At 34.0% G+C, this 72,089-nt stretch overlaps 1 pseudogene; it reads left to right on the top strand.

The window, feature by feature from the left end:
• Positions 1 to 11,790: 11,790 nt before the first annotated feature.
• On the top strand, positions 11,791 to 42,733 carry LOC109491223 (annotated as a pseudogene).
• Positions 42,734 to 72,089: the final 29,356 nt, after the last annotated feature.

Raw genomic sequence — 72,089 nt, 5'->3', positions numbered from 1 at the left:
GAAACACAGTGAAATCTTTGGATTCTGTGCATTCTAATATTTTTTATAACTACTTCACACATGGAGCTATTATCTGTTTTGGTCTGGGGTATCAAAGAAAAACAATTACTGAGAGACTAATGCACCTATAAACCATGAAATACTGGTACCTTTCGTTTAGTAATTTTAATGAATGGTAGAACTTGATAGCAACACATGGGTTGAATTGCTTTAAATTTTTCATAGCATCATCATGATTCTGTAACATAAAAATATTTCTTTCAGACACTAGATATATTTTATTAAAAACTGAATTTAAAAAATTCTATACTTCAGATGGCTCAGTGGCTCAGTCATTAAGTGTCTGCCTTTGGCTCAGGTCATGATCCTAGGGTCCTGGGATCGAGTTCCACAACCGGGCTCCTTGCTGAGCAGGGAGTCTGCTTCTCCCTCTGCCTGCAGCTCCTCCTGCTTGTGCTCTCTCTCTCTCTCTCTCTTTCTCTCTCTGACAAATAAATAAATAAAATATTTTAAAAATTTTTTTCTACAGTGGAAAAGTTGTAAGTGTGTGTGTGTGTTCGTGTGTGTGTGTGTGTGTGTGTGTGTGTGTGTGTGAAAGAGAGAAAGATTGCTTTTTAGGAAAAGATCATAGGACAGAAATAATGGCTCAATACAGTCAAATCAATGTTTTCAAATTTTCTTAGAACCTGTCCAAGCTACTCTAATTCTAACCACTGATATGGGTAATTGAGGGAAGAAGAATCTGACCCGTGGAGGAGTAAGTCATACGGAGACGTGAAATATAACTTAAGAATATTTACATAACAGGAAATAAATTGAGATTAAGGATGGGAGTGTGATACTTAGGTCCTGTTAATAGACACGACTAGAAAGAATTTTAAATTATAAACAGAGTACAACAGGTGACATAATACTACAGTTGAATTATTTGGCCATCATTGTATTTGACTAGAAATTTAATTATGATTTTAGTGCTGTTAGCATTTTCTTAGTATGTACAATGCATCCCAAATTAATCTAATATTACTTTATAGTCACCTTAAGATGCTTTTCTGTTTAATTTTACTTTTACTTTCATTAAGATTTTTATTGTTTAATAGTGGGTCAATGGCATTTTAGGCTGTTACATTGAATGTAATAAATTGGTGATATAATATACAGTTTTCTGTGAGCATCTAAAACTAGAGCATAGGGTAGAGTCAATTTTCTTTTTTTTTTTTTTTTTAATTTTATTTTTTTACTTGACAGAGACAGAGACAGCCATCAAGAGAGGGAACACAAGCAAGGGGAGTGGGAGGAAGAAGCAGGCTCATAGCAGAGGAGCCTGATGTGGGGCTCGATCCCACAACGCCGGGATCACGCCCTGAGCCGAAGGCACACGCTTAACCGCGGTGCCACCCAGGCGCCCCTAGAGTCAATTTTCTTAAATCAATTAAATAATAAGTATATTGAAGGCAAGAGTGCAGGATGGCAATTGTTAATCTGTGGACTCTGTACAGTAGTTTTAGAAATAACCTTAAACATCTCTTACATAGCTTCCTAGTATCACTTCTCTTACTTTTGTATATGTTTTAAGACTTATTTCAAATTAGGAGTATCTAGATATCAAAAACTAAAATTTTCCTTAAAATTATTTAAATATGTAAATTTATATTTATACTCTATATTGTACACTCCTGTAATGTGAAAATCAACGAATATCAGACATTTCAAATAAAGAACCTAGACAGAAAACAGGTTGAATGATCTCGTTTGCATAAATTCCTCTATAAAGTCCCAAATGCATAATCAGGAAATGTTATTTCCTAAAGTGGAGCTTGGCCCCAATGCACAACCTTCTTTGACTGAATTTCCTTTGGCAACACTTCTCTGCGTGAATCTAAGAGATGGATAGATTAAATGTGACTTTATAGAGGGTTCATTTTCTCCTACTTCCAGCTAGGATGATTACATGTAGAGTTACTCTAGCCTCACTTTTAAAGAAAACCTGTACTTTAATAAATAACAAAATTTTAAAAAGCTTTTAGCTCTAGAGGGAAAGCAATCTATCTTCCAATACTAAAAAATAGAGAATAATTTCATCATTTATGAAACACTCTTGTTAATATTAATATCCCACCTTTAATTGGTTCCTCTGGACATTCAATCAAATCAACATATTCAATTTTACTGAGAATACAACTGTGAATATATTCAAAAGTTTCAAAGAGTATAACTGTTAAAAGTGCAGACAGGAAATTATGGTCATTAAGTCTCGTACAGCTTCAACTACTTTTGAAAGTATTTTGACATTCTGTAAATATATTAAAGAACCATTGACATAAAAATTGTATGTTAAGTTAAACTGTATTATTTATTTTTTTTAGAAAAACATTCATTTTTGACAGGGAATAGTTTCAAAGGAAACTTGCTGATGTGATTTAGGATACTTGTAAGTGTATGTGTACTGTACTATTTTTCCAGAGTTTTAGGAAAAAATATTCTATCCTAAGATTTAATTTTCAACCCTTTAAAAATCTGAAGCCCTTGAACACCCCAGGTAACAATATATATTACCACCTTTATAATTTGACCAAATACATCTCACTATGTAATAAACAGGGATATAACATTACTTATTTAAAGAACAAAATTGCTTCCATTTGGAATAAATATTTCTATGAGATAATCTATTTTAGAATAAATACTAGAAATTCTAGTCATTTCTCAACACAACTATCTGAACATCATCAAACTGCATGGAAAACTACAACATTCTCTAACTCCATCACATCTCTTCTTCTTCTTATAGAAGTCTTAGCCCCATAACATTGATCACTCTACCAATGCAAAAATGGATCTAGATTTGGGTACATTTGCCTCTCAGTTCATATCATGTTACACTCAGAATTAACAAACAGTGATATATATATGTGTGTGTGTGTGTATATATATATATATATATATATATATATACATATATCTCCTTAAATTTTTCATCATTTTATAACTTCCCAGTCTATAATTCCTAGCTTTGAAGTACGACTAATACAATTTAAAACGTACTTGAAAACAAGTTCAAGTAACTATTTTTTTTTTAATTTTGAAATAAGAGAATTAGAAATATAACAAAAGTTGGGGCGCCTGGGTGGCACAGCGGTTGGGCATCTGCCTTCGGCTCAGGGCGTGATCCCGGCGTTGTGGGATCGAGCCCCACATCAGGCTCTTCCGCTATGAGCCTGCTTCTTCCTCTCCCACTCCCCCTGCTTGTGTTCCCTCTCTCACTGGCTGTCTCTCTCTCTGTCAAATAAATAAATAAAATCTTTAAAAAAAAAAAAAAAAAAAAAAAAAAAAAGAAATATAACAAAAGTTGTATGCTGTTTATTTCCTAACTAGAAATTCATACGTGAATTACTGGTGTAAAGAAATTTACCATGCAAAAGTACTTGAAATAATCCAGGTTATATTTAAAACCCATTTAATACAGTAACTAGAGCACAAACCCAGTGTTTAGCAAGATAAGTCATTACTCCATAGGAATTTTTTGGTTGTTTTCCTATCAACCTAAGTAATAGCATGTGTTTTTGCTAGTGCTGTACCAACTATGAATTTATTTTCCACACTTTTTAGCTCTTTTCCAAGTAAAATTCTGACTATACACACAGTCACACATATACAGTTACAATTTCAATATGAAAGTGACTTGTTTCAAAATATCCCCATTTAAAAGTGATGGGACTCTGTTGTTTTTTGAAATTGTATAAAAATAGTATTTTCTCTACTTAATATTCTAGTCTACTAATATTGACTAGGGTTCTATGGTTTCAAATATATTACTAAATAAGTTAAAACAATGAAAAATCTCTTTATGTAAATCTGGCCTGCTCTTCTTATTTTTGTTTCGTTTTGCTATAAATTCCCGTATATAGTTTTGTTTGTTTGTTTTTTGTGTTTTGTTTTTTGTGTTTTGTTGTTGTTGTTGTTTAGGAAAATGTTCATAACAGTCCTGACTGATATTTACAAATTTTATTCCGGAAAGAATTTTTTTTAAAGATTTTATTTATTTATATGACAGAGAGAGAGGCAGTGAGAGAGGGAACACAAGCAGGAGGACTGGGAGAGGGAGAAGCAGGCTTCCCAATGAGCAGGGAGCTGTATGCACCAGAATGCTGGGATCATGACCTGAGCCAAAGGCAGACGGTTAATGACTGAGCCACCCAGGCACCCCAAGAAATAGACTTTTTTTTTAAAGATTTTATTTATTTATTTGACAGATACAGCCAGTGAGAGAGGGAACACAAGCAGGGGGAGTGGGAGAGGAAGAAGCAGGCTCCTAGCAGAGGAGCCTGATGTGGGCTCGATCCCAGAATGCTGGGATCACACCCTGAGCCGAAGGCAGATGCTTAACGACTGTGCCACCCAGGCGCCCCCAAGAAACAGACTCTTAATCATGGAGAACCAACTGATGATTACCAGAAGGGAGGTGAGTGGATAGAAGAGTGAAATAAGTAATGAGGATTAAAAAGTGAACTTGTCATGATGAACACTGGGTGAGGTATAGAATTGTTGATTCACTATATTGTTCACCTAAAACTATTATTACACTGCCTGTTAACTAATTAGAATTAAAATAAAAACTTAAAAAACATCACAGTCTTAAGGAGGAACAAACACAACCAACTAGACAAAGATATTACTGAAAAGAAAAACAACAAAGCAATATCTATCATAAAGAGAGATGCAAAAATCCTCAACAACAATAATAAAATAATATCAAATTGAATCCCACAACATATAAAATAATCATGCACTACCACCAAGTTTGTAAGGTCAGTTAAACTTTCAGTTATTAATCAGTGTATTTCACAGGTCTGTAGACAAGCAAAAATGTCCTTATTCACCACTATTTTTCAACATCATACAGGAAATTGTAACTAGTGTAATAACACAGTAAAAGGAAATAAAACATGCACAATTAGAAAAGGAAGAACTATCTCTATTTACAGATGACATCATTGTCTCAGGAGAAAATCACAAGGAACTAGCTATAAAAAAAACTTGGAAATAATGAATAAGCGGAACAAGGTTTCATGTTGTGAGGTTAATATGCAAAAAACAAATTGCCTTCCTGCATACTATAAATGGACTATTGGAATTTGAAATTAAAGGGGAAAACTACCATTTGCAAAAATACAACCCCCAATTTAAATAATTAGCTATAAATCTAACAAAAATACATAAAATCTTTATTCATAAATTTATAAAATATTGGGAAAAAATCAAAGATCTAAATAAATGGAAGGATAATTTGTGTTCATCAATTGGAAGACATAAAATTGTTACAATGTCAATTCTTTCCAACTTAATCTATAGGTTAAATGCAATCCTAGGGGGCACCTGGTGTCCCAGTCATTAAGCGTCTGCCTTCGGCTCAGAACATGATCCCAGAGTCCTGGGATTGAGCCCTACATCAGGCTCCCTGCTCTGCTGGGAGCCTGCTTCTTTCTCTCCCACTCCCCCTGCTGTGTTCCCTCTCTCGCTAGCTGTCCCTCTGTCAAATAATAAATAAAATCTTTTTAAAAATTAAAAATAAAAATAAATAAATAAATAAATGCAATCCTAGTCAAAATTCCCGTGATTATTAACCTAGTGATTCTAAATTTATATGAGAAGGCAAAGGCCTAGGGTAGGCATAACATAATACCAAGGAAGAAAAGCAAATTTGGAGAACTCACACTACCTGATTTCAAGATTTGAATGCTATAGTAAACATTATAACACTGTACTGGTAAAGAATAGACACATAGATCAAAGAGAACTACACATTAGTCAACTGATCTTTGTAAAGGAATAAAGGCAAGTCAGCAATAGAGGATTGTCATTTAAATCAATGGGCTGGAACAATTGGACATCCATATGGGAAAGAAAGGAAAGAAATAAAGAAAGAAGAAAGAAAGAGAAAGAAATAGAGGAAGAAAGGGAGAGAGAAAGAAAGAAAGAGAAAGAAAAAGGAAGAGAAGAGAAGAGAAGGGAAGGGAGGGGGAGGAAAGGGGAAAAGAGGGGAGTGGAGAGGAGGGGAGGGAAGGGAAGGGAGGGGAGAGGAGAGAAAAAGAATCTAGGTATAGGCCTTACAGTTTTCACACAACTTAAGTCAAAATGGCTCTTAGACCTAAATGTAAAATTATAAAATTTCTTGAGTGAAAGTAAAGGAAATATATACGACCTTTATTTCAGTGATTAGTTTTTAAATATAATATCAATAGCATAATCCTTCAAAAAGAAAAACTGATGTTTGACTTTATTAAAATTTAAAAGTTCTCTACAAAAGACATGCTTAAGCAAATGAAAAAGAGAACCAACACACTAAAAGAAAATATTTGCAGGGGTGCCTGGGTGGTTCAGTCAGTTAAGCATCTGACTCTTGATTTCAGTTCAGGTCATAATCTCAGGGTCCTGAGATCCAGCCCTGAGTTGGGCTCCAAACTCAGTGGGGAGTCTGCTTGAGTTTCTCTCTCCCTCTCCCTCTGCCCCTCCCCCTCACATGCACACACTCTCTCTTTCTCAAATTAATAAATAGATAAATAAAGTAAGTAATTTAATACGAGTCTATACTAATATAAATAAATCATGGAATACATAAATACATGGAAGAGATTAGACACATCTTCTGTGCAGGGAAATTCCTCATACTGAGTGTAGATACTCTGTCATTAAGGGGTAAAGCATAACTCCTTAGTTCCTTAAGTATGGGCTGTACATTGTGACTTCTGTACAAGGAGTATTGTATGGAAAGAGGATTGAGTAACTTAAATAGGGTGGAACTTGACTAACACTACCTCAGCCAAGTGATCAAAGTCACCATCAAAAGTGAAAGTAATACTTACACAGTATGTACTGGATGTAATAAAAATTACACTTTACTTCCATGGTCTGTCTTTCTTTTTTTTTTAGACTTACTTTTTAATTTTACAAAGAGAGGGAGGGAGAGAGAGGGCAAGAGCGGCAGGAGGGCCAGAGGGAAAGGAAGAGAAGCAGACTCTCTGCTGAGCTGGGAGCCCCATGTGGGGCTCAATCTCAAGACCCTGAGATCAAACCAAGTCAAAACTCATAACCTGAGTCAAAACCAAGAGTCAGAAGCTTAACTGACTGAGCCACTTAGGCACCCCTCCATGGGCTTTTTGTCAAAGATAAGTTGCTGCAGTCTAATCATGAGAAAAACATCAGACAAATCCCAGTTGAGAGGCATTGTTCAAAATATCTGACCAGTACTCTTCAAAACTGTCAATGTCATAAAAAACAAAGAATGTCTGAGCAATTGTCACAGCCAAGAGGAGCCTAAGGAGACCTAACAACTAAACGTAACATGGTATCCTGGATGGGATCTTAGAAAAAAATAATACATTAAGGAGAAATACAGAAATCTCAATGAAGTATAGTCTTTAATTAAAAATAATATCAGTATTGGTTTGTTAATTGTGACAAATACGCTATGGTAATGTAAGATACTAAAATAGAAGAAACAAAATAAAAAATAGGGGTGCCTCCGTGACTCAGTTGGTTAAGCATCTGCCTTCAGCTCAGGTAGTGATCTCATGGTTCTGCCTGCATGGGCCTCCTAAATCAGCAGGGAGTCTGCTTCTCCCTTTCTTTTTGCTGCTCCCCCTGCTTGGGCTCTCTCTCTCTCTCTGCAGCCAATAAATAAATAAAATCTTTAAGAAAATAAAATAAAAATAAAATAAAATAGAAGAAAAAATGAATGGAATATAACTACTATATTCTCAGTAATTCTGTAAAACCAAAATTGCTCTAAAATATATTTCTTACTAATACATAGTTTGACTATTTTTATTAATAAAATGATTTGAATCATTAGTGCATGTATAAAAAATATGACCTTATTTTGTCAATAACCTATCTGTCATTTCATCATTTAATGTCACTCGAATATTGTCTCCTCACAGTCTCCCTTAAACTTGAATTGTTTCTGGTTTTTCTCTCTGTTTCTATCGCTTACTAAACAGTCTTGACCTCTCTTTACTATATCTAATATACCCACAAAAATGCTGTTTTTCAGTTGTTAATCATTCCCATCAATTTCTCCAAGAGGTAGAAAAAACACTAAGTGAAAATAGATTTAATAAGGATAGACAGTGATTCACAGTGTTCCAAAGATGCCATTAAGATAACAAATAATGCATGTCTCTTTGAATAGATGAAAAGGAAATTACTAAAAAATAAATAAAAGTCTACATATTTGGCTTTGAACATAGTTTAAACTACAGAATTTGTTTTATTTTTTCTAAAGCTTCCTATTTATCACATAACTATTTCTTTCAATAAATTACATTGCATCTTTCTTCCAAGTGATTAATACAATTATTACTTCCATATGATTACATACAATTTCATTAATGAAAAATAATTAAACTTTCATTCTGAGGGTGAGGCATTTTACATAGGTATGCATGTAGAGACATATCTAGTAATTATATGAATACATAAGGAAGTTGACAATATGATTGGGATAGTGTATACACGAAAAGTTAATGAGATAAAAATCATTTCTGAAACTTATTGTATTGTAGATCCATAATGCAGAAGGGTACTTAAAATACCTAAAATTATTTTTGAGTCATTTTTCTGAGGTTTTAGGCCTATTGCATGTATAATCATTAATTTATAAATTCTATCAGTAACCATCTGAAAGAGATAAAAAATGAAAACCAAACTGAAAACATATAAACTTTAAATAGATGAAAATAGAGACAAATGGACAGAAATTCCTGAAAAGTCCAGTTTTATGGGGAGAGAAAGAATATAGAGAGTAGGTACTAGTGGGCTGTCTGGCAAAATGTGTGCACTTCCATGCACGCACACACACACACACACACACACACACCCCTTATGCTCCTTATTTGTATGTCACATTTTCTGCTCAATTTCCCTCCATTATAGAGTTTTATAAATGCTGAAGATATGATTGTCCTTACTTATTTGTTGACCTACTTACATTTATTTAACAAATATTATCTACATTTCCTTCATTTATCAGCTATGGTTCTTGGCACACATAGTCCTTTGTCTCGTGTAAGTTTCTGTGCCAGCTGCTTAGAAGGATCATATTTCCCTCTTCTGTAAGAATTTTCAGTGGAGACTTGATGTCATTACTGAACCCCTTTGGATTTGGGCTAAAATATACTTTCTGGTTTGAGTGATAACTAGAAGAGGACCCCAATATCCTACTTGATCTCTATTCATTGGTTACCTACCTTTTCACAGGTCACTGCCCATTTTAGCAGACATAGTAGCAACCCCATAAAGCCTGGGGTTTTTACAACTTATGTTTATGTACATTGGACATTATAGATCATATTTTGCACCATTTAATCATGAATCAGTAATGTATTAACTGTAAAAAATAAAACTGATAAAAACATACATATCAAAGGACTGAGACATAAACATTTTGACAATGAAGAATGGAAAGTGAGAATATTATTATGAATGGGCAAAACTAAAAATTTTATGTTTCATTAACCTAAATTGGATTGGCCATTATATCCAGACATCTAAAATAAATAATTAGAGTAAGGTAATTTATATAGATGACACTATTCGTTCTTTCTGCTGTAGAAATATGAAATGAAGTACTTCTTTCCTTCTCTGTTACTTAAAAAAAAAAAGTGGATAAGCATAGGTGTTTGGGTACTAAGACATAGATTTAGAAGTTGCTAATTGTTTTTGTGTTACATAAATGAAAATTGAAAATTTACAAATTAGGAAAATCTTCCAACTTCCTAGTTTCGTTTTTGAATCTGCACTTCATTGAGAAGACTCTTGTGATAGACAGCTCCTACATTAAGGAAGCTTTCAGTGTCCAATATTTCTCAGGATACTGCCATGAAAAAGTGAAATTGATCACTCTAAAGTCCCAAGAAATTCTCAAATTCTCCAGGTTCTCTTTTCCACATTTCCAGGAAAGGACTCAAAATAAAATGACTGGGATTGAGTTTCTCACTATCAGATGAGTGAAACGTGAGCTTAATTATATTTTTAAACACAAAAAAGTGAAATGGAGTATTACTTGAGTATGGATGCTATAAAGAAAATTTATACCATTTAGAGAATGGTTTATTTGATTTTGTGTACTTCTGAGTTGGATAGTTGTCATAGCTGGATAAACTTATATTTTTCCTCTGTGAGTTCAGTGTAGACCCATTTAGAACAATAGCATATGTAGCTTGAATAGTGAGCATGTCCTGTTTATTTATTCAGTTAGCATCTACAGTGTACTAAGAATGTACTGTGTCTTTTAAAAGTATTTGGAGATACAACTATGTACAAAGTAGAAAAATTTCTCTTCTCTTGGATATTACTGTCTAGTTAGCAGAGACAGTCAATGTGCAAAATAAATAATTGGGTAAGCAAGAAAACACCAGTTTTTGTAATTGCTATGATAAGTGGAATCAAATAGATTTAAACAGAAAGGAACACCAGTTTATGTTAGATGCTACCAACTGGAGAAGGCAACATTTGATTGTTAGAAGGAACTAGTTATTTAAATAGAATAACTTCTTGGGCAGGAGAAATGGGATGAAGACCCTAAAGTGATAACAAATTCAATACAACTGAGGACCATAAAGAAAGCCAATGTGGCTGAATATTTTGTCAAACTATGATTTTAGTGAGTCATGAAGTGAAGCTCAGAGAGATTTCCAGAGATGAAGTTTGGGGCCAGCCATATTGAATCCAATAGACTAAAATAGAAAGTTTGAATTTTAATATCAATGCATTAAAATCTATGGTAATGGGTAGTTTTGATTTGGTAAATAAAACAATATGACTCATGATTTTGAACATTCCTCTAACTTCTGTGTGAATAATGTGATAGGCAGAAGGATGGTTAGGAGTCTACTGCATAGCCCACATGGCTGCTAGTGGTAGCTTGTTCAAGAGCAAGTGTAAGAGGATAGAAAACATGAACATGTTCAAGATAATTTTAGTAGAGTTGTAGGTATTGCCGATGTAGTAGGTGAGGGAGTAAGAGACAGAAAATGGGAATGAGTGCCAACTCCTATCTCTGTGGTTTAACATGGAGAAAAAGTCTGCCAAATTCCAAAATAAGGAATTTTGCACGATGCAAAAGTTTATTGGTAGTCATAATTTTATTATGGGCTTGCTTATATGAAACCATGTGGAATATGGATGAAATATATTGAGTCAAGGATCTATGAATCTCATGTTCAATAAACATTAGAGATATTGAGTGGGGACACATTGATATGGAGAGTATATGTAAAATCATATCTACATGTCTGATTGAATAGAATAGTAAATATAGGAAGCTTGAAGGCTGATGACCAAATCTTTAGACATTTCACAATCAAGATTTCCTAATGGAGTGGAAGGCAGTAAAGATGATTTAGAATATGTGGCTAGCAATATACATGGGAAAAACCCCACAAGATATGAGATATATGGTATCCTAGAGAAGAAAGTTATTAAAAAAGGAGGGTATTTCATACTATTTTTATGTCAGGTAAGTAGAACACAGAGAAGTAACACTGTAATATGGAAGTCATCAGTGACAATGTCCAGGAATGCATTGGAATAATAAGGGAAGACTGATTTGTTTTGGCTTCATGGTGTAAAATGGTGAGAGAAGAGAGAAAATATAAACACTAATTTTAGACACTTTCCTAAAGAAGTGTGCTGTGAAAAGAAGGAAAAAAATAGAGATACTAGTTGGAGGGAATGTGGTATCTATTTCTAAGCCTGTGAAAAAGGCAAGAGACAAAGTCATGAGGTAAGATGGTCTCTGAGAAGCAACGGGTAGGTGGAGTCCACAGCACATGGGAAGAGCTTGGACTTAAACAGCGCAGGGATGTTTCATTCACAGTAACAAAACAAAGAGCAAACAAACAAAAAGCAAAACAAATCAAAAGAGGCACACAAGTGTGGTTTCAGAGTAAGACATTGGGAAAATTGGGTGATAGGGAGATGAGGGGAATTCTTTGCTTGGGCATGTTTTGCAGACAGAAACTCATGTGCTATAGCTTCAAGGGCCTGCCCATCTATTCTCAGTGTCCAGGATCGGGATGGGTTCTTATTCCAGATATTTCTACCCCACCCCAAGATTCTCTCCACAGGTCATTAGCTCTGTGAAATTAATACAGTTAAGTGCTGTTTGTAATAATGGTTCATTTTCTTTTCAAACCCTATTAATTGAAAAAGAGATTAAGAACATTTTTTTTTGAGAATTTATTTGAAACCTTTTACAGAAAAGTATTTAAATGGATGAAAAACTGTGCTTAAGTTTATTGCTTAAGGTACAGTTGAAATTGATAAACTCAAAGTAGAGGAATAAAACAGCTGAGATAGAAGTTAGGGACCATTTTATCATTTAAAAACATCTTTTTTAATATAATAGGGAACTGTGTACTTTCTGAAGTGTATTCGCTGGAAAATCATTACAGAAGAAGAATAAAGTTTGTGTTTTCAAACTTCACTCTTTTCTTTTCACAATGTCACAGCAACTTCTATATTTCTATGAATGTTCAGATAGAGAAAATTTCACCTGGATGAATTGTACTCCTGTGGGGAAGGGATGGATCACTGATCTCCCCTCACATTTCACCTGTGAGGATTTACTTTTCTTTTGAGGGTGGGGATGGAAAGAAGGGGACTTACCATTTTGTCCATTTACATTCCAGTCACTGAAATAATAACAGCTATATGGTATCCAGAGTAGAAAAGGTGCTTTAAAATAAGGGCATTCTCTCAAATCTTAATAGTTTCCACTATAAAGACTGAGAATAGTTGTTCTTAGATTCACTGTTTCAGAGAACTGTTATTAGTTGAGTCAAAACTTTAAATGGCTTTTGTTGTAAAATAAACAATTGGTATATGGCACTCGATGACAGGGATGATCTGAGAATGGTTTATTGTGACAATGCAATCACTTTCAGGTATTAAATTTCAAGATGAAAACTATAAATCATTCACCTTGCCAGAGTGAAGCTTGACTTATTCCTGTGGTCAACATGGGTATGGACATCAAGGGCAAATGAGTCAGAGTAACTTGAGGAAAAAAGCCCTAAAGCAAGAACCACATATTTTTCACCTCTTGCATGAGCAAATATGCTAAATTTCCTCTACTGTCAATTCTTTAATTATATACTGGTCATGCTTGTATTTCTGTTATATGATATATATTGTATTATATTACATTATAGTGTATCATATTTGTATAAATATATGAATAAATTAGGGCCAGGGAAACATACCAAGACTGTAATCGGGTATAAAAAGCATATGTTTAATTTTTATCATTAAAATAATTTCAATTTTAAATTGATAACTGTGTCTAATAACATGGCACTGATATAATTGGGTTTGGTTTTGTAGGTATAAAGTATAGTTTAATCCATATTATAAAAATAATGGTATAAATAACCACTGAGTTAATTTTAGAGTTAAAATTTATATTTATTCCATTACAGGACCTTCATGACCCCCCAGAAAGTGTCTCTCAAATTGTCATATGGTTCATAGACACATGAACCACATGGGGTCCTGTTCAAAAGCAAATTCTGATTCAGCATGTGGGGAGAGGAGGCTAAGATTCTTCATTTCAAACTCCATGGTGATACTAATGATTCGATTCTGGTGACCAGAGTTTAAATTGCAAATAACAAAAGTATACATGCTTTTGTATATCAATACGTAAATGAAATATAGTAAAATACTTTGGCCACTAAAAGTGGTTAAATCCCAACTTGATTTTTGTTTGAATGACAAAGAGGTTATTACAAATACATAGTTCCCTTTTATTTATTCCTCTTTTCTCCCACATTTTTTATTTCCATTTGAAATAAATATCCCAACTACAAGTACTTTCATTAAGGACTCATGCTGACTTCAAAGTCAGCAGCATGACTCAAAAATAAGAGGACCTTTTACACAAATGTCTTTCTGAGAAATGGTAACTTCTGTTGCCATTTTCTCTTTCTCTTCTCCCCCCTTCTGTAGGGGATCTGACATTGCATCCTCAACTTCCTTTGTTTGAAAACAGGAGTGGTAGCAAAGGTGAGGGTTGAAGACCAGAAGATAAAGGCCATATATGATCTCTTTACTATTTCATTTATTTTTTGGAAAATATTAGACTATCAATATTCACCGTCATTCAAAACTTTCCATCATGTTAAGTCATTTAAAAGATTTGTTCAAAATAAACAGCTGAAAAGCTGAAGACCCTCCATTTGAGGGCTCCTTACAGAAACCTTGGGAATGCTGATTATGCTTTGTTTCTCAGTTTATTGCTATGCAGAGAGGTTAAAATTTCCTTAAAAATTATATATATGTATAAATATTTATAAAATATACTTCTATAAAATGTATAAAATGTAAATATATTTTATAAATATATTTTATATATGATATAAATTTGTTATACAACTATATTTATACAAATTTATATAAATATTTTGTACAAATATATTTATAAAACTGTTTTTATATTTTATGTATTTACAATATATATGTTACATGTATGTTTGCATTTATATAATTTTTTAAAAAATATAAATGCTACATATGATATAAAAATAATTTCTGTAATTCTTTTTTGCGTGTGTGTGAATTGACATTTGCAGAATAACAACTACCATTTGCAGACCTCACAGCAATGTACTTCCAGGTACGCGGTTGCAAAGGCAAAGGCAGCTGTAACCTGGTGTTCAGAGGAACTGGAATTATCTTGCACAGGTACATTTCAAGTTGTTATAAATACAAAGATTGCCCTACCCAGGGTTCAACTTTTGTACAGGAGTTATAAAGTTAATAGTATTACAAAGAATTATACTTATTAAATTTGAAAGCTCAATCTCTTTTGCTCCATCATCTTTGAATACATTATGATACATTATGCTGTCTTGACTTAATTTATAAAAACAGCTATTGCTTTTGGAAAACTGTAAACATTTGAGATCTAGGGACATGTACACTTGCTTTATGCTTACAGTAATAAGATGTATTTTTAAACAGAATAATTTTAATATATTTGAATGGATTATAAATAGATTGGTTTATACAGTGATTTATTATAAGTGAGAAAGTTAATCGTAGTGTGTCATCCTTTGCCCTTGAAGTGATACCTGAAGAGGTACCCACTCGGTGGCTACTTTTACATTAGGCACCCTCCATGCTTCTTGTAACACATTCACAACTAACTTTCACAGGCAGAGAGACTTGTTCTCCAAAGTCTTCAGACAAGCAATCCCTGATACAATTTTTGCAACTATGAGAAGTGGACTTTTCAAAGCAAAAAAAAAAAAAAAAAAAGACTCAGAAAACACTGTTTTCATGACAATAGCACAGCAGCAAAATGAATGTAAGAACAATAGGTTATTCATTCAATCTACCATAATTACTGCAAATAACAACAAAGCTTACAAATGTGAGCAAATCTCTTAATAAATTCAGGAAGTCTATTTATTGTCTCCCTTGTCTCATTTTAAATCCAAGAACAACCAAAAATTTTTTCTCCCTGTTTTTGATTTTAATAACCTTTTTTGATTTGAGTCATAAGTATGGTTACTGGATAAAATGTATTAAAACGAATTTCAACATATGAAATTGTGTTTGACCTACACACAACTTGTAATAACATATCTTATTTTGGTTAGTAGCTGACTATAGAACTAACTGACCTCTTTGAAATGAATCACTATCCTTTTCTATCATGTTCATTGGTTCACAGGTAACTTACATGTACTTCACACATATTTGTTGAACAAAAGAGTTGATGAGTGAATTACTATCAATAAGTGAAGCTGGTTGGGACACCTGGGTGGTGCAGTCGGTTAGGACTCTTTTTTTTTTTTTTAAGATTTATTTATTTCTTTCTTTAACTGAGACAGCCAGCAAGAGAGGGTACACAAGCAGGGGGAGTGGGAGAGGAAGAAGCACGCTCCTAGCGGAGGAGCCCGATGTGGGGCTCGATGCCAGAACGCGGGGATCACGCTCTGAGCCGAAGGCAGACCCTCAACAACTGCACCACCCAGGCGCCCCTGGACTCTTGGCTTCAGTCCAGGTCCTGATCTCAGGGTGGTGAGATCAAGCCCTGCGTGGGGCTCTGTGCTGGCCCTAGAGCCTGCTTAAGACTCTCTCACTCTCTCCCTCTGCGCTCCCCTCCCAAAATAAATAAATAAATCTTTAAAAAATAAGTGAAGCTGGTTATACACTCATTTTGTCTAGCAACATCTCAGGTTAATATTTATCATGTAATGAATATTATTTTCTTTTATCTCAGTCTTAATGTTCATGGTTCATTTCCTTTAGAATATCTTAGGAGGTATTATGTCATTTTCATCTTTCTTAGATGTAATGTGCTTTTTTAGGCTAAAGATTAAAGAATGCTAACTGATTGGATATATAAGATTCTAGTCCAGTCATGTTAATGAACTATAAATTATTTATGAAAACTCTTTTAATGTTTTAAACAATTTTTCTTTATTTTATTCATCACTTCAAATTTAATCACAAGTATACTTGTCATAATATTGGATTAGACATAATCAGCTACGACAATATTTTAAAAGATGTCATTTGAATATCAGTTAATATCTTCAGTTCTTCTCAGTGAGAATTCTACTTTTGGTGTATTTCATGAGTCATCACTTACTCATAAGAAAATCTCTACATTACAAAGTAATGTAGAAACTAAGAGCCCCACTTCAACCATGAAATTTAGGATTTTTATAACAAATCTTGAAATTTGACAGCAATCAAAAAGCTAATGGACTCTTACTGGCCATAAGAAGTTAAGAACTTTCCTGAATATGGAGACAATACATCATAGTGTTTAAAGGGCAAAGTGCTTAAAGTTAGTCATGTCTTTGAAAAATTATCAACAATTCACCAATTTTGTGATTTTGAAGTTTTTGTATAACATATCTATTTCATTACCTCATATATTTATTGTATAGCACTTTGCAGTTTACTGTTCCAGCACTGAAGAGGGAATAGTGACATCGAACCAAGGGTGAGAAAACTGATATCCACAGGGCAAAATGTAAAACACATTAATTAATTAGCATTCATTTTTGTTTTATAAATTTCCCAGCTTTATTGAGATATGATTGACCTATAAGGTTATGTTAGTTTAAGGTGAACAACGTGATTATTAGATACATATATATTACAAAATGAATACCAGAGAGTTAGTTTACACCTGCATAATTACTAATTTTTGTGGTGGAAACATTTAAGATATACTCTCAGAAACTTCCAAGCATATAACACAGTATTACTGATTACAATGTCACCATGCTCTGTACTAGATTCTCAGAACTTATTCATCTAATTCTCTTTCTAATGAGCCCTCAGATGACTTCAGGAATACGGAAAATTTGGTAGGTTTCTGTTTATAGTCTGGGAAATTCAGAATGGAGACTTCGCAAGGGGGTAACCAAATTGCAAAATAAGGAAAATATAAAAACCATCAGAGCAATGCTTTAACTTTTCCAGAAAAACATGTCGTTTAAAGATAGTTTTCTTTCAATTAATAAATTTATAAAATTTATTTTAAAATATGGAAAATCATTAAAATAAAAAAACAAGAATTTTGCTCATCAATTTAATTTTTCTAACCGAACAATTTGTTCACTAATTTCTTCCCTATGACCAAAAATTCATTTTTAAGCTAATACATTTTTTGCAGTTGTTTCCCTGAGAGAAGCCCACATTTTCTGTATTCACAAAGTAATTAGTTTGTGGGCTCTTACCTTCCTTAAGTGGTATAGCCTACAATGAAGAAAAAGAGGAAAACATTTGCAGGAAGTGTCCCAATTCCCAAAGAAAACATTCAAATAACAAATGATTACTATAAAATGCTTATTTCATGAAAATATGAATATATGATATGAAAGTTTTAGTATGAGTAGTTAAATGTGTGTTAAATGTTTCCATGAATTAATGACAATGATGGAATTTAAAAGTAAAACTGTAATTTTTTAAATTCTTTCTTGTAAAATAGGTTTCACAGATATAAAAGAGATTTTAGTTTTCCTAACTCTATAGTCTAACATTATTTCTTATATATTGGCTTTCCAATTTCAATATATTTTGGCTTCATGGTTTATTTTGCTTGCTACTTGTTACGTGAGAAACAGTAATTCTTTACATGACAGATAAAACCAATATATATCAAATAAAGCACACTTGAATGTCTTTTTATAAATCTTAATTGCATTTCAGAAAAAAAGTTAACTTTTTCCCTGTGTAATTTAAATCTATAAAAATTGGTACTATAGTATAATCACATACTTCCATGTTCTCAACCATACTAAACAGAAGCAAATATACAGGGCATGTAACACAGGTGTAAATTAAATCTATTTTTATGTTTTGGAGCCTAGCAATTTTCTTAATGCTATTTAACCATGGCATAACGTGCAAACTGTACTAATAAATTAGAAGGCAAAGAAATGTACTTCAGGTGTTAGCCTAGAATTTATGCTAGGGATAGACATTATTTTCTGCATTATTGAGCAGCAATTATCTTGCTTCACATATCACCACAATATTTTAAAGTTTTACTTCCATCTGAAATGGCTTCTAGTCATCACGAGAGCAGCAAGTATGCTAAATGGCATGGCATATTGCATTTGTTAAGAAAACAGAAGTTGATCACTCCATTAATCCAGAATTAAAGGAGTCTACACAGATAATTTCTGTACGGGAAATACAAGATACAGATGTATTTGTATATTTATGTAACCATGTTGAAATCATGCCATGTTATTTTTATTCCTCTTCTAAAAATATAAGTAACCAGTGAAACTACATTTTGACTTGGTTTTTACTGTTAATGCTGTCATGGAACCTTATATTTCAACTTAACGTTTAAAATGTTATCACATTTAATTACTTTTAAGTTGGACCTTCTTGACAATAAAACAATTGTGTAATGTTATTAAAATGATATTTTAGTGTCTTTAGTAGAATATATCTTTACTAGTTATAAGTATATAACTAGTTATAAATATATAACTAGTAAAGACATATTCTACAATGCTTGGTATCAACTACGATTTATGTTTTACTTGATATATATATATATATACATATATGTCTACCTTTTCTTTCTATCACCTACCTAGCTATCTATCTACCTATTATCTATGACTAAAAGAACTTGATAAACTGAACATGAGCGAAAGAAATGGAGAAATCAAGGACAGCTTCTGGCTGACTGACTCGAGTAACTACGTAGATGACCTTTTAGAGAAATATTGTAATTTGGGGTAAGGCTAATTGCGGGAGACCCAAGTGTTCATTTTTAGATACGATAAAATTTTGAATAACGGACATCTAAAAATGCCAATTGATCAGTAGGATCTGTGACTCTAAATATCAGACAAGGAATGGAAGTCAATAGTCATCTTCAAAGAGGTATTTTTAAAGCCGAAAAAATAGATGAGATAATCTGAATGAATGTAGAGATTAAAGGAAGTACAGTAATGACAATAAGGACAAATTTTAAAGAGAAGGAAAAGCAAAAAGTAACTAGAAAAGAAGTCGGGGAGAATTCTGCTATCAGACCACCGAAAGTAGAAGGACCTGAAACTGATAAAGCATCAAGTGAAATGGAAGACTTGACAATATGAGATTATTGACTGTGACTTCTGGTAAGATGTTAATGGATGGGGTGAGAGCACACATCCTTGTTTCCTGCTCAAATGTATGAGAAAGTTTGAGCGTCACTCTAAAGTATAATAATGGTTACATTTTTTTTTAAGAAAATAAAAATAACTAAAGAAATGCAGGTTGCAAAGCACATGAGAATAACTAAACAGGGTGCCTGGGTATCTCAGTCAGTTGGGCAACCAACTCTTGATCTTAGCTCAGGTCTTGATAGCAGGGTGGTGAGTCTGAACCCTGTGTTGGGCTCCACACTGGGCCTGGAGCCTACTTGAAAAAAAAAAAAAAAGAGGGACGCCTCGGTGACTCTGTCAGTTAAGGATCAGACTCTTGATTTCGGCTCAGATCATGGTCTCATGGGTCATGGAATTGAGCCTTGCATGGGGCTCTGTGCTCAGCAGGGAGTCTGTGTGAGATTCTCTCTCTCTCTCCCTCTGTTCTCCCTTTATGTATAAATACATAAATCTTAAAAAAAATAACAAAATTAAAAAGAAAAACTAAAGGAATTCCAGTGTGGCAGGAACACAGAAAGTAGACAGAAACCTAAGACAGTTTGGAATGGAGGAAAGCAGATGAAGAGGAAACAAACCAGATGTGTCATTTTACCCAGAGAAAAATAGAAAGGCATTAAATTGTTTCAAGCAAAGAATTAGTGCCCATTTATCCCAGGGATTGCAGAGGCAAACACCTACTTAGAACAGGGAGCTACCACAAATATGTGAAGCATCGTGAATAAGACACTAGAGGGTGGTAAGAGTAGATGTACCATCTAAATAATTTACACTCAAAGAGATACTTCTAATGTTGCCAGTTGTCAGATTCTAATTTAAGGCAAAATATATGACTTTAAATGAATAATTTATTTAATGTACTTATTCTGTAAAATAAATGTTCCAAGAAAAACATTCATCCTAAGTTTAAGTAAAATAATGGTGATATTTTATTTTATAAAACAGAAATAATTTGTGATGATAAGGGGGCTATTAATCTTCCTTCATCACTTACAACTGAGGTAAATAGAGATGAAGATGAAGGGAATGTTTTTTTACACAGGTCAGCAAACTATAGGTTGCAAGGCAAATTCATTTTGTGAACTTGTTTTGTACGGCCCAAAAGCTAAGAATGGATTTACATTAGCGAAGAATTACAATTTATAAAACAAAACAAAAACAAAGAAAAACATGTGACAGAGACCATATGGTGTACAAATCTGAAAATGTTGACTCTCTGACCCTTGAACAAAAAGCTTGCCAACTCTTCTTTCAGATTATAATAAACATGATACTATTTAAACTTAAAAGTGAGAGAAGAGTTCAAAAATTTCATGAACTTACATTTTATAGTAAACATAATATTGGGATTTTGACAATGAAGATCCAGTAAGTTATCCAGCAATTCTCGTCCTTAATATGATAGGTTTGTCATATATATGTATTTGTCACTGTGGAATTTAAAATCCAGGCGGGTACATTGGAAATATGCTCCAGGCAGTGGGGGATTAAACAAGTGTGAAACTTTGTCTCAACTGGCATCAGTCTGGAGTTTTCAGTCTGCCAATATACCTGTGCTTGTAGGAACAATGGTTAAAATCTTTTATCGAAAGGTTGCCTGAAAGAGATTGTATTGATATAGCTCTATAATAATCAATGACAAATACTTTTAACTTTCTCTTTTCTTAAATAGTTTAAATCAATTCTGAATTGTATGATTTTCCAAACTGAGAATATTTTCCACTAATAGGCCTTCATGATCAATTGATTGCTAACAGGCATGGAACAATTTAATCAAAATAATGTTGTCTCTTAGATTCAAATAATAGCTATTAGCAGAAGCATATATAAATGTACAGGGCCACATATACTGTGGTAAATATTTGTACTGTGTACAATATGTTTAATGAATGTTACGAGGCTATCCAAATTGTTATAAATGCAATTTCTCAGCATGGTTACAGTTGCATGGAAACGATTCAGTGATTAAGATAGCTGGCATTTTAAAATGGGTAGTGAATAATGTGAACTATCATAATTATTTTAAGTATTCCGATTGCTGTTGTTTTTAAATTTAGAAAGGAATATAGCACGACCAAAAACAAATTAATTGAGATTCTTGCCACAAAATATGTTTCCTTGTTTGTGTTAAAATATGCCATTCAAACAAATAGGCTTTACATGCCTACTGAGCCGATAAATCCCATCAACGACTTGTTGTTTTTTTTTTTTTCACCATGGCATATCTTTTTTCACCGCTGCTCTGTTGACACTGTTAATAACTTACATGATAATAATCATATGCATTTTTTCACATCTCTATTGTGCTAAACTTTCTCTTCTTTACAAGACAGCCAACAAAAAAACAAAAGCATAGAACATGTTATTGAGCTGCCCATCACAAAGTCATACTTGTAAAAGAAAAGCCCATGAAACTGCTGAGTTAATTTTCAAAAATAGTCCTGGTTCTTTATTGTATCATCTGGAATTGATATAAGAACTGAATGAACTTGTTAAAACTAATCATTTCAAAAAAAGTAACCTACAACTCGATGATTAAAAAAGTGAACATTGATCATATCTTCAAATGTATTAAATGACCATTTTGTCTCAGTGCATGCCCATGTATTATTCTACTGTTGGCCAAAATTAAGCAAAAGCTTACTCATGTAGCAAGAATTACATTACAAATATGAGCATTAGTTACTATAATACTACATTATCTGATGTAGTTATTATTAATCTTCATTGTACATTTTAGAGAAACTGAAGTTCAAACAATAAGTGATTTATTTGCTAATTTATTAATTGGCAGAGCTAGTTTTTGATATGGTCTCTTGATATATACCGTACTTTGTTGCCTGTTTGATCTTAAATTAGTTGAACTTCTAGCAATAATTATGTCTTTCTCACCCAATTTGTATTTAGAGTATATTCCGTATTAGTTTCTTAGGCCCTGGATATGCTGAAGAACAAAATGTATTAAATCTTTGTTCTCATATACTTGATGTCGGTTTGGAGCTATAACTGGTAAACTAAGAAATAAATCAGATAACATTTTAGGAGGACTAAGAAAAAGGACTCATATAAATAAGAGTATGAGGAACTATTTCAAAAGATATTTGAGCTGATTCTTGAATGGTAAGTCAGACATGAGGAGACAGGATTACAGAGGCTTAATGTACATGCAATTGGATTCCCAGTAAGAAACAAAATAGAGAATGTGGCGGAAGTAATTTAATAAGAGATAGCAGCTTAAAGTTTTCAAGAATTGTAGAAAGATATCAACAAAATTAGGCATCCAATGGCCCCCATATATAAAGGAATAAATAACTTTTAAAGAGATTTTTAGTCCAAGCACGTAGAAATAACACCTTAGAGAAATTGCCACTGGAACATAGATATGTGTAAAATATATATAATTTATATATTTGTATAGAAATTGTGTAAACATATATGTAAATCACTAGATAGTGTAAATAGAGGATGACTACAATTTAAATGGGGCTTAAATTACACATTTAATTAAAATACAGGACAATAATAGAATATTCACAGTATCCAAAGTTGAAAGCAGAGCTTGAGACTATAATAAAAGTATTGATTAACATGTAGATTCATTAAATCTAAGATATTTAGGGATGATATAATTTCTAACAAAACCATACTGATAATAGTACAACAAGATACAATACTTAAAATTTGGATATGCATATTAATATGGTTTTCAAAGTTTGAAGCAAAAACTGCCTGGAGATTCATGGAGATGTAGACTCAATATCATCAGATTTATATTCTTTTAAAAAATATACCGAATATTTGCAAAAAAAATTGACCATATACTGTCCAGAAAACAAATTACAACACATATAGTATATCTTCTAGTATATAAAATAATTAGTTTGAAATTAGCATCCAATATATAACTAGAAAATCCAATAATCAGAAAATCCAAAATCAGAATAGATCAAAGGAGGAGTAAGATTGGGAAGAGATTTGAGGACTGTTTTGGGTTCCTGAGAATGTTTTATTTATTTTTTCATGTGGTAATTAGGTAAGTAGTTAATTAATAATAAATACAGTAAGTTGTACTTGAATATTTTATGTTCTTTAACCATTAAAAGAGAAAAATCATATATACTTAAGACAGAATGGAAGTGAGAAACTAGAGATAGTGAGTGTGCAAAATATAATGGAGAAATATATTGTTCACAAAAAGAGAGAAATGGCTGATGGTAGGGGATATGATTAAAGTTTTTGTTTCTTTTTCAAAATTATAGGAGGCACTATAACATAGATATATAATAGTCAACATATTAATATGTGTAAATTCTTATAAACTAATAAACTGAGGCTAATTAGTTATAATTATATACAACAGAAGCAGAAAGTTTACAAATTTACATAACAGAATAGAAAGCCATAGAAAACATTAAACATCACTACAGTGAAAAAGATCAACAACAGCAATGAAATGTCAAAGATATGCTTGACCTACTAGATTTACAAAAAGAAAAAATATATATATAGTATGTATACTGGGGGAAAGTGAATATTTTGGGAGGAAGTAAGCATTATAATATACCATTTATAGTAAAATATTGTTCAGTATTCCAGAAGAGTATCTGATAAAAGTCACCCTTCTCACAAAAATATAGTTCTAAATTTTAATTTATAAAACACTTATTTGTCCATAATAATTATTTGAAAAAATTTTTTTAAGATTTATTAATTTGAGAGAGAGAGCGGGAGCAAGTGAAGGGGGGAGGGGCAGCAGCAGAGGGAGAGAATCTCCAGCAGACACCCTGCTGAGCAGGGAGCTCTATGTGGCACTTGATCTCAGGACCCTGAAATCATGACCTGAGCAGAAATCAAGAGTCAGAAGCTTGACTGTGTGAGCCACCCAGGCATCCCAATTAAAAATATATATATATTGCAAAATTGTTAACAATTGTTGAAATAGAAAATAATCAAAGTTACCATCTGGGGGAAGGGACAAAAATTATTATATTTATGAATATATGAAAAGACATTAAGAATATAGTAGTCTTAATTATAAAAGCAGTTTCCAAAGAATCATGTTCAGAATTCTATTTTTGGGGTGGGGTACCTACTCTAATACACTTCCCGGTTACCCATCAACTTTCATAAAGAATTAAAAATAATAACAATAAAGGACAACATTTATGTACTGCTGAATTCAGGCCAAACAGTTTTGAATTTTTACCATTTATAATCTTATTTAACCCTTATACATGCCCTGTGATAAAGATATTATTCCAATATCATCTGTTATCTTTTCAGATTCAAAAATGTAAGACACAAAAGGTTAATTAACCTGCCCCTTACAATCCTGAGGTGGTTGAGTTTGAATTTTAATTCAGGCATACGCTTCAAGCACTTATACTCTTAAACACTACACTGAACCTGCATCACTACAAAGTCTTGTATTAAAGAATAAGGAAACAAACCATCATCTCAACAGCTTATTTTGTCTCATCCTGTCAGCTGCTGCATCTCACAGATGCACCTTCTCTGGAAAATCTTCCTCTGCTGAAGGGAGGAGCTCCCTCACCAGGCCAGTTCCCCTCCAACAGCGGCCCTCAGTCAATGGCTGCCTGATGTGTGGTTACAAAGCCTGGATAGGACCCTCAGTGGGGTTCGCTTTGTGGGCCAGCTGACGCTCCAGAGGAATCTCTCTGTGGAGCAGGCCAAAGACAGACTTTATCTAAGACCAAATCCTTGCTCAGCTCTCTCCCGCTTTCCTGCTCTGCCTCACTGCCTCCCCTGTAGGTCTTTCCTGAAGAATACTCTCCCGACAAAGCCCGTGCACTTGGATCCTTGCCTCAGGCTCTGCTTTTTTGGAACTAGACCGAAAACACTGAAGATTCTAACACCACATTTTAAAAATACAGATTCACAGAAAGTTGAGACAATCATGAAATTAAGTGAAGTTGATTGCAAGGAATGGACTAGAGACCTGAGGCCCTCTTAGAGAAACGGTCCTTCCAGAAGAATGTGGCCAGGTGTGAATGTGGCAACCAGGCTTGATTTTTTCAGATTTCTATTTTTTTGAGAGATTTAGAAAATACTTAATTTTTGTGAAAAATATGATTAAATTTGACAAATCCTGTGACAAAAAATGGTGTAGTATTATTTGAGATAAAGTATGTCTACAAGCTCAGAAGGCATGCAGGCTCCACTGTTAATTTCTGTATTTATAAATTTCTGTAGTTCCTTTTTATAATCAGAAAATAAGTTGTAAAATCCAGACATTTTATATTTAAAGTCTTAACCTGATCAGGTTGGGTTGTTATCTAACAACTAATGTTTATTAAAGCCCCTAAGCGTTTTATGTCTATGCATAGAATCATAACATATGTTTTAATAGTACTTATTATTAATTAGTGAAATCATTATCTTTTAGACAAGAGAACTGAAATAGATGCATTAACTTTACTCTCTGTGTGACAATGGGTAAGTGGTGGATCAGTGTCAAATTTTATATTTTAAACATCATACCGTATTGCCTCCAATCAATGAAGTTGATCAGTTTGTTTTGTTCCACCTTGAAATGAAACAAAATCTAGTAAAAAAATATCAATACAAAAGCTCCTTAGAGGATGTTGAAAAGCCATAGGACAAAATATACATTCAAAGAATTAATCAGTTCTTCATAGGACCACCTAATCAACTTTATTGACTGTTAAATTGAATTAACTAATTTACATAGTTGATTTGACTTCAAGGAAATACATCTTTGAAGAACAATCACAAAGCCCGGATTTAAGAAGAGAGATGTCAAAGAATATTAGGGCAGGTTTGAAAAGTGACACATACATACTGAAGGGCACAAACAGATGATTTCCAAACTTTTTCTGTTTTGTTCACTAGGCTTGATTTTTCCATCATGGAATATTTTAACATGAGAATTCATAGTTTTGAATGGCCGCAAAGCTGTTCTATTAAAATAACTAGTTGATAATGAAAAGATTTAAATCAGAGACTGTTAGGGTTGGGCAAATGGGCTAGTGGAGGAGACTTTAAAGAATTGGTGATAGCTAGTAAGTCTGAATTAGAAAAGAAAAAGAAAATATAAGGTCTGCTAAAAAAAAATGTAAAATAATCCAGTAAATATGTATTTGAAAAGTAGGAGAAACCAGTGGAGTATTAAAATATAGAGGGGACAATGTTTCTCAAACACTGTCCATGGATGAGCAGCATTGACATTACCTGGGAATTTGTTAGAAATCCAAAGTCTGCACCCCACACTAACCCTATGGAAGCTGAATCTGAGAATGAGGCCCAGAAATCTGTTGTAATGAGTCTTACAGGTGTTTCTGATCTACTTCAGAGCTTGAAAATCACTGACATAAAGAGTAAAAGGGAGATTTTTATGCATGGAGTTCAACATGCCACTCAGCAAAATTTCCAAGTTAGACTCACTTATTTATTAGCTGGTTTTTTGTTTATTTTCATTTAGTTAACTATCTTAACTTACAACATTATGATGGTTATTCGTCCCTGCTAAGCAACCTAAAAAGAACTGATACATACATCAAAACTATTGATTTCCTAATAGAGATGTAACTGATACATAAATCAAGGTTTTGCTATGAAAACAAAACACTCCAGGTATTTTATTAAAATGGGATTTACAGAGGAAATTTGTTGCCTTCAAAACTACTGTAAAGAGATAGGGAACAGATATCATAGGGAAGCAGGAGAAAATCTGGAAGTGTAGGGGTCATGGGAAGTTACTTCCAGTGGTCCACCTGCCTGGGTGATTCAATGAAGATGTCCAGGAAGCCAGTGTAAACATAATTTCTTCCATGTGCCCGAAAACTATCTCCGCTTCTGCTTTTCTCCCAATTTCCAAACCTCACATACATGCTTTTAATTTGGAATCTTTCAGTCAAGATGGTCTGGGAAATGTGGTTGCTAGGTTTCCAGCCCTTGCTACACAGCAAGATATTAGATGGGCAATGGTGGCTTTTACTATAAAAGAAAGCATCCCACACAATCAGCACATCCCTTTGGATACTCTACTTTCAAATACCCTTCTACACATATTAAAGTACGGAAACAATGATAATCAAAAACATGTTTCCATTTTATATGGTACAGGTATCACTGTACAAATGAAAAGATAATCACCATTTTCCTCAAAAGGAAAGGCAGAAAATTCATAAATCATTTTAGCCATCTCTGGGTGCCGCATAGAATCTTGTCTTTCAAACATGCGTCCTTTACCGCATAGCATCCTTTTTGTTTCATGAGAATCAGGATGCATCACCAAAGCCATTGGTTATGTTTCAGTGGCATCAGGAACTCCAAATGGCCGGATGACACAAAGAAATCAAAATAGGAAGGAGGTAATATCACCCTCTACTTCAGTGGAACCATTGTTTGTTTCATGGTGGAAGTACTACTATCGTGAAGGAAACGATACCTCTCCATCATTAGGGGGAATAAGAAGAAGGATAATTGAGATTATAGTTAGGAGAAGTAGTGAAAGGCCATTCTGCTTATATCTCTTGGTTCTTATATCTGTGCTCAGGCATCACAACAAGTACTATATTTTAGAGGCAAGCTCCAGATACACAGTCTTCTTTTACAGATAACTACCTAAACATGTAAACATTATTACCTGGTTGGCAGTATAACCGATATTTCAATATTCTATTACAACTCTTTCTAGACGACACACATATACTGAGACCACTGACTCCGTAAGATGTGCATTGCCTCTTTTGCTATAAAAATGATTGACTTGTCAAAAGTGATGTTGTGCGAGGTAGCAGGACAGCGAATAAGATATTCACTAAATCCGCATTTACAACAATGTGTAGAGAAGCATCAGAACAAGAAAAGTGAGATTAACTCTACTATTACGATTAATTCACTTTTCCAAGAAAAAAAAATTGCTGTTCTGTCAATTTTGGAAGAGGCTCAATGTAATCAACTTGCCACTAGCTAGCCAGCTTATTCTTTAATGGAAAAGTGGCATATAAGCAGATCAGCATTGGTCTCTACCATAGACAGATGGGGTACTCAAAAATGGTGACAGATATTAAGGCTAGTTACTACTTAATGAACAAGCACAGTGTGGCTGAGAAAACAAGGCAGCAATCTCATAACTGGATATTAGGTATTCCTGATTATCAAGATACTCCTCTACAGTGGGTTAACTTGGTGTACATTCAAATAGGACACAAAATGTGCTCTGAATAGCCGTATGACTATTGACATAAAACCGCCACAGAGTCCCAAGTCAACAAGTCCCCGGCCATACATGGAACAATTACTATCAATGCATATTTTAACCTCTGGACATATTTTATACCAAGGAAGGTGAGCGGCAAGATCCACTATGACATTCTAATCATTGGGAGGGTTTTCCCCCCCAATTTTCTTACACAACCACATAAGGATGGGGTTATAATGCAGCATCAAATCTCTTCGATGAGTACCAGAGTTCTCTACAAACCAAGACTGAGAGACGTGTGGCTTTTTTCCCTTCTCACATTTCATTATAAGTCCAGACGAGAAGTCTGATGGAGAATTCTAAATAAACCATAAGTATCTGTCTAGCAGTTGTAGTCATTGTCAAGAACTGTAGAAGTTCTGTGATTTAAACTACTTACAAGCTAACAGGTTAGGCTGGCATGGTTTCACAGTTGCTGGTAGCTGACCGGAGGTTCCTGAGTCAGAAGGGAAGTTTACTAATGGAAATAACAGTAGCCAGAATATCAGCATTTCTCACCAACTTGCAAAGCACATATTTCTATAGGTCAATGTAAAGAGAGTCGGATGACACCAGCACCTGCATTATAAGAGAGGAATCCTGAACTTAGAATACCCGGATCTTTTGAAATGGCTCTGAATATGTCTTTGTTCTTGAGGAATATACCATATTTATTACACTAGACAAGAAACATACCTGCCATTTGCTGTGAAGAGACTAATCGATGTACATAGAGATGACAAATAATTTGTATATAGAATATATGGAAAACACTATGACTCAATAATAAGTAGACGAACGACTCCGTTACTATATGGACAAGCATTTTGAAAAGACACTTCACTGAATGTCTACAAGTACCTTACAAGCCCATAAAAGTATGCTCATTACCATTAATCATGAGGAAAATGCCAATTAAATTGCATTAAGTTTCCACTATACCCAACAATATATATAATATTTAAAAGACTAATAGTATCTACTTTTGGCAAGGATATGGAATATTTTTTCCTTATTCGTTGCTGGTGGAATGGAGAAAATATACAACCACTTTGGGAAGATATATGGGAGTCTCTTACAAATGTAATTTTTTTAATACATGAATCACCAATGCTATTCTCAGGTATTTATGTTATACTTTACTTATTTATTGCCTTCATTTTATTACCAGAACATAAGCACAGTCACAAAGATTCAAATTAAACCTCTTAATTAGTCATCCCCAATTGTGACTGCATTAATATCTGGATATTTAACTATATAATTAAACTATATTATTGATTGTTTTATAATGTATTTATATATAACGTGCATATTATATAAATTATTATGTAATGAACTATCTGGATTTTTTTTTTAAATACCTTTACCATTTATCATCATTGTCTCTCTTACACACACACGCACACACACACAAAACACCAGTTCCTAAGCCTCCCTCCACGCAAATTGAATCAGAATCTCTAAGGGTAAGGCTGGGCATTACTGCCCTAGATGAAACAAAGCCCATAGGAGATCAAAACTATGTCAGCCACTATTATGGGAGGCAGTATTCCCACTTGCTTTAGTTGTCTGAAAGAACAATTAAATTCAATATGAACTCTTTCGTAGGTAAATCTTAAAATCAGTGGTACAAAATATCATAATGACCAAAGTCAGAAATGATTTCTATCAACAAAATATTAGAGGTATCATAAATTTTAAAAACCCATAATATTATAATTGGGTTTAAAACTGACTTCCATCACTGACCAGCTGTCTGTCCTAGAAAAAGTTAATTAAAAACTCCATTCCACATGTAAACAAAAAATTTAAAAAACTGCCTCCTAAGGGTATTTTGAGGATTGCCACACAATAAGCATAAGCCATTCAGAAAAGCACTTGGCATCTAGGCAATGTTCAATGTGTTAGTAATACTAATATTAATGACCATTAATAATATCAATAGTACTATTTCTTTTTTTTAAGATTTTTTTTTTTTTTTGAGACAGAGAGAGAAAGCACAGAGGGAGAGGGAGAAGAAGATTCCCTGCAGAGTGGAGAGCTCGATGCAGGGCTGGATCCCAGGACCTTGAGATCATGACCTAAGCGAAGGCAGAGGCTTAACCGACTGAGCCACTCAGGCGCCCCTCGTTAGTACTATTTCTATTGCTTTATTATCATCTCCCTTCCACTATCAGGAGAGAATGGGATATAATGGATCTGCAGTCATGGATCTATTTTGTTTTTAATTCTGATTCTTCCGGCATATATATTTCCCAAGAGAATTAAATTGATTTTTATTAATATTATTTTTTAAATAAGATGTTAGATAGCCTGATAAAGCAATTAGGCCCTATAGTTAGTTGAGAGGATTAAGTAGGAAATAACTGGTAAATGAAGATACTAATTATTAAGAAAGAAAAGTTTACCAAGTTGTGTCATGATTTACAAAACTAGAGTTATCAGTTTCAGGTTTTCCCATGACTGTACCTTGTATTTAGAGCATTGTATTTCACGCTTGTCCTCAGCTGTATGACAGAGGTCTGAATTATATCTCCCATCAGTGATTTCTGGGTGTAAGGGTAAATGCTTTCTGAAATGTAAGCCTGTGTGTGTGTGTGCACCCCAAATTAGCTATTATGGGCAATTATAACTAGCAATTGGACTTAACTGAAGAAGAAAAGGTATTAGATTTTTAATTTAAAAGTTATAGACAGAAAAACTATTCAACTGCTGTTGGAATCATGGACCTGATAATGTTTCTCTCGATATAGTGTTTTTCTTTTTTTGTGCATGGTATGCTAAGCTGTTCACTCATGTGGTTAGAACAATAAGAAAAATTAGTCATGATGGGTAAAATGTTTTTCAGTCCGTACATATTACCGATTTCCATTTGCCCCTGCTGAAATTTAGATTATGAGTGGCAATTAAATTTCCAAGTTGATGTTTTCAATCTAAGTTAGAATGATCCTTGAAAATACATATGAGAAAATATTTTCTACCTCTTACAGACTCCACATCAGATAATGGTTCCACAAACCACCAACTTTCCAAAAGCCGGTATTATTTCTTATTGCAGCCCCTTCTTTCTGTCCAGTGTCTCATCTTCTACCGAATCATAAAGCTCTGATTATCTTCCTTCATTAACAGTTTTCATATCAATCATCTCCTCTATAACACCACTCTGCTCTGCAGAGATTCAAATCCTCTGTATATCTTAGCTGGATTCCTCCAGGAGATTGCTAACTCTTTTCTCATCATTAGCATTGAATCTTTCAACTTACCTCACTGACCAGCTGACAAAACTATCTTCATAAAATGTATTCTCTTCTGATTTCAATACATTTTTATAACTGTAGCATCACATGCAAAGATTTACACTCTTTTTCCCCTCAGTTATAAATCTCCTAAATGTCCTTGCCTCGTGATGATAACTCATATTTTTGTGGCCTCTGCAGTAATTAACTTGGCCTTGGATATCATGGACAATACACAGAATGCCACAAACTTGTTAGAAATAGGGTTGAGACCTTGCACTAGTATCTTCAATATTACTTATTATGTGTCTGTAGGAAATGTCTATTCAGAAGCAAGGTGAAACTCATGTCCAAACTGAATTTTTAAGAATGAAAGAATCCATGCTGCCTGCTTCTACCCATCCCTCCTAAGCCAATGTTTATCACCCAATACAAAACAGGCATCCAATTCTTATGTCCCTAAAATCTTTTCCCATGATTCCTATAAATGTTTCCTTAGGAAATCAGGGCTAATTTCAGGTAGAGATCTAGGCTATGGTATGGATGCCAGTTTATAACAGTTGAAAACTCACAAGAGAGATTTGGTCAGAAGTATAACGTATTCGAAACAAATAGATCAATTAGAATTCCATTGCAATGTTCTAGGTAAGAGGGAATATGGTTCGAGTAATGACAACGGGAAGGAAAAGTATTTGGATAGAGATTATAAATACTACAAGGTTTAGCCAAAAGAATTTGATTACATTAAATATAGGATGAGAGCACAAGAGGAGTCAAAGCTGACTTAAGGTTTTTGGCCTAAACTGCATACAAAAAAAAAAAAAAAAAAAAAAAGGGAACACTGTGGGAACAATCTGATCTTTTGGAACAAAACTAAAAATCAAGAATTAAATTTTGGCTATTTCAATTTGCAGATACTAATTAGAATTCCAAGAACAGAATTTCAGACGGTAGTTAGATATGTGAGTGTCAACATATAGAGGCAGGTATGAGACCTGACATGTATTTGGCAACTGAATTAACTCCCAAATCTGCGTCTTAAAACAAAATATTTATTTCATAAATCACAGTTCAATATATGTTGTATGGGTTTCCAAGAAATGGCACTGTGTTCTTGTCTCCTCTCATTTTGCGTTGCCATCTTTAAATCTTTTTTTTAATTTGAATATAGTTGACACACAACATTATGTTCATTGCACATGTACAACATAGTGATTGAACAACACTAGACATTGTTTTACTCACAAGTGTAGCTACCATCTGTTACCACGCAACACTATCACAATACCATTTATTATATTCCCTAGATTCCTGTACATTTTAGTCCCATGAATTACTCATTCTATAACTGGAAGCCTGTATCTCCCACTCCCCTTCACCCGTTTTGCCCATTTTGCCCATCCCCACATCCCCTCCTCTCTGGCAACCATCAGTTTGTTCTCTGTATTTATAGGTCTAATTCTGCTTTTTGTTTATTTGTTTTGTTTTGGATTCCACATAATTGAAATCATATGGTATTTGTCTTTATCTGACATATTTCACTTAGCATAATACCCTCTAAGTCCATTGCTGTTCTTGCAAATGGCAAGATTTCATCCTTTTCTGTGGCTGAATACTATTCCATTGTATATATATACCACATCTTCTTTACCCATCCATCGATCAATGGGCACTTGGGCTGTTCCCATATCCTGGCTACTATAAATAACCCAATTAAAAATAAGGCAGAGGGCAGGAAGAGACATTTTTCCAAAGATGTACAGATGACCAACAGACAAATGAAAACATGTTCAACATCTCGAATCATCAGGGAAATACAAATATAAACCACAATGAGATACCATACCTTTCAGGATGCTAGTATCAAAAGGTAAGAAATAATAAGTGTTGGCAAGGATGTAGAGAAAAAGGAACACTCGTGCACTATTAAAGGGAATGTACATTGGTGCAGCCACTGTGGAAAACAATATTCGATGTTCCTCCACTAAAATTAAAATGGGAATACCATATAGTCCAATAATTCTGCTCCTGGGCATTTATCTAAAGAAAATGAAGACACTAATTTGAAAAGATATGTGCACCCATTTGTTTATTGCACAATTATTTACAACATGGCCAAGATATGGAAGAAGCCCAAGCATCCATCAGTAGATGAATGGATAAGGAAGATGTGTGATGCTATCATCTTAAACACATGGCCTGTGTAGCCACCGGAGCGGACAATAGAGAATACAGAAAAGCATGTAGGGATCATGATGCCTAGGTCTGAAGGATTAAATATACTTCTTTCTGTGTAATATTGATAGGAACACAGTCATCAGGCACTAAACTAATTGCGGAAGAAAGCTGAGATATGTTTTCATCTTATCTGTTCATGGATGGCTAATGATCAATAAATACTCGGCAATCTTTGGCACACACTTAATGTAGAATTAATGACGGCTCTCTTTACGAGATTACACTATATTGTGGTTAAATGGTTTTTATTTATTCTGTGGGAAGGGGTCTCTTTCGATACAGGCACAATTGTGGGCACAGGTACCTTGTACCATAGAAAATGACTAGGCAGGGCTATCTCATGCTATTAGAAGACTTAGAAAGGGAATTTAGGAAAGGTATCTTGTGCTGTAGTAAAGGGATAAATGGGCAGGAATATCTTGTGCCACAAGGGGGCTTTAGACCAAAGCATTTTGCTTTAAATGGTTATGTTCTCTTAACTGAGAGAATCAATTGTGTCAAATGCACAGGCTAATGTGACTTCTGAGAAATGACAGTTGGATTCAATATTTAGAGGTTAATTGCTGCCCGAGAGAAATAATGAAGACAAAGGCCTGTTCAGAGTCAATCAAAAGAATAGAAATACTACAGCTGTAAAAATGAGCAGAGATATGGGCCAATAGTTGGAGGAGATGTAGAGTCATAAGAGAGATTTACATTTTTTTCTTTTGTGTGTGTGTGTGTGTGCTTTTCATCTCTACAATGACTTATTTTGAAACTGAAAATCTGTGCCTCTTCATCTCCTTTACTTATTTCTCCTATCCCCTCATCCCCCTCCCTGTGGCAATTGCTAGTTTATTTTCTATGAGTCTTTTTCTCTTTTTTGGTTGTCCCCTGTTTGTTCATTTGTTTTATTTTTTAGATTTGACATATAAAGGAAATCACGGTATTTGTCTTTCTTGGACATATTTCACTCAGCATGATACCCTCTAGGTTTATCTACGTCATCACTTAATGACATCATTTTTTTTCACGGATGAGTAATATTCAGTTGGGCATGTATTCCACATCTTTATCCATTCATCATCAGTGGACAGGGATTTGCTTTTTCTTCCTGTTTTTTCGTGTGTTGGCTTGTACAATGACAGGACTGATTCACTAAAGATGAAACCATCATGAAGATTTGAACAGGACAGGAATAACTGCATATGTAATGTGATCAAACAGTCAAACACGCTTCGGGTTCAGTACACAAGAACACCTGGCATTACTCAGGACAACAAATGATTCATCATTCAGTCAAGAGGCAAGGAAGCTAAGAATTCTGGCAGTTTTGTGTGTTTGTGTTTGGCTTCATTTTTTATACAAAACCCTCTGGAGTTGAAATACTAGATTAGAGGGGAAGTACTAAAAAGTCAGGCATGCAGGCTAGAATGTGGGTTGCTTGGGCACCATGGAAGTGTTACAACTGATATTGACAAGATCTAGGATTTCACCATGGAATGATGGGTAAGTAGACAAGAGGAAAAGACATTTGGGGATGAATTCAAGGATTTGAGAATGCATAATCTGTCTAACTATATCAGATATAGGTTTATTTACTTTTATTTTTCTGAGAGGAAATCTCATCCCAGAAGATTCCTGAATCTCTCATCAAAATAGAACAAAATGATCATCTTGGACCCCTGAAGTATAACCATCACCTGAGATATTGCAAAATCTTGCTTAATGACCCTAAAGAAAATATGCCTGCTGTTCTGTCTCATAATAAAGGTGGAAAATATGAATTTAGCTAGATTAAAACTAAAATTCAGCTTAATAAGCTTGACATCCTAATTCTTTCTGTCAATTTATTCTTGGTAATTATATCAGAATTAAACATAAAAATTAATTCATTACTCTTATTCTCAATGCATGAATATCAATCAATCAGAAAGGCAAAAAGTGGAAGCAATAAGAATTTTCTAAGATGAAAATTTTAAATTGAATAGAATAAAAGAATAATGGCATACAAGTATGCCATTTAAAACAGAGTTTAATTTAAAACAAAATTTTCTTTTTTAAGGAATATTAATTTGACCCCAAACCTGACATTTCATTGTCATTAAATTCCATTTTTTTCTTCATTTTGACTGTGCAAATATACAGATATTTTAGTTTATGACAAAAGACTCAGTATCATTTTTAAAACACAATTGATCAAGAAATAAATGTAACTATTCATACCAATTTAAAAACTAATATGTATAATAAAACACTGCTCAGGAAATATTACGTTATGAGCAAACGTAAGTCCAAAATTGTATATAATTGGATCCTTTTTACACTGCCGTTTCAAATATATCACGAAGGAAGAGGAAGGAGAGAGGGTTGAGGGAGGGTAGACATTAAAAGAAAAATATTTAAGAATAATTTTCTTAGTTGCAGAAGAAATGATGTTACATTGCAACATACATTTAAAATCGAAGCTAAAATAACGTTAATTCACTACTTTCCGGCTACTTTTCTTTCCAGAGTCCTGCCAAATGTCATTATTAAGGGTGGCTATTTACATACAGTGCCATAACATGATAAGCTTAAAGGTCAAAGTCTGTAGTAGAAAGAACTTCATTAAAAAGGCCACATTTTAGAAATAGGAAGGCCTTTTTTATAAGTAATGTTAAATGGGGAATTAAGGCAATGACCCAAATAATTAAAGTAAAATAAACCCTATGAATCTGAGAGAAAAATAGAAGTTCGAGGCTTAAATCGTCGCAAATTACTTTCTACATTCATCAAATTAATGGGGTAATTGCTCGGCATGCACTTTAACTAGGCTACGTCTCTTCCAACTGAAGTCATATCTATATGCAGACACTGATTTATTGACTTTTGTTTTATTCTTTCCAGATGTCTTAGTGATTGATTTCTTTTAATAAAATGAACTAAATTTGATATTAAGACACTAAAAATTTTGTAATTGGTTTATCTTAAGTGATTGTGTTTATTTTCATTTTTGGAAATCCGTACATTATAAGGGTCATACAAACATTAAAATTGTATTGTAGCAAAGGTTGAAACTGAATAAAATTTTACCCATTTGCTACCTGAAATGTGGAAATTAGAAGTACATGACTCCTACAGGACTGCATACCTATTATTTCCTAAAATCCTTTTAAAACGAATGCTGCCAGAGTCCACGATCTCATATATGTCACATCGTCAAAGGTCCTGTCAACTGATGTGCTCTAGCAACATGGACGTTTTTCTGTTCCAGCTGTTTCTTTTGTTTCCTTTCATCTCTTCCTCAATCCCTTTCCCCTACCCTCTATTCCCTCCCTCTAGTTCTTTCTTTGCCACAGGAGAACAATGGAAAACAGGACATAGTAAAGAATATAGGAAATGTTTACTAAAAATGGGATACCATCTTGGAGTTTTGAGTGTTTAAGCCAAACCAAGTTATTTACAACTATATTTTTTAAAGATAAAGTTAAAATTTTAAATTAGATGGTGTTTTTAAAGCAAAAAACATTAAAATAAGAGGAATTCTACAAGAAATAAACCACTGTAAAAGAAACGAAAAATATTTTTAATTATAAGAATGAGCCTGGCTGTTGCTTGGGTATGAGGTGGGAGTGCAGATAAGAACCAGAATGGCACACCTAGAAAGTGTTCTCAAAAAGTTCTGCAGTAAGGGTTGTTACACTTGTGAGAATAATTGAACATGTCTGGGAGATAAAATTCTTCCCGTCCCCCAAACTCTCCAAGGAAGCTTGAGCAACTGACAGTCACATTCCTCTTAAGGCATACAAACTGGGAGGGAAAGGCATGAATTTTAGGACAGAGATAGCTAAAGGTATCCCCTCTACCAGACAATTAAAGTCATAGAAATACAAGACACTGTAACTGTGGATTTAGCAACTTGCTAAATATTAGTATTAGGTAAGCTGTATTGATGATCAGTAGTGAAGTGAGACGATTAAGTATGGAAATCCAAGAGACAGGAGAGGTCAGTTTCAAGTACAATTTGTAATTTGCCCATCCTTGAAGACTTATCAAATGACACTGGGAGAAAGCTTTCATTTAAATCCCACTGCAGACTATGGGAGCATATAATAAACCTGTTGCTGCAGATAAAAGATGTCATCTGGACACTGCAGGTAAGGATACCTCAGAGGAAGGTAACAAAGATGAAAAATTAAAGTTTCAGGGTCAGTACCCTTCAAGTCTGAAATTAAAACATGGGGAAAAATACATTCAAGTAAAAATTAAAATAGCACTCATGTGAGAACAGATCAGAGACAAATCTACCAATGAGAGAGAAGTGCATAAACACACGTTTTTGAGTTAGAAACAAATTACTGGAAATCACATGAGATTTGCCATATTTGCTAAGTAATGTTGAATCCAGTCCTGAAATGTTATTGGAGAAAATTAAATCCTTATGATTTGGCAAGGAACAAGTAGCATCTGTACAGCTCAAAGGGAAGATTACTGATTGACTTTTTTTCCCCACTTTTAAGGTGGAATTTAACTCCACCCCCCCAAAAAGGTTTCTATATTCCTGTTATATAGTCTTTCTATAGCTCATTGTTGAGAGAAGTAAATGTGGAACAGTCACACTGGTAGGCATTTCAGAGTCCACACCGACGGACAACGTCTCTGTAGTTCAGGGGGAGCTTAAGGAATATACAAAAGACAGCCCTGAACTTATCTACTTATCTGCAGTCATTGTTATATATCTATGGAGTGTGGTCTAGAGCTCCTGCTTTATGGGGGGCTGTTAGGTTGGGGAAGTTTGAGGAATCCCTTCATTCTTCATCTTTTATACCCAGATCTTGAGTATTGTGAACCTTAAATCTGATGCAAATCATACACTTCGAGCAAAGTCGACAATAACAGATGTTCAAAGTTCATGCAAACATATTCAATTTTACTATATAGACAATTTACCCCAAATTGTGAAAAGATACTAATTTTGATATTGAGGATAGTTTATCAAATAGGTAGATAATATGAAAGTTACTTAACCAGAATTAAGGTCACTGCCTGGATTTTTGTATGCTTTCAAATTCACAGACTTAATAAATGGATAAATTTGAACTCTTGAAATAATGTGTTTTTTTAATTATCTCCAAAGTTATTCATATTTACAGTATATAGAGTGAAATGGTAGTTTAACAGATAGTTATTCTTCCAAAAGACTGAGTCATGAAAACATTCATTTTATAATACCTATCTTACTACTAAATAACTGGAATACATCAAGGAACAAAGCAGACAAATCTTTTACTCCCCACTTCCCCCAGGGATTTAGGGTTTAGTGGCTTATTTGCATGTGATGAAAGGAGAAATAAACCAGTTGAGCTACATTCAAGTAATGATCATAGCGTGACTAATCCAAGGGAAGTATTAGATTTTCAGGTTTTTTTGTTTCTTAATTCATATGTGGCATTTACACAGAAGTGTATGGTTTGATGTTGGATATACATACTCATGTAACACCCCCCCCACACACACACACACACTTCCATCAAATAGAACATCTTCAGTAGTTCAGAAACCTATCTGATGCCCTCTCGTTGGTACTATCCCTTCCCCTAGGAAGGATAATGACTATTTTTATTTCTATCAGAAGAAATTAGCTTTGCCTAATCTGGAATTTCTTACATTTTCCATTCCACGTTGTATCTGTCTTTTGTGTGTAGCTATTTTTCTGCTTATTGCTATGTTGTATTCAATTCTATAAATATGCAAACATTTATTTCTCTTTCAACTGATAAAAGTATTTGGGATCAGGTTTAGTTTTGTAGTACTGTATATAAAGCTTCAAAGAAATAAGTGTATGGGGCGCCGAGGGGGCTCAATCGATTAAGGGTCTGCAATGGGGAGCCTGCTTCTCCCTCTCCCCCTGCTTGTGCTCTTTCTCTCAAATAATAGATAAAATCATTAAAAAAAAGAAGTAGGTGTGTATGTCTTTCAGTGGGCATATGTGCTATACTCATATTTGTTAGATGTTCCATTATGAAAAATTCAGGGTCATAGGTTATGAATATACTTAATGCTAAAGTGTTTTCTGACATGATTGCGCTAATTTACAATCTTACCAGCATTGTCCAAAAGCTCAGTTATCAAGGTTTTCCATACTCTCATCAAAAGTTAGAACGTCCTGTCTTTTGAATTCTAATTAATCTGGTATTTGTGTAGCAGTATCTCATGTTGGTTTTAATTTGCATTTGCTAAAGAAAAGTTAAACTGAAACAAAGTTCTGAAAGATAAAGTTACACTGAAAACAAGTTTATATGTTCATTGACCATTGAAATAGTATTTTTCTGAACGCCTTTTTCTCTCTCATTTTATTATCTTTGCTTTTTTTCTCATGTACATTAGGGTTTTTAAAATATGTTTTTACACAGCAACAGATAGATGTATTGGAAAAAAAATGCATGGAGTTTTCAGAAAGGGATAATAATACTCATGACTTGTTCTCATTCTCTCAATTGGATAGTTTCATGAAGAGAATTTCTTGACTGTAATCCATTTGGTTAATTTTGATTTTTTTCACAGATAATGCTTTTGACATTCTATTTAAGACAACCTTATCTGAAGTTACTACAAGTTTATAAAGATATTCCTCATGTTTATTTCTGTAAACTTTATTGTTATAGATTTCTGTTTTAAGTTTACCAAATATCTGAAATTAATTTTTGCATGCAGTAAGAGTTAAAAATAAAGGGTCATAGTTTTCAAACAAGGATGGCAATATACCCAGTGCAAAATACTGAAACTGAAATGAAATGGTAACTGTTATAAATCAGGTGACCATATTTTCAGGCTCTGTTTTGGTATTCTCTGTTCTGTTCCATTGGTGTGTCTGTCCTTACTTCCTACATTGCATTATATGTCAGCAAACCTGATCCTTTAAATTCTCCAAATTTGTTCATATTTAAGATTACCCTTTACATTTTAGAATCAGTTTCTCAAATCTCAGATCTTTAAAAAAAATCATTATTGGGGTTATTTTCCCCCAATAGACAGACCATACAGATGGAACTCTATTCAGAGTGGGTTTTAAGCATTGTTCGGACTTGCATGTCTGTATTTCCCCTTAGAGCTAAGAGATAGTCGATACAAGATGTACCCATTTTGCGTCTCTATTGAATATCCAAGATATTTCCCAGGTTCCCTAGGGCTTCATGTGCTCTGGATCTCATCCTCTGTCTTACAAGTAGCTCATGGCTGCTGAGTATTTTGTTTCGCCCTTAGCCTCCCCACTACTTCTTTCCGCTGGAATTCTTTCCTCTCTTCGAGCAGAACCTCATATTATTCTATCCTCTCTTGCCTTGGCTATCACCGTTCCCTCATGCTGAAGCTGATAAAAAATGGCTGGAAAGAACACGCTTTAGCCAAATGATGAAAACCTGCTACAGATTTTCATGAGTGGCTGTTCTGTGAACTCTGCTTCCCTATATCATCCTCTGAAAACCAAACTTTGTCCCTATTTCTGTGTTTGTGTCAATCAGTTCCAGGGCAGCAGGAATAGCAGGAAATGATGCAATCATGGCTCCCATGTCCCCTAAAACTAGAAGTGCAAGAGAAACTATTAAAAAAATGAAAGTACTAAATTTTCTGCTTTTAATAAAAGAAAAAGGGCATAAGAAGCATACAAAATCCAGAACAAGCTTGGGATAGGCAGGAGTGAGCAATCAGTGATGAGCAGGAAGAAAGATTTTCCTGACTGGAAGAGGTAAATGAGCAAGAGAAAATAAAAAACACAGACATACTCTCTACTAAGCTGTATAAAGAAAAACATGAAATGCAAATGGATCACAGACCTGGGTCTGTTGTGTTGATGAAAGGAATCAACACCTTTACATTGCTCTTTTCTTTTCTTTTCTTTTCTTTTCTTTTCTTTTCTTTTCTTTTCTTTTTTCTTTTCTTTTCTTTCTTTCTTTTGACATACAGGAAGAGTTTCCTTGCTACCTCTGGTTCACAAGCAGGGCTTCTACCAACCTTCTTATCCCCTGTAGCTTTCTGAGGTATCACAGTGCAAATGCTTAAAGCGTGACATGTACATGTGAAGACCCAGGCCCTTTCTGGATACAAACCAACTGAGTTTGGAAGTTACAAACCCTATCATGCCTCATTCTTTGCATTCTGTGACCCTGCTACTCAAATGGTCACAGAGTGGGCCATGTCTGCAGGACTGTAGACACGTGAGCCACCTGCTGTATTTCATATCTGCACCCCCACTGAACAAAGTACTTGATAAGGAGACTACTCATGAGCAGCTTATTAACTGTACACGGCACCCAAAGACTACAAACCAACTTAGTCAAATACCATTACCAGAGAAATCCTCTTGACAGCATGTGTAAAGGAGTGACGACGTTTAAAATTGGAGATCCTGGGACACCTGGGTGGCTCAGTCGCTTAAGCGACTCTTGGTTTTGGCTCAAGTCATGATCTCCTGGTGGTGAGATGAGCCCAACATGGGGCTCCACACCCAGAGTGGGTTGGCTTCAGATTCTCTCTCCCTCTCCTTCTCTCCCCACTCGCACTCTTCCCCTCTGCTTCTCTCTCTCTCTCTAAAATAAATAAGCAAATAAAATCTAAAATTGGAGATCCTGAACACCAAAGAAAGACTAAAAGGAAACTTTGAAGAAAAAAGCTCTCTAGCAAGGAAATTCAAGATTCTTATCCCCTTGGCTTTAAAGTTCATTTTGGAAGTTAAAAGAAATATAATTTTAAAATATTCAAATGTTATTGTTAAATATTAACTTTTTACATTAACTTTTATTGTGTGCACTAAGCAGTTGGATTAAGGTTTTAAATCAACATTTTCTGTTTTTATTATTTTCAGATTAGATATTCAGATATGAAGATAACTTAAAACTTTTTTTAAAGCACCTCAAATAACATGAATGAGAATTTTAGATCCCTACAACCTAATTAAAAACTGAGAATAAAACTGAATTAACGTCAGTGTTTCCTTCCAAATGGGAAATTAAGGCTAACTTAGTAGCAATTATCTCCTGGTATTGTGACCAATGGCATCAGGCAAAACTATATTACTTTAATGATGTAAGATTACTAGCAGGCTCTATTTGTATAAAGGTAGAAAACAAATGTAGACAATATCTCCTGAGCTGACTGTTGCTTGGTTCTACGCTAGCTTCTTCCCCGCTGATTTACAATTCCTCTATTCTCCAATATATTAAATTTGTCTCTTAATACATGTTAATTCAGATAAGGGTAATTTGTATTCTATACAGAATAATGTTAAGGGCTATAAAGTACGCTCGGCTGTCATAGCAAAGTAATATTAATGTGCTTGTAGGTATTTGTGTGTGCGTGTATGCGTGTGTATGTATATATACATATATATTTCCAATTTTCTTAAAAGAAATAAAATGAACATTGAGAAGGATAGCAAGGGAAGGCACAATTTTGGTATCTCAGAAGCAGATAAAATATTTCAAGAACGTATGAACTATTTTCTGCATCAGTAATAGTGGGAGGTTGACTAACGTATCAGAAAGAAGACCACTGGGATTTGTCAACATGGAAGCTACTGGTGATCAAACAGTAATAATCTTGGTGACAAGGGGAAGATGCAACTCAACGTGCAGGGGTTTGAGAAGAGAATGAGAGGTGAAAGAAATGAGAGTAATTAAAGTAACTCTTTAGAGAAGAGAACATTGTGCTCCCTTTCTTCTCTGGCACTTTAAAAACCTAAGACACAATTAGAGGCAGTTTGGAGCAGTACAACTTCAGAAATGAAGAAGTAGATTTATTCTTGAAGCAGAATTTAAAGACAGAGGAATTGGAGGCCTTCGGTGTGTATCTACCAGTACTAGATAAGGAGAAACATTTTGTAAGACTTGTTTCCTTGTGGGGACAAGAAATTGACTAAGTAAAGGCCTTCTTTGGTTCTGTTTTTATCTGACCTACACTATGTAACTTTTAAAATAGCTGCTTGTCTTCGCTAAAATAGGCTTTAGGTTTAATTTGTTCATAACTTTCCTCTAATTCATCTCTCAGGCTTTTTCGGGGTTGCAAGGAGAGGGAGGAGAAAGTAAAACTGATTCTGAATCAAAATGAAACAATGATTTTCACAAGGAAATGTATCAAAAAAAAAAAGTTATTTCTTTGACCCCCCTTTGTTTCTTACCTGCCTAAGGCAGAGAGAAATTAAGCATTCTCCTAGAAGACAATGAGCTTAGCTGTTAGTCTTACTGGGGTTACTTAAGAATTTATCAAACAATCTGCCAGTCACTCAGCCAGGATAAGGTTTGGTTTTCACTTAAAGGTTCAAGGTTCCTATTGTATTTCTCACTTACTGTATCCCTCAGCATTAATAATGGGTCAGGATTTGTGCATTTTTCTCTGCCTTGATTTAAGGATTTTCTAAAGTGAATATCTTTAATGAGGTTGACTTGAAGGCACATGGTATGTACTCACATTATCCTAAGGCCTTATGGATGTTACATGTATTTAGGATTTGTTTCCTTTTCAGTGATGGAATCTGATCCACATTTTAAGTGTGTGGGTTTGGGACAGATGAAGGCAAGCCACCTGAGGTTAACATTGCCTGCAAAACACAAGGTCACTCCACGCACCCTCACAGCCCAGTCACACTCTCTATTGAATTTAGGAGTGAACTATTGAGAGAGAATTAAAGCATCATCCTGTTATGCCTCATCATCTATTCATAAATGTCCCGCTTAAATTTTGAGGGGTAGAATCCAGTTTGGAGAATCTGATATCACAGATGTCTGTCTTAGTCCTCATCCATTACTGATATGACTAAGGATTTCTGCCTACTTCATTGTAAACAATGACAAAATCTCATTTCATTTCCAGATTTTCATACTTTAAAGTAATGTCTCAGGAGTCTTATTTTATCTTTCTAATATATAAAAATTCTTCTTATTTAAGGGAAAATCAATGTTCCCTAGTGCTCAGGAATGAGATGATTATTTGTCATAATTCTAAACAAAAAGATAGGATCGTTTAAAAGGGATTCCAAATGTCTGAGAAGAATATTAGCATTCAAACTATAACCACAGCCTTTTACTGTTATCAGAGCTGATCAGTTAACAGAAGTGGGTCGTTAGACCCATAGCTAGGGCTTTCATTAATGCACAAATAAACCAAAATAATATTAATATTTCCACACTTGCCTAAATGCATGTAGAAAATAGTATTCAATCACTGACTTCTCTTTTCTACATTACTAAATTGTCCTAAACATGCTGAACTTTCATGTATTAATATAAACACATTGGGGAAAGAAAACATAGGAGGCAAAAACTGAATTCATAGTTGGTCGCTGAGTGGAATCAGGGACACCAGCTCTTACGTAGTCAGATGGATTTTCCAGGTCTTTTCTAATTTCATTTTGCACACTTCTTACCCCTTCTTAGCAGGTGGCATAGTCCCTACATTCTCCTGATTGTCCTCCTGTGTCTTTGGCTGCTCCTTCTTCCTACCCTCTGTGCCTTCATCTCTGCTCAACTAGAAATTATGAGCCAGCCTTAATGTCACACCCAACTTGCAAGAAAAACAGATCCTATGGATTCCATTTTCTTACAATCTAGAGTTTCACCTCTTCTTTATTTCACTATTTTGGCCCAAATCACCAAAATCTGTTGTCTGACCACTGTAACTGCTGTTTTTTGTTGACGTCCCCCAAGGAACTCACCCTTTTCATAGCCACACACTGTCAATGTTGTTGGTTCTTTTTTTGTTTTACTGACAATGTTTATTGAGAAAAATTTTTATCATCCCTGTGCTTATTATAGTGAAAGAGCTTCATATTTGAAAAAAAACCCTTTAAATTATCATATCTGTTATTAATATAATAATCTATTTTATGGCTATCATTCCATACTATAATTTTCACTGCATACCTTCCCAGCATTTTTTCACCCTTGTCATACATTTGTATTCATTATCTAGTCTTACAGGTATCCCTTGGGGGAAAATATCGTATGTTCTTTCTGGACTCAAGGATTGCTTTACTTACTCTCTTAAATAGCATTTCCGTACTTTTATATTGACTAATTCTGATTTGACATTTAAGTATCTGCTTAAATGTTACTTTATAATTAAGCATTTATTGAACTCTAAAGTCGATTGAGCGGCCAGAGTATATGGACTCATGGCATGCTGCATTTTACATGTTCTAAAACTTATAACACACTTCATAATTTATTTGACTGCCTAGCACACTACAGTGTGAACCCTACAAAAGAAGGGATGATATGTCTGGTGCACAAGAGCGTTTCCAGCGTAGCTTTAGTGCATGCCACATAGGAAAGGATCAACTGATGAATCAATACACTTTGCCTTAGAATTCACTTAACTTTTGGAAGACATGAAAATGCAATTGAAGTTAATTCTCCCAATGAATTAATAACTGTTCTTTATGGTAAGAAGTATTTTTTATCTCACAAAAATCTCTATTTGCTGTATGTCTGTATTATCTCAGGATAAGGTAATTTATTAGTTTTAAAAATCAGGAAAACATACAAGGGTATGTGTAAGGGCATGAAACATTCTGGAATGAACACACCAGTCTATGGCTGCTTTTTAAAATGAGCTTACACTAACAGAAGAATGGATAAAGAAGATGTGGTTCATATATACAATGGAACACTACTCAGCCATCAGAAAGGATGGATATCCACCATTTGCATTGGCATGAATGGAACTGAAGGGGATTATGCTAAGTGAGATAAGTCAAGCAGAGAAAGATAATTATCATATGGTTTCACTCATATGTGGAACATAAGGAATAGCATGGAGGACATTAGGAGAAGGAAGGGAAAACTGAAGGGGGGGAAATCAGAGGGGAAGACAAACCATGAGAGACTATGGACTCCGGGAAACAAACAAGGTTTCAGAGGGGAGAGGGGTGGGGGGATGGGTTAGAACGGTGATGGGTATTAAGGAAAGCACATATTGCAATGAGCACCGGGTGTTATACGCAAATGATGAATCATGGAACACTACATCAAAAGCTAATGAAGTAGGGTATGGTGACTAACATAACGTAAAAAATAAAAATAAAAATAAATAAAATGAGTTTACATGAAAATAGTGGCTTTAAACAATAAAAATAAACTCAAATGACCAAGATAGTGAGAAGTGAAAACAGAAATTGGAAACAGGAAAGCAAAGGGATGAAAAGAAAGAAAATAAACTTTAAAAATTGACATTATGGGAAACTCTGAATAATACTGAGATTCTCAGAATGTCTCAGGAATTAGATGAGCCAATTTCCTCTGAAATTGTGGGGTGCCTATGAAGCTAACAATAGGAGAAATCATATATCTGTAAAAACAGAAAGTAGATCCATGAGAGTTTTCATTATACCTTCACAATGGTAAATTTCCCCCTCTCCCTTTGACAGCAGACTGTGAATTTTCTCTGTGGAGAAATGAATTCAACCAGACAGACTCAAAAGAGGTCTGAGATTAAAGCTGAGATCAAACTAGATTAAAGCTACTATACTTTAAGCATGGAAATAATTATAAAGTCTATCTTCAGAATAAAAGTGAGAACTCTTCCCAAGACACTGTCTGTCACTAGCTGTAAGAACCTATAAGAACATGGTAGTCAGGCTTAAAAACATCACACAGGAGGCTAAAGTCTCCCTCTCAGGAACACTCATCAGCTTAAGGAAACAAAACAAAACAAAACAAAACCTGAAAGACACTCACTTTTATTTATTTTTTTTAAAGATTGATTGATTTATTTTAGAGAGAGAGAGAGAGAGAGGGTGCACAAGTGGGAAGAAGGGCTGAGGGAGAGTGAGGGAGAATCCCAAGCATACTCCCCACTGAGCGCCTAGCCTGCTGCCCTGGGGGCTTGATCCTAGGACCCAGAAATCATGACTTGAGTGGAAATTAAGAGTCTACCTCTTAACCAACTGAGCCACTCAGGTGTCCTGCTACTCCCTTTTTTAGATATCCTTTCTATAATGGACTAGAAGGATCACTCCACAAGACCAAAACCAAAACAAAACAATCAGCAAATCCCATCAACCTGCAAGAGCTTCCAATGAACTCAAATATAATCTTATTCTTAAATATGAGGAGAGAGCCAAGACTTACCCACATTTGCAAGAAACCTCTAACATAAAACGCAGATACCAAAGCAAGCAAATGCATAAACGGAATCCAGAGAAAGAGAGAATTCAGGGAACTTAAAAAAGCAAAAGAATTGGTAAATAAATAATAGTAACATCATGAAGAAAAGAATATTTATTAGATAAGTAATCCATGCAAAACACTAGTGGACTCTACAAAGGGATAGTAAAAAAGACTTGCATAAGATTTTCTTCAAGTAATGAATAAAATCGCTAAGGTAGCTGAAAGTACTGAGAGCAGAGTTACACTTCTTGAGGAAAGTTAAGGTATGTTTTATTGAAGACATATGAAAAATTAGGCAAACAGGAAACAAGTCTCTTATTAATTCTAGGGAAAACAAATTACACATGTAAGGGAATAAAATCATAACATGGTAGATTTGCATCTATAAGCAATAATTACCAGATCTTTATAATGTTAACATGTAATACTGAAGTCGCACAAAATTATAACACAATTATAATATAAAATACATGGGGGGGTGTAGGTGTGAGAACAGATACAAGGGAGTTAGTTGCATTTTTCCTTAGTAGGAATCCTTAGTTACCCTTAGCAAAACTATTTCAAAAGAGGTAAGCCAAAAAATGTAAACATATTATTTTTGAGAAATGGAGACAAATTCAAAAGGAGTAACTAAAGATGATCAAGCCTTTGCCTCTGGATAATGGGAATCAGAATGATGAGCAATATGACAATACTGAGTTTTTCATTATCTGTTGGGTAGAACTGTGTTTGAAAGATGAAAATTTGTACCTCTGATATGAATGTTTATAAACAAAGGAAACCACTTCATGTCCAGGTATTTTTTTAAAGATTTTATTTATTTATTTGTCAGAGAGAGAGAGGCAGGCAGAGGGAGAATTAGGCTCCCCACTGAGCAAGGAGCCCCACACAGGACTCAGTCCCAGCACCCTGGGATCATGACCTAAGGCGAAGGCAGATGCTTAACCAACTGAGCCACCCAGGTGTCACTGTGCCCGGGTATTCTAAAAAGCACTGCATACAGAACCATATCATGACAAGCTTTACCCTAATCCTAAGTAAACACATGATTACTCAGGACTCAGGTAAAGAAATTAATGAGATTTCTCTTTTACTATAAGGGTTGGAAATTTTATGTATTTATTTCCCTGAAATTATCTTCAATAATTAATAAGTGACAATTACAATTTTAAAACAACTGTTTCTATTAAAATATATTTTATACCCATATACATATAAAAAGGTGATGAAATGAATCAAAATGAGGTATGATTTTCCTAATACAATAAATGTAATTCTTTTTAATTGTGATGTTATAGTGCCATGGAATTATGCATAACCTGGTTCTTTGACCATAAGTGAAGACATTCTAAGCATGATAACTTACTTCCTTTGTTCTATAAGAACTAGCAGATATACCAATATGCATGAAAAAACAAGTTTGGTGGGTTTTCTTAGATTTATTTATTTATTTTGAAAGAGAGAGCTCAAGCGGGGATGGGGCAGAGGAAGAGAATCTCAAGTAGACTCTAATTCTTTCAAGAAATATGAAGTATTTGAAATATCCTGTATTTGCTAAACAGTTCCACTGGATGCAAAACAGTTTTTTAAAGAGTTATTCTTTTAGATATTGCATCTTTTGTATCTCAGAAGACTTGTGCAAAACGCAAACTCAGTAAAGTATATGGCTATCATTTTGTGATTTTAATGCCTGCGGCCATTATTCACTTCACTATACAACTTTATTACACAACTTTCTTTTGCCCATCAGAATTGTGTTTTCTATTTTTCACAATAGTGTTTAGTTACATAAAGTTATTGACTGACCACATGTATTTATCAATTCTCAAGACACTACCAAAGTAATACTAAAGGAATTCTATGAGTAAAAAGGAATAAAATGCCAATGGCCATAAATCATTTAAAGACTCAGATTATCAAGTGAGAGATATGCCTCTATGTGAAATAAAACACCAAATATAAGAAAGATAAGAAAAGAATTGGAGAGGGGCGCCTGGGTGGCACAGCAGTTAAGCATCTGCCTTCGGCCCAGGGCGTGATCCCGGCATTATGGGATCGAGCCCCACATCGGGCTCCTCTGCTGGAAGCCTGCTTCTTCCTCTCCCACTCCCCCTGCTTGTGTTACCTCTCTCGCTGGCTGTCTCTATCTCTGTCAAATAAATAAATAAAATCTTTAAAAAAAAAAAAAAGAAAAGAATTGGAGAACAAGGAAATCCAGTATCTGTCTATTATAATATCCTGAGAGAGAACAAAGAAAACAAAACAAAGGGCATTATCATAAAACGGTAGGCATTAAGTGAGGAGAGTTGAAATTTAAAAACATATATATGCATGTTCATTTTTTATTTTAAATAATATATATGTATATATATGTGTACTTGTATATATATATATCTCGATGTTCAGATAACAAATGTTTTTTTTAAAACAAGTAAGACACAATCTGAAGGAAAATAATCTAGCACCAAGCAATGTGTAAAGAGTTGGGGGAAAGATTATTTGATTTAATGCAATGTTACAAAGTGAAAGTCTATTTCTTGATCACAAGAGCCAAAATAGAATTAAACCATAAAGTCATCTCTAACGTAAAGACTTAACAGATGCAGAAGACATTTACCAAGAAGACCAAACTATTTCCCTTCCCCTTATTGTAAGATTCATTAATAAAAGGACAAAGATACACAAGGCTAATATGGTCCAGATATAAGTAGCATGCATCCCCCAGAGCAATAGTGAAAGGGGAAATCCTAGCTAAAGCCACAGAAAGGACAAAAAATTCTTAAAATATTTGAATAAATATATAAATACTGGCCAGAGTTTTTAAGATCTGCCATGATATTCCAGACTTGAAGCTTCTGTCACTGAATTTAGACAAGTTATTTTTTCTCACAAGTCATATAATTATATAATTTTGTTGATTTGATCCTCTTAATATTCTATCTGCATCAATATATAGCAATATGTGGTGGAAATCATCAACCAGGACAAAGCAGACCTGTAGAAGAGCTTACACATGGATTCAGGATGAGTACTATTTTGACTTAGGTGTCTGGTCTCAGACCAGATGGAATATACTCAGCTCTTCCTGCATCCAATCATTAGTACAACTAAATACCCTGGAAATAATTCAAAAGGTAACCATAAAGGACACTGAGATGTGAGAAGAGAAAGGCAAATGGCTAGCAAACTCTGGGCTTGAAGTATGATACTGCAGTGATTTTCCTGTTTTTTGTTTTGTTTTGTTGTTTTTTTTTAATCTCCCGTTTTATCTTCCATATTCACAAAATTAAGCCTGAGAGTACTCAATCCAGAAAAACGATCAAAAATAGACAAAATTCAAAAAAATAATAAGAAGAAGACCTGGTGCCATAAAATTTCTAAAACAAAACAGTCCAGCATAGTTCTGGGAGAACCATATCTCATCTTAGAACAGGCAGAAATAGGCAGACATCTTAAACTCAACATGAATTACCATAAGTCTCATTTTCTCTGGCCCACCATCCCATGGCACAGAGGTAAATAAGGTCCAACATCTCCCACACCACTACCCAGCAGCAAAAGGTGCACCTGTCCCCGTGCCCCATGCCTGTCCACCTAATGACATAAATATCTCAATCTAGCTACTCATGGTCATCCACCCAACAGCAGATCATCCAAGCCAGGCATTTCTATACCCCCTCCCCCACCCATGTCAGGAGGCAACAGCAGTAGTTGCGTCCTTCTTCTGAGGACACTGACAGAGCTACAGTGAGAAGCGGCAGGGGCCCAGTGGCTGGAGAACAGGCCAGGGGACATGATCTCTGTTCTGCAAGTCCATATCCTCCCCACCTACCAATACCTGGTGGCCAAGGAAAGCACCTTTCTACCAACAAAGATGGTACTAGCATGGACCCAGTAGGTTGCTCCAGTGAAGCCCTAAGAGCAAAGCTGACCAGAATAACATTGCCATCCCACAGAATGCTGAATTACAATTACAGCCTACAAAAGTATTCCAAAACCTACCCATGAAACCTAATATAGGAGACAGTCCACCAGGATTGAAAGAGAATCTAGTCTCCTGACTTAATTTCTAAAATGTCAATGATATCATAAATAGCCAATTGTAATACCAAGAACCATTAAATGCCAAAAGGAATGAGGAACGACAGTCAACTGATACTCATACTGAAATGAATCACAGGAGTCAGATAATGGAACTATGTGACAAATATTTCAAAGCAGCCACGAAAAAATTACTCGACAATTACAATTTCTATTAAAACAAACTGGACATAATAAAAAATAAAGAGAAAAAGAAAAAATGTAAAAAAAAGTAGACAATACCGACAAAGAAATTAAAATTTTATATATATATACATATATTTATATATATACACATATATATACACACACATATATAATAGAGCAGATATAATAGAACATTTACACACAAACACACATACACACACACACACATATATAATAGAACTGAAAATAATTTTTTAAAAAAGCTCATTGGGTGGGCTCGATAGCAGAGTGGAGATGACAAGACAGAGTCAATGAACTTTTGAGTAAAGATCAATAGAATTTACTCAATCCGAACAAGAGAGAAAAAATAGTTGAAAGAAGAGGGAAGGAAGGAAAGAACAAATTTTCAGGAATCTGTGGGACTGAGAGTAAATCTAACATTTTATTGTTTGTATTATTGGCATCATAGGCTGGTAAGAGAAAAAGAGTGAGGCTGAAAAGTTATTGAAAGAAGAGCTGAAAACTTGCTGTATTTGGCAAATGACATAAACCTAAAGATTCATGAACTTGAGAAAATCCACGTAAAATAAGCCCAAATAAGTCCATGCCATGCCAAGTTATCATTAAACTTGTGAAAAATAAAGACAAAGATAAAATCTTCGAAATGGCAAGAGATTAATGACTTTACCTATAAGAAAAAGACAAAAAAAAAAAAAGAGTGGCACCATGTTTTTCAGATACTGGAAGTAAAGGAATCATTAACCCAAAATTCTATATCCAGAAAAAGTATTGTTCAGGAATGAAACAGAAATCAGGCATTCTCAACCAGTGTTGTGGAGGGAGGAAGAGAATTATTGGTAAGAGATTTATCTATCATCATTAATGGCAAAAGGAATCTCTCAAAACAGAAAGGAAATAACAGAAGAGGCGCAGAATGTTGGGAAAAAATAGTAAGTAGAGATAAAGAGAATAAATTTTTCTTCTCCTTAAATTTTTAAAAACTTCATTAGATTTTTGAACCAAATATTCTAAAATCTAATGTGGTGCCCAGTGAAAACAAAGGAAATATTTAGGACAATTATATTTTTCAATGAGGAGGGTCAAGGGACCTAAATGAAAATAGGGGTTTAATATTTTATTTGAAGAAGTAAAACAATATACTGCACAGCATATTACAGGGTGTGATATTGCACACATATATTGTAACACCTAGAGCAAGAAATAAAAATACTTGAACATACTATAAATACTTCAAGACAGAATCTTAAAAATGTCTAAGTAACCTAAAGGAAGGCAAAAAAAGAAAAAAAAAAGGCGGGGGAGAAAGAGAGAGAGGGAGAAAATACTGAGAAACAGAAGATAAAATTCCAAACTGAGAATAAAGAGCTCTTGATATTCAACTTTTTTTTTTAAATCCAGTTAGAAAATGCACAAAAAACATGAGAAGATGTTTCACTGAAGAAAATCTATAGAAGGCAAATAAGCACAGGAAAAAGCGTTCAACAGCATTAATCACGAGATAATGCTAATTAAAATCAGGTACCAACACACACCTACCACAGTGGCTTACAACTGTGATAATATCAAATGAGGACGTGGTAAAACTGGATCACTTATACATTCCTGGTGGGACTGGAAAATGGTACAGCCACTCTAGAAAACGATTTGGCAGTTTCTTCTAAAATAAAAATTCATCTACCATATTACCCAGCAATTGCAAACTTGGGCACTTATCCCAGAAAAATAAAAACGTCTGCCCACACAAAAACTGTATGCAAGTATTCATAGAGCTTTGTTTGTAATAGGCAAACATTGGAAGCAATCCACATTAAACTGTGACACATCCTCTTCAGCACCAAAAAATGCGTAAGTAATCCATACATGCAACCTGGATGGCTATCAATGACATCATGCTGAATGGGGGAAAAAACCAACATTAAAATATTACATACTGTGTGATTCCATTTATATAATATTCTTGAAATGACAAAACTATGGAGATAAAACAGATTAGCGTTTTCCAGGGGTTCTGGTTGGCCCGGTGGGGGCAGGAAGGAGACAATGGTAACTGTGACTATAGAAGTGTACCATGAGAGAGCCTCAAGATGTGGGAAAAGTTCTGTATCTTGATGTCTAGTTGTTTCCATGAAGCTACACATGTATTAAGAAAGCATAGAATTACGTACACACACACACACACACACACAACATATACCTAAATGAGTGTGGACATAAACGGTGAAATCTGAGTAAGCTTACTGGTTTCTACTAAAATTTCCTGGTTTTGTCAATGTGCTATAGTTGTGTAAGTTCTCAACAGAGGGGGAGGAATAGTGAACACAGAACCTCCCTGTACATTTCTCTGCAACCTCCTATGAATCTATATCAAAATTTAAAAATAATTAAAACAATATAAGAACGGGCTACATAATTTTTAATAATTATGTAAATAGGATGATGAAGGTATAAAACAAGCATATAGGGAAGTCAGCATCAGGACAGACTGAGCGCTATGACAAATTACCAAAAATTCTCAAATTACAGTATTTTTTAAGAAAAGCAGAGCTCGGAGAATTTATTAAAAACAGACCCATGCTATGTCATGTTAAACAGAGTCTATCAGACCAAAGGAAAATGGTGCTGTAGAGACAGCAAATCTACAAAAAGCAAAGAGGAGCACTAACTTGGTAAACATGAAACTTAATTAAAATATGTTTTTCCATTGGTAAATTTCCTTAATAGGCAATTAAAACAAATTGATTGCTTAGAGAAAAAAATAATTATAATGATTGCTTTGTGGAATTTATAATTTATGTAGAAATAAAACACATAATTGCTATTGTACAAAGAGCCACAGGAGAGGTAGAAATAGAAAATCATAAGGCATTTATGTTACACGTGAAATAGTATAATATTGTAGCAAGTTAAAATGTGTAAGTTAAAGATATGTTATAAACCTTAGGCAAGATTTTTTTAAAATGCAAATTAAAATAAAAAGAGGTACAATTCATAAGCCTATAGCAGAGATTAAATGGAATAAAAACTGTGCAGTTTGTCTACAGAAGCAAAGAGGATGGGGCGCCTGGGTGGCACAGCGGTTAAGCGCCTGCCTTCGGCTCAGGGCGTGATCCCGGCGTTATGGGNTAAAACTGTGCAGTTTGTCTACAGAAGCAAAGAGGATGGGGCGCCTGGGTGGCACAGCGGTTAAGCGTCTGCCTTCGGCTCAGGGCGTGATCCCGGCGTTATGGGATCGAGCCCCACATCAGGCTCCTCTGCTATGAGCCTGCTTCTTCCTCTCCCACTCCCCCTGCTTGTGTTCCCTCTCTCGCTGGCTGTCTCTATCTCTGTTGAATAAATAAATAAAATCTTTAAAAAAAAAAAAAAAGAAGCAAAGAGGATAAAATAAAAACAGAACAGACCACATGAAAACTCATCACATATCAATATAATAGACCCACAGTCAACCATATTCATGATTACAGTAAGTTTAAATTATCTGCGCACAATTAGAAGTCAGAGACTTCAGGCTAGATAAAACAGCAAGACTCAAATATATCCTGAATTAAAGAAATATTTTTTAAACATAAAGGTGCAGTTAGGTTGAAAGGAAAATAATAGAATATGTTATTCCATGCAGGGACTCTTCACAGGAGAGCTGGAGAAATTATATTAATATGAGACAACCTAGATGTCAAAGCATGGAATACGACAAGGACTAAAGAAAAAAGAAATAGTGTTTAGGGTGGCCGGTGACACAGGTGGCAAAGAATTGCACCAAGAGTAGAACAGCAAGCAGGACAGAGTTCATTCACTCTCCAGAGGAGGAGAGGGGGCAGACATCAAGAGAGATATTGTGTGGAGTTTCTGTCAGACTGGGCCTTTTAGGGGGTTTTGAAGGATGTGAGAAGATTGCAGCTTTGCCCATGGTGGGGCGGTGTATGAGGGGGGTGAAGGTTTGGCCAGGTAGAGCAGAAGGTGGCAGGTTGTCCGGGGGGCTCTGTCTGGGTCTCCTCTGGGATGTGGGTTGTGGGCAGGCTAGAGAAGAGTAAGTTTTATAGCTGGGGTCTATTTTCTGAAAACAGAGGGCACTGTGACCTAGAAAAACAGACTTAGGCCCAAGTGCAAACACCTGTGAATTTTGTCTGTAAGTGGGGGTGAGGGGTGGGAGAGGTGCAGGGGTGTGGACCTTGAATAGATTCCTTCCAGATAGGATGATAAAGTGGTCCAGTGATCAAAAAGATTAAACAATGGTAGCAGAATATGTTTCCAATTAAACACTTTAATATACAAACAAAACAAAATGTTGACAGAATTAAATTAAGGTTAGAGAAATCCTCACTTTTTGTGAGGGACTTAACAATCTTTCTATATGTTTACACCTAAGCATCAAGGTACCTGAAAGAAAAGCTGAGCGAAACGTGAAGAGAAACAGAATCACAATTATGATTGGAGACTACAACACCACTTTCTTAATAGTTGACAGAACAAATAAACCAGAAACTAATAACAATATAGAAGAACTGAATGTAACTGTCAATATTTTTAGTAATTGATATCATTTTTTATACTAGAAAACAAAGTCTCAAATTTATAAGATTCTGCCTTAAAAGAAGAAAAAATAGTAAGACCAAATTAAACCCAAGCCAAGGGACATTAAGAAACTAGTGAAATAGAAAACAGGATAGCAACAAAGAAAATAAATCAATCCAAAATCTGGTTCTTCTGAGAAGTCTTTTGTCAGACTCAGAAGATAAAATTTCAGGTATTGAGAATGAAAGATGGGATATGACTATAAATAATACAGACATTAAAAATAGAATACAATTAACAACTTTGTGGCAAAGCATTCCATATATTATACAAAACTTACCATAACTAACTAGGATCTATCGAAGGAAGGTAAGGATGGTGTGACATTTAAAAATCAATTAATATGGATTATTATATATACAGACCAAAATATAATACTTCACGCCTTATTCACGATAAGACTATCTTAGCTAACTGAAACCTAGGGGAACTTCCTTAACCTAAACAAAGATACCAAACAAGAACAGTGTACATCATACTTAATGATCAAATACTGAATGATTCTCTTCTAATATTAGGGATAAAGCAAAGATGTTCACACTCATCAATTTTATTCAACATTATATTACAAGACACAGTGCAATAAGCCATAAAAAATAATCATATAGATAAGAAATGAGGAATTGAAACTGCCCAGCGAAGATGTTCTTGATTTCTTGACCCAATGGAATCTTATAAACATAACAGAATTATTGTTTAACACCATCAAAATTTTAAGTGGTTTGTTATTCAGTAAAGAAAACTTAAATATAAATTTCTTTTTTTTTTTTAAAGATTTTATTTATTTATTTGACAGAGAGAGAGACAGCCAGCAAGAGAGGGAACACAAGCAGAGGGAGTGGGAGAGGAAGAAGCAGGCTTCTAGTGGAGAAAGCCTGATGCGGGGCTCGATCCCAGAACGCTGGGATCACGCCCTGAGCCAAAGGCAGACGCTTAATGACTGAGCCACCCAGGCGCCCCTTAAAAATAAATTTCTGAACAGGAAGCTATGATAACATCCCAGGGAAACTACGATGGTGACTTGGAAAAGTTGTTAACAGTGATCTACATGTGGATGCTGGACATATATTTTGAAAATGGGAGATGTCTTTCAGACATCTAAGTGGAGAGGCTAGGGAAGCAGTTGAATATAGAAGACAGGATTTCACGAAGGATCTCTGGTTGATAGGTAGACATTTGAAAGTCATCAGAAATTATATGGTATTTAAAGCCATGAGAATGGATGAGCAAAACTATGGTAGTGAGTTTAGTTACACAAAGGGAGAAATTTAATAATCCTTGGCATTTCTTATGGAAGAGCTGAGATATGTGTAATAACAAAAGGTAGATACTGAGAAGTCAACAAGGCTAAAAGAAACCAGATTTTTTTAAACAACGAAGCAAATAAAATCAGAAGCCAAAGTGATCAACAATATTAGAATATGCTGAATTAAAGGAAGAACCCAAAATCCAAGAGCTTTGAACATGGAAGTAAGTGGTAATTAGGTCAAGGTCAGTTTCAGTAAAGTGGTAAGCAATATACTTATTGGAGTTAACTTACAAGAGGCTTGCACAGTAAAAATTAGACTAGTATAGACAACTGTTTAGATATACTTGGCACACAGGGAAACAGGGAGGGAAATGGGTCAAGAAAATATTTTTCTCTTCTTTTTAAAATAATATTGAAGAAATAAGAATATGTTTTCATACTTATAAAAATAATCCGGTAACAAGGGAAAATGGAAAATAATTAACAGAAAGAGTGTGAGATTAATCTACTTTAAAATTATAATTCATGAGTGAGATTTAATTTTGCACTGACACATTCATATGAGTTGAAGAATAAAGTCAATCTTTTTCCATTACTGAAAGAAAGTAAATCTGATTGTTTTGACACTATAGTTTCCTGATTAGTTTATAAGGTAGATATTTTCCATATGTTAAATGAAATAAATCTGTAAATGTACATACTTAAAAAATTATATGTAAAATATATGATAATATAAACATTTACAATATATACAGTTTGCATTATATGGAAATTTTAAAAATATATTGATTTTCTAAAATTTTAAGTACATTGTGTTAAGCAGGACTTTTTTAAAAGTGTAATAAGTATATTACAATTATTTCTCCTCAAACTTTTTATTACATTTTTATATCACTAAGATTAATATTTTTTATAGATGAAACTTAGAGCAATATATTCTAATCAAAAAAATTTTACTTTCTTAACATTACACACAATAATGGATGATCTCTTCTTTCAGGATAAGTTAGAAATTATGTAATATACATTGACATGTTACTTGAAATGTTTTGGTTAATAAACAAAATTATGCTTCCAGACTCTAAAGAATAAGAAATTCTTTTTATAGCGACATGATTTTACTTATTATTATTATTTTTTTAGGAATGACCATGTAATTTAAAAACTATCAGCAAAAAATCATTTTTGAGGAATGAAATTATGTGAGTTTCAGTATATTGACTTTATAGGCAGCCAAAGAATTGAATGAGACTAAAGTAAATGTCATATATTTACTACTCTTCATGTAAAATATAACAGTTTCAGAAATTATATTACAATAAAAATATAAATGGACTTAAGGATAATTTATTACTGCAACAGTATATATTCTTCATCCTATAGATATCAACTACTTGAAAACAGCAGATTCATTACTTTTTCAGTAGATGTAATTCTGAGAGTCAGGGACCATGGGAACATGTCCCACATGAAAAATATTATGCGCCTGGGGCACTTCGTGTTGGCTCTTACTGCTAAACCTCTTCTTCCTCCGCAGAACCAGGATGTGGCCCAATATACAAATGGAACTTAAAAACAACAGCGTCAGCCATAGCCTGTTCGCGCAGAAAGAATAGAGGCTCCACAAACCTGAAGGGCCCCAATTCCAAAGAGCACCAATGAGTTGCCTGCTAATATCAACCAATCCGGAGGAGGCACTTTTTCTATCCCTCATGGGCTTAACAGAGGGCAGTGGAATCTTTGGGCAGGAACTTTCCCCATTTCTGCAGGGCCTCCCGTTTGTTAGGAGAAGCCATTTAATCCACTTTCCTGTGGTGCTGAAAGCCGTCTTCAGCTTGAGCTGTAGCCCCAGTGAAGCCTTGCTTGTGCCTTTGACTTATGGGTCTGGCCTCCTCTCATTGTCGAGGCCAAAACCCTGACTCCAGTAACACTTCCGATGCATTTATACTATTCCTAGACGATCAGAAATGTTCATGCATGCCACTTCTACAAATTGTGCACAAATTATGTTAATAACTCAATTACCCCCAAAACTTTCTTCGATCTTAATCATCTTGAAATTAAAATTTAAACTAATATTTTTGCAGTGAGGCAAGAAAACGGATAAACAGATTTCAAGCATTAAATGACATTATCAGAAATAAATGTTGGTATGAGAAAAAAGAAAAGAATATTAGTACAAGAAGAAAACAAAAAAAATCATTACTACCAACTGTTAAAGAAGAGCCTGTTTATTTCTAAAATAATTGTGAGCATGAAATCACTATGAAATTTAAATGTAATTAAATGTATTTAAAAATCATATGAGATTCAATGTAAAAATGTTAATTTTTACACTAGTATTATTCATCAATAGTTGAATTAAAATGAGAAAGTTTAGATGTCTAATTAAAATTATGAAAGTCATAAAACATGAATTACTTATGCAAAATATCAAATATCATAGACCTGTGCTATAAAGTAAGTCTCAAAAAATGCTGAAGATTTGCTCTCACAAAGAAAATAATCTTTAAAAATACTGTATTTGGTTCGGAAGACAAGTCAACAAATTGCCAATAAGGACACTTAAGAAATAAATTTTTCGGGGGCGCCTGGGTGGCACAGCGGTTAGGCGTCTGCCTTCGGCTCAGGGCGTGATACCGGCGTTCCGGGATCGAGCCCCACGTCGGGCTCCTCTGCTATGAGCCTGCTTCTTCCTCTCCCACTCCCCTTGCTTGTGTTCCCTCTCTTGCTGGCTGTCTCTATCTCTGTTGAATAAATAAATAAAATCTTTAAAAAAAAAAAAAAAGAAAGAAATTTTTCGAATGATAGTACCAGCAAACAAAACTTGAGTGAATATGATCAAGGGAAAAAAGGAACTGGATTAAATATACATCATTAGAACTTAAAAGAATAAACATAAATACTGCATATGTAATTATAAATCAATGTTATGCTAATACATTGGAAAATATAGACAAAATAATCATATTCATTAAGAAAGTTACTAAAAGTGATTAAATAATATTCTGAATAATATTTTAATCATGATATATGGCAGTTAAATATATTTCAACACACCTTTCTGGATATTTATATGATATATTATTTTACTCCTTTATTCTATCAAGATGATGCATATCAGCAATTTGTTTTCTAAACCTGAACCAATCACATGGTTGGTATAATCCCCTTGCAGTGTTTTACATTATTGTATTAATATTTTTAATATTATATTGGTTTTTTTATAGCTAAATGTATGTGTTATAAATCCGTAATTTTCATTTCTTGTAATATCTTTGTCAGGTATTAGTATAAAATCTTGCTAACCCATTAAATGAGTTGGAAAATGTTCTCTATTTCACAAAATATTGTTTAAAACAGTAACACTTTCAAATTTGTTTGGTAAAATTCACAAGTTAAAGTCATTTGGATCTGGCCTTGAACTTGTTAAAAAATTTTAAAATATGAATTTAATTATTTTGATAGAGTACTATTCATACTCTCAAATCCATCTTGTGTTAGATTAAGAAAGTTTTCTTTTCCTAAAATCTTTTTCTATTTCATTTAAGATGTCAATGGTATTTGGTGTAAAATTATTCTTAATATTCACTAATTACCATTTTAATATTGGTATAATATTGTAACTTAGCCTCTGTCTTGCCTGATATTAATAACTGATATTTAGTGTTTTCCTTAATTTAAATATTTATCCTAATAATTAATAAAATATAGTAATCCATATTTTTTATTGCTTCTCTACTTTAGATTCCACTAGTTTTCACTCTAATCTTTATTATTGCCTTTCTCCTACATACTCTGGGTTTAATATCCACTTTTCATTCTAACTTCTTAATATGGAAGTTTACATCCACATCCATTGATATTGAACCTTTCTTTTATCATGTATGTAGTATTACAAACAAAGATTTTGTTAAACACTGTTTTAATTTTATCCCAAGAATTTGGTTATATGGTGTTTTCATTATTGTTTGGTTAATAATATTTTCTAATTTCTTTCATGATTTCCTGTTTGTTTCATATGTCATCTAGAAGGGTCATGTTTAATTTGTAAACATTTGGAAATTTTCTAGATACCTTATTTTACTGAAATGCTAATTCAATGTCAGAAAACATAATACTCTATGACTTCAATCCTTTGAAGTTTATAAACATTTTCCATGCCCCAATTTATAATTTGTTTGCGATTTGTTAAATTAAGATAGACACCTGAAAAACATAAAATCCAAATTTTTGAGTATAGTATTCTATAAATAACAATTTCTTTTTCATTTCTTTTTTCTTTTCTTCTTTTTTCTGGAGAAAGAGAGAGAAAAAGAATGAGGGGGCAGTAGAGAGGGACAAAAGGGGGAGCGAGAGAGAGAATCTTAAGCAGGCTCCACGCCCAATGTGGAGCCCCACACAGGGCTGGTTCTCACGACCCTGAGATCATGAACTGAGCCAAAATCAAGAATCAGACACTAAACTGACTGAGCCATCCTGGCACCCCTATAAATAACAAATTTGCCAAGTGGATCATCAGACTTATTCAAATAGCCAATACGCTACTTTTTGTCAACTTCTTCCCCAAATTTAGAGAAAATACAACTAAATCTATAATATGCTTGTAGAGTCTCCTATTTTTAAAAATCAATTACTTCTTTTACATTTAGAAGTCTGCTAGTAGATGCCTTTAATTTTTGGAATACTATATTCTACTGTAAATTCACACTATTTTTCTAAGATTATTCTCTTTATTTCTGGTAATACTAAGCTTGATACAGCTAATTTTATATGTTTAATATTGACCATTTTTTTCATTCTCTTATTTTCAAACTTTTCCAAGATTTTGTATATAAAGTTATATACATTAATTAGGACTTGCCTTATTTTCCATCCTGACAGCCTCTGCATATTATATCCTTTGATGGGAGAGTAAGGTAGGTAACTGAATCTAGGTTAAAATCAGATTAGAGGAAAAATTCTAATAAAAGGAAGACTTTCTTTTCAAATCCTGTTTTATTTTAATCTAGTTAAGGGATATTCAAAATATGTAAAACAGTAAAATAAAAGCTGTCTTTATTTAAAAAAAACATTTTGTTGTTTATTTGTATTTTCTGTAATTATTGACATTGCTGAGATTAAGTTTACCATCTTATTATTTCTTTTCCACTTTCCCCCTTTATGGTGTTTTCTATTTTCACCATCTGTTCACTATTATTTCTCTTTTCCCTCCTGAGCATTGATCATTAGTGTTTTTAATATTCTGTACCAACCCTTTAATTTGTACTTGCCTATATGCATTTATTTGTGGTGCATGTGGTAGATTTTTCAGGAAATTAAAATATTCTTTTAAATCATATTCTACATATTATCAATATTGTACCAATTCACATAAAATGGGAAACTTCACAACAGTATAATTCTACTGCTCCTGTGTATGGAAGACTATATGTCTTATCTGTTATGGAATACAATTTGTTCTGTATCTTTAATACAACTTGCAATATCTTTAATGGATATATCTAATACCCATATCAATGGATATTAAAGATATAGATATAAAGATAAAGATGATTTTATTTTTGTCATATTTTCTGTTGTCTTTTCAATGGCACTCTTTATCTCTTGCAATTGCTATTGCAAATTCTACCTTAATGTTCTCTCCACTCCAATCTCGTAGTCTTCTTCTAAAAATTTAGAGTGATCTTTCTACAATATGCATCCTATGTCACATTTCTGCTGGTGTTTACAGTACTTCCCCATTCTCTACAGCCTGAAATGACCCATTGGGATGACATACAAAAAGTCCCATATTTTATTTATTTGTTTCTCAGAATTTACCCTCCAGAAACATAGATTATCTTCCAGCAATACATAACACCTGTTTCCGAACATGACACATTCTGTCACACACTCATGTCTTTGCACATGGTATTATTTTTTTGACTAAAATAACTCAAGGATCAGTTTCAGAATTCGGTTTTTTTTTTTTAGATAAAAATTGTTGTATGCAATCCTGTGGATTTTTGTATTTCTCTTGTTTTAAAGTTATCAAATTATATAATTCTCTTCTGCCTCAATTACTATTTTTAAAATAGACCTCAAAAATCCTAGAAATGTTTTCATATCTTTCAGGGAATTTTCAATAAATATTTGTAATATAAGAAATAAATCTTTTCAATAAGATCACAAAGATAATTCAGTGGACAAAGAATAACAAATAATGAGGAGACAACTGAAAATACACATCCAAAAAAAAAAAAAAAGGTGAAACTACTTCCCTATACCATGAACAAAAATTAACTCCTAACAGATCATAGATCTAAATGTAAAAGATCAAAATATGAAACTCCTAGAAAAAAAATATTACTAATAAGTATTCATGATTCTGGATCAGGCATAGCAAAGCATTCTTAGACACTCCATCAAAATCACAAGTTGGAAAGAAAAATATAAACAATAATTAAATTTTTCATTAAAATCTGAAAATGTTGTGCCTCAAATATTGTCAACAAAAAGGAATAAGAATTTTCCGTTCAGAAACAAAGGTCCAAGGTGGTGCCTTAGGAAGACCCTGAGCTCACCTTTTCCCATAGACACACGCAATCTACACCTACATATAGAGCAATTCTTCCTGGGGGAGAACTGAGGGCTGATTGAAAAGCTTCATCACAACAAGGGACAGAGGAAAGACATAGAGAAGAGTCTTTTGGAGACAGAGTAATGATAGGGATCTCATCTCCAATGCTGTGAATAGCAGTGGGGAGGGACAGTACCAAGGTACTTGGTTGTACAATTATGTACCGTGGGGCCCCGGGAGAAAGCCATGGTTGAGAGAGAAATCAAACTAGAAATGAACGAACCCTAATCACTAACTCGAGAGGATCTGCCAAATGTTGGGAAACTGCTGGAAACTTCTCTCTCGTGGGAGTTGCTGGTGAGAACCATCCTTTACATTCACCTCCACTTCAATAACACAGATGGGAGCAAAGTCTGGGCATGTTAGCCAGCCTGTAGCTTCAGTAAGTCCTAGGCCATTAGTCCACACCAGCTCCAGCTATCTCCCCGAGATAGTCCTGGTACCAGTACCCACCTGAATTCCAGTTGTCCCACAAAGGCAGCTCTGATACAACACACAAGACAACATTAGCCTGTGCTCTTTACACCTCCAGCTGTCACACCAAGCCAGCATGGATGCAAAGCACCCCAAGGACACCCCTGGCTGACACTAACTTCAGCTACAGTGATCTCAGCTGGGAACCCCTATGCAAAGTAACATGGGACTCCCCAGACCAAGCCCAATTCAGATCCAACTAAATTTTTCAGGTACATGCAGTCTCCACCAAGGATATTCCTATACAAGGACATTCCTTCAAGATAAGGAGAGGTAGCTATTCACCTCATTCACAGAAATGAACACAAAAAATCAAACAAAATGACAGTGCAAAGGAATATGCTTGAAATGGAAGAATAATACAAACATTCAGAAAAAGAACTAAACAAAATGGGTGAAAAATCTACCTGAGAAAGAGTTCAAAATAATGGTCATAAAGATGTTCACCAGACTTAAGAGAAAATTGGATAAACTCCTTGAGAACTTCAACAAAGAGACATCAAATATAAAAAAGAACCATTTAAAATTGAAGAATATAATACCTGAAATGAAAAATACACTAGAGGAAATCACGAGATTAACAGAAGAATGGATCAAAGATCTGGAAGACAGGATAATGGAAAGCACTCAAGCTAACAGCAGAAAGAAAGTATTAAAAAATAGTAATAATAAGGATAGGTTAAGGGACCTTTAGCATAACATCAAGCATTCTAACATGCACATTATAGAGATCCCAGAAGGAGAAGAGTGAAAGGGGTATAAAACTTATCTGAAGGAATAATAGAAAAAAAAAAATTCTTTACCCTGGGGTGAAAAACAGAAATCTAGGTCTGGGAAGCACAGAGATCCCCAAACAAGAAAAAACCCAAGGAGGTCCACACCAAAAAATACAATAACTAAAAAGTCAAGAATTAAAGAAAGAATCTTAAAAGCAGCAAGAAGAAAGTAACTAGTTATGTAGGAAGGAAACCCCATAAGGCTATTAGCTGATTTCTCAGCAGAAATTTTGCAGGCCAGGAGAGAATGGCATAATATATTCAAAGTGCTGAAAGAAAAAAACAAAAAACAAAAAACAAACCTACGACCCTATTTGGCAAAGCTATCATTCAGAATTGAAGGAAATATAAAAAATTCCCAGACAAACAAAAGTTAAAGAAGTTAATCACCACTAAACTGAATTTACAAGAAATGTTAAACTCATTTAAACAGAAAAAAAAAGGCCATAATTAGAAGAAAATTATGAAAAGAAAACACATAGTAAAAGTAGTAAATCAATCACTTATAAATGTGGGATGATAGTTAAAAAACAAAATTAGTAAAATTGATGATATCTAAAAAATTAGTTAATAGAGTCACAAATAAAAAGATGTAAACAGTGATATCATGTACATAAAATGTGGAGGAGGGATTAAATGTAGTGCTTACATGGCAACCAATTTAATAGACTGCTATATACTTAAAATGTTATATATGAACCTCATGATAACCACAAACTGAAAACCTATAACAGATACACAACAAGTAAAGATGAAGAAATCTAAGCATAACATTAAAGCAAGTCATCAATTACAAGGAAAGAGAGCAAGAGGAGAGCAAAGGAAAAGGAGACTACAAAAAGCAGAAAATAATGAACAAAATGACAGTAAATAATACCTATCAATAATGAATTTAAATGTAAATGGTCTAAATCAAAAGACAAAGAGTGAGTGAATGGATAAAAAACAAAACAAAACAAAACAAAAAAACCAAAACCCATCTATATGCTGCCTACAGGAAACTCACTTCAGATAAAAGACATGTAAGGACTGAAAGAGAGGGGATGGAAAAAAATGATTCTATGTAAATGGAAGCAAACTATAAAAATAAAGATGGGGAGCAAAACTTAAATCAGACAAAATCGACTTTAAAACAGGGACCAGCTAAAGACAAAGGATATTACACAATGTTAAAAAAAAAAATCAATCCAACAAGAGAATATAACAAGTTTAAGTATATTTGCATCCAATATAGGTGCACCTAAATATATAAAGCAAATATTAACAAACATAAAGGGAAAATTTGACAGTATTCCAATAATAGTAAAGACTTTAACACCCCACATACATTAATGGATGGATCATCCAGACAGAAAATCAGTTAAGAAAACAGTGGCTTTGACCAATACATTAGACCAGATGGATTTAACAGATAGAACATTCCATCCAAAACCAGGATACACATTCTTTTCAAGTGCACATGGAATATTTTCCCAGAGAGATCACATGTTAGGCCACAAAATAAGTCTCAATAAATTTATGAAGATTGGGGCGCCTGGGTGGCATGGCGGTTAAGCGTCTGCCTTCGGCTCAGGGCGTGATCCCGGCATTATGGGATCGAGCCCCATATCAGGCTCCTCCGCTATGAGCCTGCTGCTTCCTCTCCCACTCCCCCTGCTTGTGTTCCCTCTCTGGCTGGCTGTCTCTATCTCTGTCGCATAAATAAATAAAATCTTTAAAAAAAATAATAATAAATTTATGAAGATTGATATATCGAGCAGTTTTTCCAATCACAATGATATGAAACAAAAAATCAATTATAAGAAAAAAATAGAAAAAACCAGACCCATAGAAATATCATAATCCCAGATTTTAAACTATACTACAAAGCTACAGTAATCATAACAATATGATACTGGCACAAAAACAGACACATAGATCAATGGCACAGAGTAGAAAGCCCAGGAAGAAACCCACACTTATATCAATCTTCAACAAAGGAGGCAAGACTATATAATAGGGAAAGGACCATCTCTTTGATAAATGTTGTTGGGAAAACTGGAAAGCTGCATGCAAAAGAGTGAATGAAACTGGACCACTTTCTTACATCATATAGAAAAATAAAGTCATAGTGGATTAAATACCTATATATAAGACCTAAAATCATAAAACTCCTTAAAGAAAATAGGCAGTAATCTCAGAGATTTATCTTAGTAACATTTTTCTGGATAGGTCTCTTGAAGCAAGGAAAACAAGAGCAAAAATGAACTATTGGGACTACATCAAACCAAAAAGCTTTTGCACACAGAAGGAGACCATTAACAAGCTAGATGGAAATTATTGAATGGAAGAAGAGATTTGAAAATGAGGGGTTAATATCCAAAAAATATATAATCTACAACTCAACACCAGAAAAATTAATAATAAATTGAAAAATGGTCACAAGAGCTAAATAAACATTTTTCCAAAGAAGACAAAGATGGCCAATAGACACATGAAAAAATGTTCAATATCACTAATCATCAGGGAAATGCAGATCAAACCACAATAATGTACCACTTTACACCACTCAGAATGCCTAGTATCAAAAAGGCAAGAAATAACAAGTGTTTGTGAGGATGTGGAGAAAAGGGAATCTTTTGCCCCACTGATGGAAATGTAAGTTGATGTGAACCTCTATGGAGCAATATGGAGATTCCTCAAAAAATTTAAAGAATGAAATACTAAATTATTGAAATAAGATTAATTCTGCTATTTCCCCAAAGCAAATGAAAACACTAATTCAAGATAAATGCACCTTTACATTTATTGAAGCATTATTTACAATAGCCAAGATATATCTATTGACAGATGAATGGATAAAGAAAATCTGGTTACTCGGCCATAACAAAGAATGAAATTTTGCCATTTGCAACAATACCAATGAACCTAGAATGTATTATGTTAAATGAATTAATTCAGGGAGAGAATGGCTAATACCACATGATTTCACCTACATATGGAATCTAAAAAAAAAAAAAAAAAGGAACAGACTCATAAATGCAGAAAACAAATGAGCAACCGGTTACCTGAGGGGAGGTGGGTGGGGGATGGGAGACATAGGTGAATGGCATTAAGAGGTACCAAATTCCAGTTATAAAATAAATAAGTCATGGAAGTGAAAAGTACAGCATAAAGAATACAGTCGATAATAATATAATAACTTTATATAGTGACAGATGGTCTTATCTGTCTCATCATGGTGAATGTGCATAATATAGAGAATTGTCAAATCTCTATGTTGTACACCTGAAACTAATGTAACATTATGTGTCATGTATACTTCAATTAAAAAAGCTCAAAGAAAGGGAGAAAATATTTGCAAATCATATATCTAATAAAGGACTTGTATCTAGAATATATAAAAATACTTCCAATTCAACAAAAAGACAAATAATTCCATTGAAAAATAAAGAAATTAAATAGACACTTCTCTAAAAGAGATGTACAAATCCCAAAACACATGAAAAGTTGTTCAATGTCATTAGGTATTAGGGAAATACAAATCAAACCCATAATGATGTATCAGTTAATACTACAGAATGACCACAAACAAAAGACAGATAAAAACTGTTGGCAAGGATTTGGAGAAACTGGAAACGTCATTCTTAATATATAAAATTATACACCACTTTGGAAAACATTTTGGCAGTTCATCAAAATGTTAAACATAATTACCATATGACCAAAACTTTCACTCTTAGACACCATAAAGTAATAAAACCTTATGGCCACACAAAAACTTGTATATGAATGTTAATATTATTATTCATATTAGACAAAAAACAGAAACAATCCAAAATGTCCATTAAATTATGAATGGATAGACAAAATATGCCATAGACATACAGTGGAACATTATTCAACAATCAAAAATAAATGAAATACTAATACAATGCTACAACATGAATCAACTTTGAAAACATGAAGCTGGGTAAAATAAGCCAGTCACAAAGAACTGTGCCTATTTTAGGAAATGACCAGAAGAGGCAAATGCACAAAGACCGAAAATAGATGAGCGGTTGTGTACGCGTGGAGAAACGAGGTGAAGGGAAGTAACTGCTAATGAGTACAGGCTTTCTTTTTCAGATGAGGAAAATATTCTAAAATTCATTCTGGTGATTGTTGCACAACTGTGTAAATGTATTAAAAACCACTGGAGATTTGAATGTGTTTACAGTACTGTACATTAATTATATTTCAATGTCTATAAAAATAATAAAAATCGAATGGATAAATTGGTCCAAAATTACTAAAACAGCCTACACAAAGTACATTCTTTTAAGTTTGTTTTTATATCTGCAACCAGTATTATGAATTATCTAATATTATTTATAATTCTGGACACCTATGCTAATTGATTTCCATTTATGAACATGATTTAACTTTTGCTACTTTCCGGTGACCTAAGTATTTTGGATCCACATGTAAATTCTAATACATAAAAACATCTTATACTGTTTAAATTTCCTTGTTTTATTCCTAGAACAATGTGACATTATTCTCACCTGTAATACTTTATTTGAAATCAATATCCATTAGATACATTGAAGTGTGACTGCTTATGAATGGAAATATAATCTAACACAAGCTGAATATATTACCCATGTTTAAAAACAAACTCTTAAAAAATTTAAAAAGACATTAAATAGTTGGCTTATTATGAAACATTAATATTACCTTTCTGCATAGAGAAAAGTGGAATTTTAACAAGGTAATCACATACACTGTTTAAATACAAGATCCAACATTTTCGTTAATGTTTCAACATACTTCATTTTCAACTATTATTTTTTTCCTTTCTTTTAATTGTGGTAAGAATATTTAGCATGAGATTACCCTTTTAACAAATTATTACAATACCATACAGTATCATTAAGTATAAGCACAATGTTTTATAGCAGGTCTTCAGAAATTATTTGTGTTTCTTTTTTTTCTTCCTCAAATTTTTTGACTATAGTTGACACACAATGTTACATTAGTTTCAGGTGTACAACACAGTGATTCAACTTCTCTGTATGTTATGCTGTGCTCACTGCCAAGTATAGCTGCTCTTTGTCCAATGAAACACTATTACAACATCATTGACTATATTCCCTATGCTGAGCCTTTTATTCCCGTAATTTACTCATTCCATCACTGGAAGCCTGTGTCTCCCATTTTGCCAACCTCCCTCCCCAGCCACCACCCCCAACCTACCTTCTGGCAACCATCAGTTTGTTCTCTGTATTTTTAGGTCTGATTCTACTTTTTGTTGGCTTGTTTATTCATTTGTCTTGTTTTACTTTTTTGATTCCACATGAGTTAAATAATTCTGATTTCTTTCTTTCGCAGTTTATTTTATTCTGAGTCAGTTACAGCTGAACAGTAAAATGCATTTTTGTCACTCCATCTCTTAGCTTCCTTCTATTTTCAGAGACTCACACTAGAAAGGACAGGAAAAATGCATAGGTGTTATGACTACATATCCTAGGACTAAGTTCCTGTTCCTCCATAAATGGAGAAAGACAGGTATATTTTAAACTCTCTAATCATCGGCATCCACATCTATAAAATATTGCTAATAACTCTCCTTTTAGAGAGGCTGAAAATGAACACAATGAAAAATAAAATAGC

The sequence above is a fragment of the Ailuropoda melanoleuca genome, chromosome 1 (assembly GCF_002007445.2).
Source record: "Ailuropoda melanoleuca isolate Jingjing chromosome 1, ASM200744v2, whole genome shotgun sequence".
Classification (NCBI taxonomy): domain Eukaryota; kingdom Metazoa; phylum Chordata; class Mammalia; order Carnivora; family Ursidae; genus Ailuropoda; species Ailuropoda melanoleuca.
The sequence above is the reverse complement of the archived record's forward strand: the minus strand, read 5'-3'. Positions and strand labels throughout refer to the sequence as shown.